Here is a 72,089-nt window from a genome sequence, read left to right on the forward strand (position 1 = left end):
ATAGGATGATTGCATTAGCTTCACCATGCCCATGCACCATGTTTATATGTGATAGGATGATTGCATTAGTTTCACGAAGGTGACGCATTGCATAATTTGCTGTATATATGATGAGATGGGTGGACCAAGGCGACCTCAATAGCCCGCAAGTCTGTCAATGAGTCTTTGTCAATCGGGCGAGTACATGTAGGAAAGCCCCATGAGAGCTCCTTCGGGGCCAAGTTTTGACAGAGGGAACGTTGGGGTCATGTCTAACCCTGAGGGGAAGGACGTTTCGTGAACCCTCTAAAATCACCCGCAAGAGGAAGAGATTTGCTAGCGTGAACTCAAGCGGGAGTGAGATGTTTGTTGTGCTATAGTTGTGATGTGTTGCACTTCATGAAAGCATGGAAGAGAAAAGAAAACGAAAGAATAAAATAAAATGTCTTTAAAATAAATAATAATAAACATAAAAATGGAGAAACTAAATAATAACAATAATAATAATAATAATAAAATTATATGTTTTCTCTGTTTCTACTCACTGGGCTCTTGTAGCTCACCCCATTCCCCTAACCCCAGTTTTGCAGGGCCAGAGTTAGTAAGCCAGAGTAAGTCAGAAAGAGCTATGGAGATGGAAGAGGTTCAAGCATGGGTTGCCATGTTTGGTTGTAATAGCTTAGTTGTGTTTTGTTTGCGTATAAGAGATGCTTGTATGTATATGTTTATGGAGATAGTGATAGTTATGTAAGGAAATTGTTAAAGAGATGATATGTTATGTAATGCTATGTATGTTTGTCTGCTTGTATAGCTTAGTTATGGACATGATGATATATGGACATGATAGATGGACTTGATGTATGGTCCTTATGGATATAAGAGATATGAATGAATAGGAAGAGTAATGAGCTTAATGTAAAGAGATAGAGCCAAGTTAAGAAAAGTATATGCATTGAGATGTATAGAATTGTGCTTTGCCTAGAGTGTTGGTAAATCCCTTTTTGTTATGCATGATCTTGAGAAAATGTTTTAAATGTTATGAGTTTTGAATGGCCCGTGAGGGAAGAAAAGGGTTCCAATCCCTTGACCCAAAGCGGATATGTTTTAAAGCAAGCTTGATGACCCCTTTTGGTATGAGGTTCTATGTTTTCATGCATAGGTCAAGCTGAGGTAAGGAAAACAAGTTTAAAGATTTTTATGAGATCAAAGTTTAAGTTTTCAAGCAAAAAGCTTGATCATGCACGGGATTATACCTAGAGTTCAGGATGTATAGAGGCTTACTACGGGTCCCGGCGGCCTTAAGCCGATCTGGATCCTAGTGCCGAGCAGTTTGGAGCCGTTACAGAGGGGTACCGGTTACCGGGCTGTGACACTGGTCACCCTGGGTTCCACATAATTCTTAAACCATTCTCTGGCTTTCTGGCATTTAAGTGTAAACCCTGCCATCTCAATGGCTCTACTATCATCAGCTCCCAATTCACTGGTTATCATCCTAACTGATCTGAGGTATTCAAATGGATCATCTCCCGTATTATACTTAGGAGCATCCAATTTCAAGTACTCCGTCATTTGTACCTTACCTCTAGATGAGCTAGGTTGATGTCTGTCAACAACAGGGGCTACTGGTTCTGGTGGTGGTACTGGATCATTTGGCTCTGGGTGTCCTGCACTGAGATGGGTAGGAGAGGGTGGATACATAGGATATGGTGGGTAATAAGGAGGATAAGACATATATGTCATGTAAGGAGGATATGGGACAAAACTAGAGTACTCCGACATACCTCCCATCGGATACTCTGGATCCTACGGAAAGGCCGGATAACCAAACCCTGAGGCCTGAGCGCCTCCCTGCGACTCTCCCATACCTTCCTCAAATCTGCCTATACCCATGCTGTCATCTATCGACTGATCAATCTCCATTGCCTCCCTCCTTTCCTCTGATCTTTCTCCTCTCGCTGTTCCCCTTCTACTCTCATCTACAGACCTTCTAGGGTCTATTGACGTACCTTCCCTGCTAGATCTCTGAGACCTTGCCCTCGGCAATGCAGGAGGACGAGCAGCTGGTCTCTCACTCTCTGGTGGGACTCCAGTCAATCGAGCTGATCGACGAGTTCCTCTCATCTTGACTCTCTGGAAAACAACACATAACATAGCATTTTAGCACATAAACATCACATATCATGCAGAACTCATGGCATAGCATCGCAATAAACAGATAGGACTCAAGACCCTATCCTAGTGGACATGATTTCCTATTGTGCTTGACCACTTCTAACCTGTATGAGCCCAACACTGTCTCTATAGGTCCGATCATGTGAACCTAGGGCTCTGATACCAATCTGTAACGACCCCAAAATGGACCGTCACCGGCGCTAGGATTCAGGTCGGCTTAAGGCCGCCAGAACCCGTAGCAAGCTTGCTATACTCTCTATGTACTTGTAAAACTCATACATGATCATACATTTTCTGTGAAAATAAAAACTCTTTTCTGAACCAAGGCTTAACCTGTGCATGCACTATCTCTGTACTCTGTACTCTGTACTATGTACTCTGTACTCTGTACCCCTGACTAGAGCTTGCTCTAGATGGGTTAATTCATACCTGATAAGCCTGGTTTTTCACATACAGCAAAACATATATACATATACCGATCATGTACAAAACATACAGTACTAAGTCAAGCACACATTTCTAACTTTATACACAACTATTACATCTCTTTATATTACATGTCCATTCTAAGCTATTACAAATCTCTTTACTCTTTCTGTACTCTGCTGGACTGTCCCTGTACACTGAACCTGCAAAACTGGGGTTAAGGGAGTGGGATGAGCTCTATAGCCCAGTGACTAGAACAGTAAAACATCTCAGTAAAATATGCTCTCATGGGATGCACCATATCACAGACAAGCCACATCAAGAGTAAACCTGTCACCACATAGTCCCAGTAACTCTGCGCCAGGGCGTAGAATCGAGCACCTGGTCTTCCTGTCATATAGATATATGTGTATATAACACCTCTGTACTTACCATTGCCAGGGCGTAGTCAAAGGCTCCTGGACTTTGCTATACCTGCCAGTGCGTAGTCAAAGGCTCCTGGACTTCTCTATACCTGCCAGGGCGTAGTCAAAGGCTCCTGGACTTCCTGTCTGAGACTATTGGATCATTCAACATTCACTCACATCACCAAATAACGATGCAATGCAACATATTCGTGGATACTAATGCAATCAACCTATGGCATAATCATGATGCATGAGATATGCTAAACCATTCCATTGTGCAAGGAAAAGAGTTAAGTTTAGTTCCACTCACCTCTGGCTATCTGGACTGACTGACTCTGCAGGCTCTGAAACCTCTGGAGCAGTACTCACTGCTGCTCTCTCTGGTTCCTCTGGTCTGTACCTATACAGATGGACTCAAATGAGGGACCAAACTAGCTTATGAACAACACTATGAAACTCCCCAAGAATCCCCGTAAACTCACTCAAACATCCATGCAAAGCATGCAAAGGAAAGCTGGACCAGACACTTTCGGCGGCAGGTTCGGCGGCCGAAAGTCCTCTCCAGAGATGAAACTCAAGCACCTTCGGCGGCCGAACTTCCGCTTGCGGCTGCCAAACCCTTTCGGGGGCAAGTTTCGGAGGCCAAAAGGCACTCCAGAGACGAAAGTCTCTAACCTTCGGCGGCACCTTCGGCGGCCGAACTTCCCTCCAGAGCCGAAAGTCCAAAAGCTCGGGGGCAAGCTTAGGCAGCCGAAACCACCTCCTCACACCTCCTCAGGGGTTCGGCGGCCGAATGTACCTTCGGCTGCCGAACCTGAGTTCATCAGCAGGGTAGAAACTTGCCCTGCCTCTCGCCAAATGCACAAAACTCACTCCACTTCACACACTTCAATCCTTCCACTTGCATACACTCATGTATATGCTCCAAGGGGTCAAAAACTAGCTAAAAACCCCAAACACACAACACAAACAACACAGAAACAAGCTTTATGCACAAAATCATCAAACCCTCACAAATAACCCTATTCATGCAACTCTCTCCATAAAACCCATAAAACCTTCAGAAAACATAAAAACAAGTTCAGGATCTTCACTTACCTTGTAAAACCAAGTAGATGAATGATCCTCACGTGGAGTTTTGGAGCAACTTCCCTTCAAACTCTCCAAACCTCACAACTTGGAGTTTTTAGCTTAAAACCTTCAAAAGATCATAAAAACTACTCAAATCTTTACATGATTTAATGAAAACATGAAGAAATACTCACAAAGGGCAGAGTTTCACCTCATCAAGTGAAAGAAACGGTGCTCTACCGCTTCAACTGACTGAGGGCCATTTATAGGTGGCTGGCCAGACCACCTTCGGCGGCCACACGTGAAACCGAAAGCCATGCATGTTCGACGGCCGAACCTCAACTTCGGCGGCCGAACCTGGCTTTTCTGCCTTGGTTCATTTCACTCAAAAACTCATGTCCTTATGCTTTAAAACTATGACACATACCAAAACAGTTAAGAAAAACATAACGCTAACCCTTCTAGAGACTTCCGACATCCTGGACTCTACCGGAAGGTAAAATTCCGATGCCGGACTCCAGCCGGGTATTACATTTAAATTAATCCGCGTAGTATTTAAATTAATTTCTAGTTAATTAATAACATCATCAAGCGTGTAGATTTAATTAATTATTGCTTTAAGAAAATAAAAACTCAAACGTGATCAATAATAGCATGCAAATTATTTAAACCAAATCAATTCGTTTCTTAACATAAACAAATATGCTAATTGCTAATTATTTAATCCAAACTTGATCAATATGCTAATTGCTACTTGTATTAATCCAATTAAATAATTACTCATTTACTTTGGTTAATTAACATTATGTTGTCTTCCTAGGAGATTTAATAGACCTCTTGAATTCCTAAAATGACAACAATGGAGGTGGTATTCCTCGAAAATAGAAAAAATTGAAAATAGAAATTAAGATGAACAGAAATTAAAAATAAATCTCACAACTTTAAATAAACCTCAATTTGACTCAACTTGATTAACCTTCAATTGAAAAGTGTGTTTAGCCTCTAAGAGGCATAACAAAATTGCAAAAAAGTAAAAGAAGGAGAATGGGAGTTCGGTCAAATAGGAACCGAAAGGAGAGTGTAGAGATGATGAGAAGAGATGCCTTTTCTACTCCTAAAGTAGCCTTTATATAGCCTTTTTCCAAACAAAAAGATAATTATTCAAAATTTAAAGAGAAGTAAAATAAATATACTACTTCTACTATGATTGTTATTCTAATCCTGATTTGATTGTCTTTGCAGTTATTTGAAACAGTTTTGAACTCTGTACAGCTGACAAAATAGAAATCCTGCAATCTGTTCGTCGAGCTTGGGTTACTGCCTTGGGCAAGGTTGTTCCTGTAATACCCGGCTAGACTCCGGCACCGGAATTCCTGTCGTCCGGGGGAATCCGGGGTGTCGAACTTCTAGAGGAGGGTAGGATTTATGTTTGACTAAGGGTTATGATGTGTTTTACTGATTTTTTGTATTAAGGTTTGAGTTGAAATGACCTAAGGCAGATGAGCCAAGTTCGGCCGCCGAAGGTAAGTTCGACCGCCGAAAGTACCCAATGTTCGGCTTCCGAATTCAGGATTCGGCCCCCGAATGTTGCATGGTTTTGCATGCGATTCGGCAGCCGAAGCTGAGTTGCTGAGCCAGCAGTTTTGTATCCCTTAGTCAGCATTTTGGACAGGTGTTATCACCAGATCATGTCCAGAAGTTGGTCACGTCTCCCATGCTTTATGTGCTGCGTTTGGGCAGCTCATGCAGATAGTGCACAAGGTTTTGAATGTCTTGAAGCAAAAAGTGAAGTTTGTGAGAGTTTGAGAGTTTGAGGAGAGTATAGCAGGCTTGCTACGGGTTCTGGTGGCCTTAAGCCGACCTGAATCCTAGCGCCGGTGACGGTCCATTTTGGGGTCGTTACAGATTGGTATCAGAGCCCTAGGTTCACATGATCGGACCTATAGAGACAGTGTCGGGCTCATAGAGAGTGGTCAAGCACAATAGGAAATCATGTCCACTAGGATAGGGTGTTGTGTCCTATCTGTGATATGCCATGAGTTTGCATGTGCCTTATTGTTATGTGTTGTGTGTATGTGCTAAAGTGCTATGTTATGTGTTGTTTTCCAGAGAGTAAAGATGAGAGGAACTCGTCGATCAGCTCGATTGACTGGAGTCCCACCAGAAAGTGAGAGACCAGCTGCTCGTCCTCCTGCATTGCCAAGGGCAAGGTCTCAGAGATCTAGCAGGGAAGGTATGTCAATAGACCCTAGAAGGTCTGTGGACGAGAGCAGAAGAGGAACAGTTAGAGGAGAAAGATCAGAGGAAAGGATGGAAGCTATGGAGTTTGATCAGTCTAGAGATGACAGCATGGGTATAGGCAGTTTTGAGGAAGGTATGGGAGAGTCGCAGGGAGGTGCGCAGACCTCAGGTTTTGGCTATCCAGAGTATCCGATGGAAGGTATGTCGGAGTACTCCAGTTTTGTCCCATATCCTCCTTACATGCCATATATGCCTTATCCTCCGTACTATCCACCATATCCTATGTATCCATCTTCCCCTACCCATCCAAGTGCAGCACACCCAGAGCCAAATGAACCAGTACCACCACCAGAACCAGTAGCCCCTGTTGCTGACAGACATCAACCTAGCTCATCTGGAGGTAAGGTACACATGACGGAGTACTTGAAATTGGATGCTCCTAAATACAACACGGGAGCTGATCCATTTGATTACCTCAGAGCAGTTAGGATGATAACCAGTGAGTTGGGAGCTGATGATAGTAGAGCCATTGAGATGGCAGGTTTCACATTAAAATGCAAGAAAGCCAGAGAATGGTTTAAGAACTATGTGGAACCTAGAATGGACAGAATGTCATGGGGAGAGTTCGCCAATGAGTTTGCAGGGTGGGCTTTTCCTGACAGTTCTCGAGAGATGAAAATAATAGAGTTCGAACAGTTGCGCCAAACAGATGAGATGAGTGTTGATGAATTTACAGATAAGTTCCTGGATTTGCTTCAGTATGTGGGTCAAGCCTATGATACTGATCAGAAGAAGGCAAGGAGATATACTATGCGATTGCATCCCAGGTATGCTTCCTTGATTCTTCCAGCAGAAAAGGAGAGTTTCCACACCATAGTGGACGCAGCCAGGAAAATGGAAGCTAGTGCCAATATTCAGAAACAATCAAAGGCACAGGCTTCGGGTTCTAAGGCCCCCAGTGTGGGCACTTCAGGCAGCAAAAGATGGGATAGAACAAAAGGAACAAAGAGTAAGTTCTGGAATAAAGTCAAGTCAGGTCTGGGAATAGGTAGTGGCTCTAGCTCTGGCACAGCTCCAGTCTGCAGACGATGCGGAAAACCACATGGCGGAGTTTGTCGGTTGGGATCTACAGCTTGTTTTCGATGTGGACAGGAAGGGCATATTGCTCGGGATTGTCCGCAGGTGACTTTTGCACCATCCCAGCAGATGAGTTCAGGCAGTGTGGTACAGCCAGTTGCTCAGCCAGCAGCTCCAGTCATGCCTCAGAGTAGTGGCAGAGGTAGAGGGAGAGGGGCAGCCTCTACTTCAGCAGCAGGTTCCCGAGGTGGAAATCCGGTAGCCCCAGCACGGATTTTCACAGTGACACAGGAGGAGGCTAACACGTCGAACATAGTGGTGTCAGGTAATCTCATCATTGGGTGTTCAGATGTGTATGCTTTGATGGACCCCGGTGCTTCTCATTCCTTTATTGCTTCGAGAGCCATAGAGAGATTGGGTTTGATCAGTTCTGAGTTAGAGTATCCTCTCTGGGTCAGTGGACCTAAATGTGACCCATCAGTGGCAGTGTCAGTCTGTCGTTTCAGTCCAGTGTTTATAGAGGGTAGATACCTTCCAGCTGACCTTGTGGTTCTAGATTTGACAGATTTTGATGTCATTCTAGGGATGGATTGGTTATCTACATATAGTGCTACTTTGGACTGTAGAGAGAAGATAGTGAGTCTCAGAGACCAGGATGGGTCAGAGTGTGTCTTCAGAGGAGACAGGAGAGGTACACCCAGAGGTATGATTTCAGCCCTTCAGGCTCGTCGTTTGCTTAGGAGGGATTGTCAGGGGTTTCTAGCTCATGTGAGAGAGCTAGACAGTCAGGTGAGGGAACCAGCCACAGTCCCAGTAGTCCGAGAGTTTCTCGATGTGTTCCCAGACGATTTACCAGGACTCCCACCTGATAGGGAGATAGGGTTTGAAATTGAATTGCTGTCAGGTACCAGACCTATCTCTATTCCTCCCTATAGGATGGCACCAGCAGAGTTAAAAGAGTTGAAAGAACAGTTGCAGGACTTGGTAGATAAGGGTTTCATCCGCCCTAGTACCTCACCTTGGGGTGCTCCAGTGCTTTTTGTCAGAAAGAAGGATGGATCCCTTAGACTTTGTATCGACTACAGGCAGTTGAACAAGGTCACTATCAAGAATAGGTATCCGCTACCTCGGATTGATGATCTCTTTGACCAGCTAGCTGGAGCAGGTTGTTTCTCGAAAATAGATCTGAGATCCGGGTATCATCAGTTGAGAGTCAGAGAGGCAGATGTGCCTACAACAGCTTTCAGGACTAGATATGGGCATTATGAGTTCTTAGTGATGCCGTTCGGGTTGACTAACGCCCCTGCAGCATTCATGGATCTCATGAACAGAGTTTTCAGTGAGTTTCTGGATCACTTTGTCATTATTTTCATCGATGATATTTTAGTGTATTCCAGAGATGCAGAGGAGCATGCCCAGCATCTGCGGATAGTTCTGCAGACACTGAGAGAGCATGGTTTGTATGCCAAGTTCTCGAAGTGTGAGTTTTGGTTGAGGAGCATTGCCTTCTTGGGACACGTGGTATCAGCAGAGGGTATTGAGGTAGACCCCAAGAAGACAGAGGCTGTAGCTAACTGGCCCAGACCCACGACAGTGACTGAGATTAAAAGCTTTCTGGGACTGGCAGGTTACTACAGGAGGTTCGTTCAGAACTTCTCAAAGATAGCAGCTCCTATCACCAAACTAACTCAGAAAAACTAGAAGTTTGTCTGGTCAGACCAGTGTGAAGAGAGCTTTGAGGAGCTCAAGCGGCGATTGACAACAGCACCAGTGTTAGCTCTGCCTGTGAGTCATGAGGATTTCACAGTGTTCTGTGATGCATCTCGAGTGGGATTGGGTTGTGTATTGATGCAGAGTGAGAGGGTGATAGCTTATGCTTCGAGACAGTTGAAGAAGCATGAGTTGAATTACCCTACCCATGACCTCGAGATGGCAGCAGTTATCTTTGCACTTAAGATGTGGCGGCATTACCTCTACGGGGTTAAATGCGAGATCTTCACTGATCACAAGAGTTTACAGTACATCTTGAGTCAGAGAGAGTTGAATTTAAGACAGAGGAGATGGGTAGAATTGCTCAGTGATTATGATTGTAAGATCCAGTATCATCCGGGTAAGGCGAATGTTGTGGCAGACGCCCTCAGCCGGAAGTCACTAGGCAGTTTATCCCATATAGCAGCAGAGCGGAGACCCATAGTGATGGAGCTTTATACGCTCTTCGAAGAGGGGTTACAGTTAGAGTTGTCTGGTACAGGTGCGTTGATAGCACAGATGAGAGTGACACCTGTGTTTCTCGAGCAGATAGCTCAGAGACAGCATGAGGACCCTGAGTTGATGAAAATTGCCAGGACTGTTCAGTCAGGCAACAGTGCAGAGTTCAGATTTGACAGCAAAGGGATCCTTCGTTATGGGAGTCGACTTTGTGTACCAGATAGGGGCAGTGTGAAGGAAGACATTATGAGGGAAGCTCATAATGCGAGGTATAGTGTTCACCCAGGAGCCACCAAGATGTATCAGGATCTGAAAAGGATCTATTGGTGGCCAGCCATGAAGAAAGAGGTGGCGCAATTTGTGTCAGCCTGTGAGGTTTGCCAGAGGGTGAAATTAGAGCATCAGAAACCAGCAGGAATGCTTAACCCATTACCGATTCCAGAGTGGAAATGGGAGAACATAGCCATGGATTTTGTAGTGGGTTTACCAGCAGCGTCCAACAGGATAGACTCTATCTGGGTGATTGTGGACAGACTTACAAAATCTGCTCATTTTCTTCCAGTTCGGAGTAACTATTCTGTGGATAAGTTGGCACAAGTCTATCTGGATGAGAGAGTGAGATTGCATGGGGTTCCAGTGTCGATAGTTTCAGATAGAGGACCTCAGTTTACTTCCAGATTTTGGCGAAGTCTGCAGAGTGCGATGGGCACGAGAGTAGAGTTTAGTACTGCTTTCCACCCACAGACTGATGGACAGTCAGAGAGGACCATCCAGACCATAGAGGATATGCTTCGACTGTGTGTGTTAGACTTTGGCGGTTCTTGGAGGCAGCATCTACCTTTGGTGGAGTTTGCCTACAATAACAGCCATCATGCTAGCATTGGGATGGCTCCTTATGAAGCTTTGTATGGGAGAAAGTGCAGATCCCCTGTTTGTTGGGAAGAGATAGGAGAGAAGGCTCTTGCAGGGCCAGAGTTAGTAGAGATTACTAGTCGCGTAGTGCCCGTAATCAGAGATAGAATCAAGACAGCGCAGAGTAGACAGAAAAGTTATGCAGACGTTCGCAGGAAACAGTTAGCGTTCCAAGAGGGTAGTATGGTATTGCTGAAAGTGTCTCCAATGAAAGGAGTGGTTCGTTTTGGGAAGAAGGGTAAGTTAGCTCCACGATACATTGGACCCTTTGAGATTTTGCAGAGGATCGGAAATGTGTCGTATAAGCTAGATTTACCGACTTCTATGGAGAGGATTCACCCGGTATTTCATGTTTCTATGCTACGGCAGTTTGTGTCAGATCCGAATCAGGTTCTGAGTGAGCCTGAGGTGGAGATTCATACAGATCTCACCTATATAGAGCAACCAGTGCGGATTCTGGACACACAGATCAGACAGCTAAGGAACAAGGGGATTCCGATGGTGAAAGTTCTATGGAACCACCATAATCTAGACGAGTGCACCTGGGAGACGCGGGAGTCTATGCTCCAGCAGTATCCATATTTGTTTTGAGGTTAGTTTCCTCCAGTTTCTGTGTTATTTGTTTTCGAATCATTCGAGGACGAATGTTTTTAAAGGGGGAAGAATGTAATACCCGGCTAGACTCAGGCACCGGAATTCCTGTCGTCCGGGGGAATCCGGGGTGTCGGACTTCTAGAGGAGGGTAGGATTTATGTTTGACTAAGGGTTATGATGTGTTTTACTGATTTTTTGTATTAAGGTTTGAGTTGAAATGACCTAAGGCAGATGAGCCAAGTTCGGCCGCCGAAAGTACCCAATGTTCGGCTTCCGAATTCAGGATTCGGCCCCCGAATGTTGCATGGTTTTGCATGCGATTCGGCAGCCGAAGCTGAGTTGCTGAGCCAGCAGTTTTGTATCCCTTAGTCAGCATTTTGGACAGGTGTTATCACCAGATCATGTCCAGAAGTTGGTCACGTCTCCCATGCTTTATGTGCTGCGTTTGGGCAGCTCATGCAGATAGTGCACAAGGTTTTGAATGTCTTGAAGCAAAAAGTGAAGTTTGTGAGAGTTTGAGAGTTTGAGGAGAGTATAGCAGGCTTGCTACGGGTTTTGGCGGCCTTAAGCCGACCTGAATCCTAGCGCCGGTGACGGTCCATTTTGGGGTCGTTACAGTTCCTTCCAGTCAGAAAAAGCTCTAAAATAGATTCTTTTAGTTTATTTTCTTATTTTTAATTCAAAACCTGTCCAAAATCAAAATCCAAGTAAAAACCTATTGTTTATATCAAAATCATATAATTTAATATGGAAAAAGTGGTGAGTTTTCAACTCATCAGTCTTTAAGGAGTTTTATTTTCCATTTCAATGTTGAAGCCATACAAGTGAAAGAGTTGAACATGAGATAGCATGTGAGGCGTTGAAGAAAGGAACCCATAACATCAAGTTCATGGATTCCTTAATCAATAACCTAGCCGCAACATACCAACAATTGATAGACAAGGCTCAAAAGTATATCAGATTGGATGATAAGATTCAGGCACTAAAAGAAGACAAGAAGGCAAGTCAAAAGTCTGAGAGACGCCCATGAAGGGGATCACAGGAGCTACCCTATCTCGCGAAAGAAGGACGAACAAAGTAATTATAAGAATTAGACCCTGCTAAGTGATTCAAGAACTCATATCTTGATGTGAATAAGGAAAAATTATAAAGAAATTAAGTGGTTGCCCAAGCTCAATCTCAAGATTGCTGAAAAATAGGACAAAACCAAATATTGTCGGTTCCATAAAGATCATGGCCACACAACGGAAGAATGTTAACAATTAAAGAATGGGATCGAGAGACTTGTAAGAGATGGCACCCTCCAAAAATTCATGAGAAAAGAAAAAGAAAGGCAAAAGTTTGAGTCCGAGGAAACAACTCCTAAGACAATTGCTGACAAAGAACTCGTAGGAGTCCTACATGTGATGAAAAAAGGACCCGATGAAGCATAAATAGATTAAAACTTAATTATCGGAAAGGTAGGGGACTTTATAAGTCTTGGAAAAACATTCGACCATGAGGGCCATCTGTCTGAAATATCATAAGAATTTTGGTATTGTTCACATTTTGATAGTAATTTAATTCTACCCTCCTATGAAAATGGAGGATATTTTTTTAATAATGAAGCCAACGAAGTCTTTTTACATGGTATGTTCTTTAGCGAAAAGGAACAACAAACCATCCGAGCATTGGTCCCACTAATAAAGGCCACAAGGCAGTTTTCGCCAGGTCAGGTCACAAGGCGGTTCCCGCCAGACCACTCAGACATTGGTCCCATGAATTAAGACCATAAAGCAATTTTCACCACCCTAGATTAACTGCTAGATCACTCGGGTGTTGTTCCCATAAATCAAGGCCATAAGACAACTCCCGCCAAAACCATTCAGGTACTAGTCCTACTAATCAAGGCCATAAGGCAGTCTTCACCAGGATAGGTCATAAGGCAGTTGCCACCAAGACCACTTGGGCATTGGTCCCACTAGAAGGCCATAAGGTAGTTTTCGCCAGGCTAGGTCACAAAATGGCTCTTGCCAAGACTAATAGGGAATTGGTCCCACTAATCAAGACCGTAAGGCAGTCTTCACCAAGCGACGTCACAAGGCGGTTTTCGATAAGACCACTCAGACATTGGTCCCACTAGTCAAGGCCATAAGGCAGTTTTCACCAGGCCAGCTCTTGCCAGACCACTCGGGCATTGGTCCCACGAATCAAGGCCATAAGGCAGTTTTCGCCAGGCTAGGTCACAAGGTGGCTCCCGCCAAGACCACTCGGGAACTGGTCCCACTAATCAATGCTATAAGGCAGTCTTTGCTAGGCCAAGTCATAAGGAGGTTTTCGCCAAATCACTCGGGTGTTGGTCCCATGAATCAAGGCTACAAGTTAGTTTTCACCAGACCACGAATTATAACCACTAATCAATGCTATAAGGCAGTCTTTGCTAGGCCAAGTCATAAGGAGGTTTTCGCCAAATCACTCGGGTGTTGGTCCCATGAATCAAGGCTACAAGGTAGTTTTCACCAGACCACGAATTATAACCACAAGGCGGGCATCCGCCATACCTTATGTTTAGGGTGTTAGCTCCACTCCAAAAATTCACTAAGTTTCTTTTTTCATGGCCCTAAGACGGGTCAATGACTAGGCATCATAAACGAGTGTTAACCCCTTGAGCAAACCTTTTTTTCCTAAAAAAAAATACTATATGCATAAAATATAAATGCCTAACAAAAATAAAGGCAACATTCTCATTAAAAAATATGAAAAGATTACAAAAGGACAGGTTCATCAACTTCATCCGCTTGAGTCTCTATTATATTGATATTTTTAGTATTTGTTACAAGAGAAACCCAGTCAGAGGGTACATCTTCATCACACTCATACTCAAGGAAAGTATCTTCAGCACGCTCTCCTCTACCCTCATTTTTTTTCCTCGGGGAGGATGTCATCTATCGAGGAGAAATCCTCAGAAGGAAAACGATTCATCAACTCCTTCTTCACGGAATCCTAGCCTTGATCAAACATCTCCCTACCCTGGGTCATTATCTCCTAGAGTTCTGCCTCGAGCTCCACCACCCTGGTGGAGGTAGCCCAAGCCTCCTCAGCTTAAGCCTGCAGCTCCAAGATCTAACGCTGCAATAGGGCCACTTGATCCTCGTCAGATTTAGCCTGACTCTTAAGGCCTAGGTTAGAGGCAAGGACCGCATCAAAGTCAGCCTAAAGCTTGTCCACTTATTCTAGGGTCTCCTTCATTGTACCCTCAACTTCGGCCGTCGGGGCTTTCAAGTTTGAACATTCCTCGACCAAAAACTCCCTGTGCATCTCATTTGCACCAAATTCTTGCCTCGAGGCTCTAAAACACTTCTTGACCACATAGGCGCAAAGGGAACCCTCCAATGCAGAATGAATAGCATTAACAAATAGCTCATCTGTCTTAACCTCATTCAAGTAACAATGATCTGCGGGCCTCAGGGCACTCTTGATTAGCAGGAGACCCAAAGAAGGGTCATTAAGGAGAGAAGGTATCGTATTTAATGCTAAGGCCAAATGTTGAATGCCAATGGGCTAAGAAGATTTGACCCTAGCACTCACAGGAGCGGAGGAAGAAGGCGTATCAGCAGGGAGCACAAGGGCTGAGGCAGGAGCAGAAATACCTAGGACCAAAGATTCAGGCTAAAGGGGTGCTAACTCCTCAACCGTAGGCTGGGAAGAGGGATACAATCACCTCCTCCAAAGGCGAGCCGGTTTAGCAGGGGGACTAGCAACCTCATCAGCAACAGCCTTACCCTTTCGAGCAGCACATAAAATCTCGACGAATCTGCTTGACCCGGCCATATCTGTAAAGAAAAAGAAAAGAAAGTAAGATAGTCAGTTCGAAAAATAAAAAGGACAAAAAGAGAAGTGAGATAGGGGTGCACTTTCGAGAAGGATGGGCGGGTGAGAAGCACAGGTCTAGCTTGCCAACAGATGACTCTGCCAAAACAAGACGGCGTTACTCACCACCTGAGTAATATCAATCTTCCTTAAGGCTTTAGCCATTGCCATAGGGGAAGCTAAAGCCTCGTCTTCCTCTCTCCTTAAGCGAACCCATCCTTCTTCAACTCTACCCAATAGTGCCAGCTAGTTTGAAGGTGCCTTGAAGTACAATGACGAAGGACTAAAAACTTATTCTTCCATCATTTTAAAGAAGAAGACATCCGGTAAAAAATGTTCAAGTACTTTCGATTGCTAAAGTATCAGAACTCCTCATTCTTACGAGTACCCAGTAGGTATAGCTGGGAGAAAAATGCTACACTAGGTTCAATGTGATTATTAAAACATACAAACCGAAAGGCTACCAAGAATCTCCAGCTATTAAGATGAAGCTGAGCGATAGAAAGCTTGTGAAATTGAAGGAACTCCACAAAGAAGGGGTCTAAAGGAAAACAGGGACCCACCTTCAACTTTTCCTCGAAGACCATGATAGTGTCACCAGCAGGAATCAAGTCATTAGCACGAACACAGAGAGAAGGAGCAAAAATTCAAAAAGAATCTTGAGGAATGTGATAGGTGTTATACAAACGATCCACGTCACTATTTGAGAAGATGGATGGGATATCACTAAGGGAGCCACCCTCGTTCTCGGAGGTCTCCCTCAATGGAATAATGGGGTTGGCACTTGGATGGAGCCATCAGAGGAGGAGCTAGAAATAGAGGCCCCGCCAGAGGAGGAAGAGGTGTTCCTATCCATATTAAAAGGACTTAAAATTTATCGTGAAACAAGCAAGGACTTTGACAAAAATGAGAAGGGAGTCATAGAGTGAATTTCTCTGAAAAAGAAGTTGCAGAAAAATGCAAAAATGATGCTTGGAGAAGATGATGGACCTTTATAAATGTAGTTTTGACAGCAGGCGTTAAATGCGACACGATAAACATTGCAGCGGCAGTCAAAAGGATCAATAGGCGAAGCGACGTGAGTAGTAAGGAGCCAATCTCGAGGGGCCACGTGTCTCAGACCTCAATAAAAGATGTCCCTTTTGAATATGAAAAGACGAAAACTAGTGGGTGAACCTCTGATATTATATAACATCTGCCCAAAGAAAGCTATGAGTTATCACCATAAGACAGAGGCCACATGACAAGGATCGGATAAGTGGAAAACACGGTTTCACCCAAGTAAAAAGAGATCGGACACTTTAATACCCGGATTGTCGTCATGACTCACCCTCCTTTGATAGGCCAAGGTTTGCCATAGAGTTACCTTTATCAAGCACATTTCCATTTCGCCTGAGATCGCGACATTACCAACTTATTAGCTGGTGATGTCTCTTATCAAGTAGTCGGCCACATTATTGCCGGATTTTTAAGAAATACTATATTTATCTCCATCTTTTTATAGTATAAAAAGAGAACGATCACAGAAGCAAAGATACGCTATCTCTATACTACTAAAGCTCTAAAGTCACCTATTCACTCTATTCTTCAAGGTACTGGTTTGAGCGTCGGAATGGATGCCACAAGCCCCCATCACTGCCTCATGCTTCTTTTCTTACAGGTTTTCTGCCAGTCACAGCACGATGTCATTCGGCCACATCATTAGCTTAATTTCGTCAACATCAATTATAAATTACCTTTCTTTTGATTGGTTAAAAAATAATAAATAAATTTCCTATCATGTAAATATTTTAATTTAAAACTAATTGTAAAATGTAATAAGATTTATTAATTGTGATATTTATAATACGTAGATTAGTTTAGATCAATCTCATTTTAAAATCAATAATTCTATCATTATCCTTGTATCAATAAATCTTTTATTTTTATATCACTCTGTATATAAATACATTACAGGAAGTTGAATTTTTTACAATGAGTATATCATTACACTTTTAGAAAGAATGAAATTAGAAAAATAGTTATCACCATCGAAAATATTTCAAAAAAAGGAGAAAAGAGTTATATATTGCCGCATAAGATCAAGAAAAATATTTATTTCTGTATATCTCATATATTAATTAAAATATTACATTTTTATTAGTTATTCTTTTTTTAAGCCAAAATGAAAATATTATTAATTTTCACTATTTTAATTTATATTTTTTTAAATTTTATTATTATAAATTGATTTATATGTATATAGGAGTAATAAATTCGAGATTGATTGAGTTAATTATATAAATAAATTTTCTATATATAATATTATAATATTATAATTTCAATACTTTATTATAAAATTAAATTATAAAATATATATTATGATTTTTATAATAAAAATATGAACATTAACGTGTTTTACATAATATAATTTTATATTATATTTGAAATATTTTTCTCTATTTAGTTTATATATTTCTAAATTTTATTATTATATATTAGTTTATATATATATATATATATATATATATATATATAGTAAATTAATTAGAGATGGATTGAGTTAATTATATATTTAAAATTTTTATATATGATATTATAATGTTAGAATTTTAATATCATACAATAAAATTGATACGGTCGAAAATAGAGTTATGCAGTGATTAGTTAATCCTACAAGAAAGATAATGTGAGGTGGTTGGCGCCTACGACAGTCATTTCGACGCTCAAGTCAGTAAACGAGAGAATAAGGCGAGCGTAAAGAATTGTTTAGAACTCAAAAATAATTATGTAAGAATTGTTACCTTTGTCTTTGTAATTGTTAGTTTTTATACTGTAAGAAGATGGAGTTGATTACGGTATTTCATGAAGTTCCAGGAACAATGTGGCTCGCTAATTGATGAGTGATCTCACTGGCTAATTGATTGAGAATCCTGTGATTAAGGGCGTAATAAGAATCTACTATATTACCTAATGGTAAAGTAAAGACTCGACCTGCTTAGGAGTGGGTGACTCTTGATGAAGAGTTGGACACTACGGTCGTCTGGACCTTCCTTTCCATGGGTGGGATCGATATGGGTTCATCATATCCTTGCCACATGGTCCTATTTTATGGTGACAGCTCATAGCCTACTTTGACAATTATTGTATAACATCAGAGGTCCTCTGCTGGTTTTCAACTCTTTAGATTTGAAGGTGACAATTGTTTTCATGATCTAGGTCATGTGGCTTGTTTAGGTTGGCCTTCCATACTCGTATCGATTTGTCTGCTCTTGCCCATAAATAATAATTGTCTTGTGGCTAAATTAAAAATAGTCAACCACTGATCCCTATAACAAATCGAAATTTTTATTAATCAGGACTAACGCCTGATCATTAGCCTTGCGGATAACCTTCCTAGTGTCTGATCAAGAAATGTGCCATAGTCCTAGAGTGTAAATCATACCAACTGTCCTAAGTGGAACTATGCAGCCTTAGTTCAGTTTGTCAAACTAAGTCAGCCTCTATCCGAGTTGAGCACACAATGTCCTTGCTTTCTTCTTACTTGCTCTGCCGACCAATCAGGTCCAAGATCTTGTCTGGCCAAAATTAATCCGGGCGACACAGTAATGCCTTGATGAATTTCCGGGCTTTCTCTTACCCCAACTAGCCTTGGTCATCTTTCGGGCATTTTCCAGCCCTAGTGAGCTCCCGGACATTTTCTTGCCCCGACCAGCCCTGACGAGCTCTCGAGCACTTTCTTGCCCCGATCAGCCCTAACGAGCTCCTAGGCACTTTCTTGCCCTGACCAACTCTGATGAGCTCCCGGGCATTTTTCAGCCTTGGTGAGCTTCTGGAGATTCTCTAACCCTGACGTGTTCCCAGGCATTCTCTAGTCCTAGCAAGCTTCTGGGCATTTTCTTGCCTCGACAAGCCTTGATGAGCTATTGGGCACTTTTTTGCCTCGACCAGCCTTGATGAGCTCACGGGCACTTTCTTACCTCGACTAGCTCTAACAAGCTTCCCGGCATTTTCTAGCCCTATCGAGTTTTCAGGTATTCTCTAGCCCTTATGAGCTTTCGGGTATTTTTCAGCCCTAACGAGCTTCCAATCGACGTTCTTCAGAGCATCGTCTGATGACTCCTTTTCCTCGAACTTGTCCTCCCGTTGGGACCGCATCTGGATTGCCTCTGACTGAGTCCTTATAGACTTATTGTGAAACGGGACTAAAACCCAATTGGTCAGCTTAGCATATACCTGTCTTATGGCCTGGCATCAAATGCCTCAAGAGACTACTTGAAATTAGCATCCGGTTGATCGGCCTGGCGTATACGCATCTTGTAGTCTAGCATCAAATGTCTTAGAAACTTTTTGGGACTAACACCCAGTTGGTCGGCCTAGCATATACCGGCCTTGTGGCTTAGCATCACATGCCTTAGAAACTTCTTGGGACTAACACCCAGTTGGTCAACCTGGCATATATTCGCCTTGTGGCTTGGCATCAAACACCTTAGAAACTTCTTGGGGCTAACACTAGGTTGGTCGACTTGGCATATACCTGCCTTATGGCCTCACATCAAATGCCTTAGAAACTTCTTGGGACTAACATTCGGTTGGTCGACCTGGCGTATACCCGCCTTATGACTTGGCATCAAATGCCTTAGAAGCTTCTTGAAACTAGCACCCGGTTGATCGTTCTAGCGTATACTCGCCTTGTGGCCTGACATGAGATATCTTGTTATGCGGGACCAACACTCGGATGGCCTAGCGGAAGCTGCCTTGTGACTTTTTAATAGGACTAACACCCAGATGCCTTGACAGATTTTCGTCTTGTGGCCTGGCATGAGATGCCTTAGAAACTTCTTGAAACTAACACTCGGTTGGTCGGCCTAGTGTATACCCATCTTATGGCCTGGCATCAAATGTCTTATAAGCTTTTTGGGACTAACAACTAATTGGTCGGCCTGGCATATACCTTGTGGCCTGGCATGAGATGCCTTATTATGCGGGACGGACTCCCGAATGGCCTGGTGGAAGCTGTCTCGTGGCCTTTTAGTGGGACTAATACCCAGATGATCTGACGAATTCTCACCTCATGGCCTGGCATGAGATGCCTTGTTATGCAGGGCTAACGCCCGGATGGCCTGGCAGAAGCTGTCTTGTGGCCTTTTAGTGGGATTAATATCCGGATAGCCTGTCAGATTCCCGCCTTATGGCCTAGCATAAGATGCCTTGTTATACAGGACTGACGCACGGATGGCTTGGCAAAAGCTGTCTATTGGCCTTTTATGAATGGTTTTAATCTTTTTGAAGAAGGCAACCCCAATAGTTTCTTGTCACCGACCATTGATTAGTGCATATTTAAAGGATTTCTTTATTACCTGTTTAGCCAACCATTCATCGGTCAGCAAATCATCCTGTGTCAAAAACTTGTACACGGATATCATCCATGATTCTTCTTCCTTTGTCGTTGCCATTTTGGTCAGAAAATTGGCCTTTTCGTTATCACCTTTAACCACCTGATGAAGCTCATAGTTGCCTTATTGGTAGTAACCTTAACATCAGCTCATGAATCGCTGGCTATTTTGAAAGGAAAAAAAAAATTTAAGAGAAAGGGATAAGAACTACCACATTTGAAGGATTCTCAATATTTTTTTTATGAATTCTTCTGCTTTGCTAAGAGGTTAAAGGGAGGTTTGGTTTAACTGTTAGATGCAGCTAACACCCTATAAACATTTAAACAGCTAAACTAAGTGTTTGATAAAATTTAAAAAAATATACCTGATAGACAACTGATTTAAGATCTATTTGTAGAGCTATTGTAAAGCTATTTCCCATAGGTGATAGTTGTTCTAACTCTTTTTATTTAGACCATATTATTCTTTTTCAAATTTTTTAGTTATTAATTTTTTAAATTAATTTTTACATAAATAAATTATTTAAAATTATAATATATTATAAATAAATTAAAAATGTAATAAATAATAAGAATATTGAATAAAAAAATTCAAACGTGTACCATAATTCACATTTATATCTAATACTTTAAATTTTAGATAATAAAATTAAATATTTTCAATTTATCACAATTATAGTTAAGTGGACTAAATTAATAATAAATTACAATATAACCCTAAAATTTTATATTATTAATAAAATATATAAATTTATAATTTAAATTTTATATTAAAATTAAATATATTTTATATTTATTATATATAATATTAAATATATTATATTAAGTAAATTTTAATTACAAATAAATTTCTATTATACAAAACATCACATATAAATAATATATATTAAAATATTCACTAAATGTTTATATCCAATATTATAAATGATGTATATATTTTTTATATTCGAATAATTTTATTTTTTATTAATAATATTTTAAATAACATAAAAAATATTTTTTTTTAATTGTAAAATTTCACTTTTTTTATATTTTAAATTTTTATTAATATCATAATAAAGTGAAATAGAAAATAAATAATGAAATTAATAAAAAAATAAAATTATTGTAATAAAAATATGCATTTAAGCACTATTTTATTACTTAAATAGAATTTTAAAAACTATATTATAATTTACCGTTAATTTATATAAATTCAATTTAACACTCTTGACTATAATTATGATAAATTGAAAAGATTTAACTTTACCATTTAAAATTTCTAAGTGTTGAATATAATTATAAATAATCATAAATTTTTGAATTTTTTTATTTAATACCCCTAAATAATAATTAAATCAGCTATAATATTTATTTTTTTAAAAAAATTTTAATATTTCTTATTATATTATACGATTATGTATATGCATAAAAATAATTATATTTTAAAATATTTATTAATTATTATATATATTATATAATAAATTAATATTTTTATATTTATTTCATTAATACAGTAAAATTGATATATACTCTTATTAATCATTCTACATACTAACAGCTATTAATTAGCCATATACATGAACTAAACTAAACTAAACAGGCCTTGAGTCTTTTTTTTTTTTTTTTTTTTTTTTTTTTAAGGTCATGCAGTTTACTACTTTGTTGACCTTTACGCCCTGTTACAGTGCTTTAGAAATAACCATTAAAACTGAAGAGCAGAGAATGACTTGCAATAGATTAGAAACAAAATATTTACAAGTAAACAACAGTGCCTCGAAAAATATATATGTAAGTTTCCCAAAGATCAAACCTTTTCCCTGATCTCCGCAATGGGAACAAAAATAACAGATTCTTGACGTAACTGGTTTTTGTTTGACTTCCTAGACTTGCCAGTTTGTAGTCCCTGTAATTTCTGCTTCATACTCTCTAGCCTAATCTTGGCTCTACAAAGTCTCTCCATCTCAGCCTCAGCCACTTGAGACATCGTCGCTGACATGGAGTTGCTCCTCCTTTTCCCTCTCTTTGTTTTTGATTTTAACAGATTCTTCAAGCTCATATCATCACTGTACTCAACATTGATCTGAATATAACAAGTAATAAAATAAATATGAGAATGAGAAAACTTTTGTTACGAGTTCCTAGTTTGCTACATGAGAGTAGCAAGCACAAAGCACACAAATTTTAGAATGCTGCTTCCGTACTACAACATTTAAACTATAACCTCCACCCTTTTATTTTTCCATGTCAATAAGTGCTTGGTTATCTGATAGCTCACTACGAGCCCTATTTCAAATAAAACTCGGTTAAAACCAGATGAGATGTCTAATCTACCCATGCTTCAATCACTTGTTTATGAACATTGTCTATTTGCCTGAGTTTCGGTTGCCCATATGTAGCACCCACATGTTGTCAAATGCAAGACAAACAAAAAGCAAATGGCACACATTCATAGCATATTCAACAGAGGTGGTCTTTGGTATATGTGCACATGCATGTTTGTATCATTGTCTCTCATCCAAGGGGACATGTAGCCGAGTCAAGATAATGATCATGTTAACTATCACAGAGTGTTGTAAAAATTCAGATCTTATTATTTACCAAGTTGATTCAATTATGAATAACCAGGCAATCAATAGCAGAAACAGGTTGAAAAAATAGAAGAACACTAACGGCAAGATTGTGGGGATAATGCAGAGGAACACGACTTCGAGCCAACAAATACCTTATTGCTTTTAGAAGGTGATCCAATGGACGCCCTTTCCCATTCATTTTTCTCCAAACTGCTGCTTAGAGACTTTGGATCCTTTCTCTGGAACACCTGATTTGAATTCTGCAGCTTACATATACTAGTTTCCATCAATGCATTATTTAATTCCATTAGATCAGCAGTTTGTTCCTTCATATCATCTAATCTGGGTTCTCTGAGGATTTTGGTACTAGAATTGCAAAGTTCTGTCCCTGCCTGCCAGATGAGATAACAGTCAAGCTTAAATTCTAATGAAGGATGATCTTGATGACTCCTGATTCGCTAGTTTGATCAATTGTCAAAATATAATAACATGATAGGAAATTATGCCTATCCATATATATGTTGATGTGTTACATAGCATACCTGTAATTCCCTTTGCAATAGAGAAATAAAGAGAGAAAGAAATAGAAGTAGATTGGGTTGAGAAAATAAATAGAAAGGGGAGAAGTAATAGCGAGAATTAGAGAAGAGGAGAGAGCAGAAATAGGGAGAAAGAGTTTATCTTGAATACTAATGATCTTGGATATATTTCTCTTTACAAGCAAGTTCCTATTTATACAATTTTGGTCTCATAACTACTTTCTAAAGTTACAATTGACTGAAGAGACTAATCTACTATTTCTTTCTTCCTTAAGTCATAACATGATGCAAACAAAGTAAATAAAAAATAAGCAAATAACATGTAAACAAAATATATTACTTGTTCATCACCTCCAAATATATTATAGTTACTTTCTAGTTCATGTTTGTCTTGTCATAGCATTAATTACTTAATATACCAGAAAGGAAAAAGAATAAATGAGTTGCAACAGTAAAATAAACACAGCAGCCATATAACTCTAGGGAACAAGTACTGATAGACTAACATTTGCATTTACTGAACACGTGCTACAAACTTACCTTTCTAGATTTTAGAGCCAAGTATCGTGCATTCTTGAACCATTTGCTGACCTGAAATTGAAGCTTACATGTGAAAAAAATGGATGACATAATGATATTCGGATAATGATACAACAAAAGCATGGCCTTTTGCCTTGCCTCCCTCACTTCTAACCAAATAGCGTTGGATACAGGTCTGCAGTTCTGCATAGATCTGGTACTAATGATGAACACACACCCAACTATATTGGTTTCTTTTGCATCGCAGCAACTTCAGTGTATGCTAATGCACATAACATTTAGTGAAATAATAACATTTTTATTGGATTAGAAACTAATATTTTACAGAGTTTTACGAGGTAAAATGCTCCAATGGAAGGGACAGTACAAGGCTTGCCTCTTTTACAGGTAAACGAAAGATGTTTTCCTACTTTGAAGTCATTACAATTGTCAAATTAAGTATATAGAATTTCAGGCATCAGATTATCTAATAGCCAATTTTTTCACCTTTTAATTGATTAGCTAATTGATGAAATTAATGTGTCATTCTACCACATAAATAGATCTGATAGGCTAAGTTAATACCTTCCCAGGGTCGAGACCCAATTCTTTTGAAAGGTTTTCCTTGACAGTTCTAGATGGAAGTTCATTCTCAGCAAAAACTTCCCGAAGTCTCTGACAGCACATGAAAGAAATGAAAGGAAACGTTAAGCAATCTACCAAATATTTACTGTCAAAGAGAATAGGGAGGGGAAAATGCCCTAGCAACATGCTTAATATGAGAAATGAAACATTACTACCTCAACTGCAGAAGGGGGAATTCTGAAAAATGGCCTTCTAACATGTGAATCTCGAGAAAGTTTCCTCTTAACTTCAATGGTTTCAAATTTTTTACTTTTCTTCTCACTTTCATACAATGTCATAAGTGTGCTGGCTGCATCTGACTCCTTTTCTCTCCGTTTTCTTTTTCCAGGACCCCAGTCTTCGTCTTCACTAACTTGCTCATGTGCTGGAGCATCCTTTCCAAACATCTCCTAAAATGCAGGGAAAAAATCAATCGATGTTAGAAAAAGGATTATGAACTGCATGTCAATTAACACGGCACAAATAAAACATAAAATTGCTCCACAACTAGATTACATGAAAAAGATTAAAACGCTGAATTAAAAAAGTGTCTGATCTTGAGTATAAATGCATTCAATCAATCAAGGTTGGCTGGCAACCTAATTGAAGAAAAAAAATAACCTTGATACTCAGAAAAAAATAAATAAATACATAAAACAATTTAAGCTTCAATATGAATAGAACTTAATTTCAGATGTTTAAGCTGTATCTTTCCAATGAACGCTGGAGTGAAGGATGTCAACCATTAAATAAAATGGGTAAAGTGGAGTGAAACAAGTTCTACGTAATCTCAAAATAACAGCCAAGTTTCTTTTTTTCTTTTTTTCTTTTTTTTTTTTGGTCTGAAATAACAGGCAAGTTCAAGAGATGTTTTATACCATAACCTAACCGATTATAATGTCTGGAAACAAATATTGGGCAGAGGGAAAAACATTTATGTGAGACTCCATGGCAGAAATGATAATGATAGAAATGAATGTGCAGAAATATTAGGATGAACCAGGTTAGGAATAGCTGCATTTATGAAGGTGGAAGAGGAGTGAATTGAGGAAAAGTTGATAGAAGATAGATGGAGATCGTTTGGTCAGTGGCATTTTAGACAATCAATTGCAAAAGCATGAAAAGTTGAGCAAATTGAAATTGCAGGAGAAAGAAAAGTGAGGAGCACACGTTGAAGGAAGTAGTTACTAGGGAGACAATATGCTCCTCTATCTATCTAAAGACAAAACCTTAAACAGATGAAATAGAGGAAAGCAACCATATGGATGATCTTCAACTAGTTTTTTTTTTTTAATGCTTAGTTCAGTTGAGTGTTAATGACAGCAAGATATCTTTAGAGATAATAACAAATGGGAAGACCACTAGAAAACATTACATCTATGTGGCTTATTCTAGACTCTTTCAACCCTATATCTTTGGTTCTACAGAAAATCCAGAGTTAACAATTTTTTTATTGAATTTCAAGTACTCACATCATATAACTTCTTGTAGTCCACTGCTCTTCGCCGTCTAGGGCCGCACATAATTTCCCCATCACTGGATTCATCAGAATCTAAACTGCTATAAATGGATTGATTTCTAAAATCTGTGCTTTCCATCTCCCACTTCCTAGATCCTGAAAAAACCTCACCATCTGAAGACCAACCCAAGCTAGTCGCACTGCTTGCATCATCAGAGGCATCATTATCAGTGCCTGCTCCACTGATACTGTTCTCCCTCCTTTCAGGATCATAATCATCATCTGCAGAATCATCTGAAGGCCATTCTTGTTCTGGATTCAACAACATACTTCCACCATCAGAAAAATTTGCTTCTTCTTTGAATATATCCTATTTCAGGGGAAAAAACTACTATTATTTTGGTTAATAGAACAGGCAAAGCTTATCTACATAGAAGTTATGAAAGTAGAGCTCTGGAAGATTAATTGATAACCTGCCAAGCGGCATTCACTGAGAACTGGGTCCCAAGATGTGCATTCATAGCTTCTATAATTTCCATCCTACATTCACAAAACTTGCAGTACCATCCCTGATCTCCTGGTGGTACTGCAGATTAAAATAAATCAAATTTTTGGAAGAAGCCACTTGTTTCCACAACTCAAAAGAAAAAATTCACAAGAAAAAGTAAATACTTACTACTTTCAGTGTCCAATGGAGGATCTAGGCATTTCTGGTGAAAAGCACAGTTGCATGTCCCATCACAGAGTACAATATCATTATCTGGGAAAACTTCATTGGATTTGCACTTAGCACAGAATATCTGGATGTAAGAAGGGAAACAAGGATATATAATTATGATCCAGCAAATGAGATACTTCCATTTGGATGTATTTCATTCTGATATACCCAATTACACCTCCATTAAAAAGGATTCACAAGAAGTTTTAACTCTTTTGAGGTTTTACAATATTATAAAAAAACTAACAAAAATTTTAGAAGGAAAATTATTATGCATGCTTACATGTTCATGAGAAACAGATCCATCAGGTGCAATAACCGAATCTTCAATACATCCCACTGTACTAAGTGAATCCAGCTGATGGATTGCATCGCGTATTCCAAGCTTACACTTCAAGATCTGTTTCTTGGCTCTTTGCAGTTCCTTTTCTGGTTTGATCTTCTCTCGACTATAGGAAATCAAGCAAAAAATAAGATCAACAGAAGCTTTTTCCATAAGAAAGCTTGTATGAATATTAAATTTCAGGTCAATTGAATATCCATTCTTTTGTTTTCTAGTTACTATATTTTTATCTTTGGGTCACAAACTCATAATAAGCTCCTGGAACAGGTGCAAAAATTCAAGTGGTTCATATAAATGTGGCATTAAAATTAAGACAAATGATCAGTATTTCCAAACTGTTTTCACCCAATATTTGGACAATGTCTTTTGAGTTAAGCCTAAGCCCAAGCTCAGTCAGGGAAAATTTTCCATTTCATTGTGAGATAAAAAAACAACTGGTAACCATAAGCAGAATCAGCAAGAATAAAACATAACAACCCACAAGGATTCCAAATATAGTTACCTCCTCACTCTGTATTAAGATAGTTCAACTAAAAGCAAGATTAAAGAAAGTGTGAGGATCCAGTACACTCTAATGTTGTGAAACTATATCTATATATATATATATGATCATACTAATTAAAAAGAGGTTAAAACTTAAACAGATTCCTTGGCTAAAACATTCATAACTAAAATTATTCTTTCCAGAGAACTCCTTCCATGTCATTTGAGAAATTAAAGGCTGAACAGAATTCCCTTTTCTTAAAATGGAGTTATGTGATTAAAACTAACATACCTTTGACCTTTCCAGCCTTCCCCAGAGTAAGCATCTATGAGGTTCTGTTCCAGCTTCATTTTAATCAGCAAGTATCTTGCTCTCCTCTGTAAGCGTGATGGTTCATCTAGTTCCACCTTCTCCTTTCTTCTTCTTTTATTCCTCCTCTTGTTAAGGTTTTTAATTGTGACATCCCTGTTAGCCTTTTTCCCATTCTCCTCAGAAGCAATAACAGAAGAATGTTTGCCTCGTGGCTTTGAAGAAGCCAACTTCTTAGGCTCAAGTGCTTTTTTTAGGATTTTTCTACTGATCAACTTTCTACTCGTAGAATCATTCCTGATCCTCCTGCTCGAAGGGTCAGTAACTGTGCTTTTCAGCAAATTTTTACCAATTGCTTTTATATGAGATTGTGATGTTGATTTTGATTTTGGTTTTGGTTTATGTTTTTTGCAATGAGATAGTTTGCTGCCTTTCTTTAACTTGAATGATGCAATTAACACAGATCCATTCTCTGTCTTTGAGAAAGAACATTTGTTAGATTCTTGATGCGTGGCTTTCTTTCCAGCACCCCGCATATTGATCTGTCTGGTATAAAAATATAAACATAGAGTCAGAACAGCAAAATTTGCCATTTACATTTAACTACATAGATATAAACTACCATGCTGGCCACAAGCAAGAAATAAAACCCAAGATGTAGCCAAAAAGATTATTGTGTGAAGTGTGACGTTGACAGTTTTTATCTTTGGCTCCAATCCATCCATCATAAAATTGCATCAACGTAAGTTTTTGCATGGTCAAACACCAGTAAAGCTAATGGAATTTCCCATGAGGCACTTCAAATGTTAAAATGCATAATTGTCTCTTAACAAAAAAAAAGGTATGAGTTAATTAGAGGTATTTCCAACTCCTTTCATGTTTAAACCCACAAGTAGCTGAATAAAGAAAACAAAAGTAAATGCATCATTCTGAAGAAAAGACATAATCAAATGCATCCTTTCTATGGATGAGAATAATTTCAACTAAATACAAATAAAGGATTACTCTGATTAGCAACAAAGAATAATTTATCTAGCTTTTACATGGAAGAAAATTAATTTGAAAGCAAGAAACGAAATATTTGAAAATTATTAAATTCATGAGATGTAGAAAGAAGAAGAGTATAAATGCTTGATGAATCTGCTGCCCAAGAACCACTTGAACCCATTAGCATTCTAGAATGGACATCCATTTCAACAAAAGCAAAACTGATTAGAGCAAGTTTGAAAAATGGGTAAGTTAAAAGGGCAATAGGTTCGATTCCTGCATCATAATTAGACATGATCACCCCCCCAAAACTACTAGAACTAACCCAAAGACAATGAATGAAAGATCAATCTTGATCACACAAAACATCAATTCCAGAAGCACACCAGAAGGGAATAATTGAACCCAAGCCCAAAGACTTAAAATTTACATTACAATCAAAGTGAAGAAACCACGTAAAAGCAAGGAAAAGCAGAAACCGAGCTCAAATCCAACAACATAAAAGAAAAGGGTACCTGAGTAATGGGAGAAAGACAGAGAAGATCTTGAAATTGAAGAGTTCTATAAAAAAAAAAACTCAGCACTATGCAGCAACACTATACGATTGTGTGTTGTAGATGTATTAAGTATGTATGATTGATTTTTGAGGTAAAAGGGCTCCAAAAATTTTTGAAAAATAAAGAAGAAGAGGAAGAAGATGAAGAAGATTGAATGATTTGACAAAGGCTGTGGTTCTTCTCGAAGCGCCACCCAACGGTTTTGCTGCGCTTGCTCGTAAATCGTACTTGGAATTATTTGTCCGATAATATTAATGCTTTTTCTTTAAATTTTCCCTTTTTTCCTAGTTTTTGCAAGCAATCTTAATTAGAAGCATTTGAACTTTTTCAAATTAAGTTCTCCTTTTTCTTATTTATGTAAATTGACATTATTCTCTAATTTAATTTGGAGAAAATTTCACTGCTCATTCTTAGGCTTATGCTAATTAACTAAATAGTGCAAGTTATAAATTTCAATTTGCATCTAAGCTCTTTTTTAATGCTATTTTAGTGTAATTTATGATTTGAAATAATTAATTTTCTCAATTATTTTGTTGACTTTCTGTAAATTAAAAAAAATTATGTTTTAAATTTTTTTTTAATTGAGAATTGAAAATTAAAAAAATAAAATTTATATCACTCTCAGATTTACTTATATCCACTCACCATCAAATTAAATTTCAAAGTATTATTTTTATTATTAAATATTAATAAAATTAATACAGTCTATTTAATATACCATCACGATATTAATAAAATTAAGAGTATAATTAATATTAATTTAAAATTTTAAGATTTAATTGATAAATTTTTAAAATTTGTTGTAATTATAAATAGTATATAAATTACATTTTTCACTTTTCATTTATCTTTTTGACCAAAACTATATTCGCAACCATGTAGGATATTGGACTTCTTTTATTAAATTTGCACTCAAAAGTTTGTTAACTTCTTCCTTAATTACATATTGTCTTTCTGAGGCAAACTTCCTTTTCTTTTGATGTATCGATTTTATTGACTCATCAATAAACAGCTTGTGGGTGATTAGGATCTAGTCTACACTTGTTACATCCTTTGGATACCAAGCAAAGATGGTCATTCTGCATTTTAGTAATTTTACCAAATTATCCTTTAACTACACTACTTAATAAATTTCCAAAGCGTACCTTTTTATCTGCTTCTAAGAAGATTTCTTCTACCGATTCTACTGGTTCTGGCTTCGTATGAGAGTCTGATTTTTCCAGCAGATCAAATGGTATCATTACTTTTCTGAGACTTTTCGTTGAGTGCCTATAGCATTCTTGTGGTGACTTCTGGCTGCCTCGAACAATTGCCAATCCCCTTGGAGCTAGTAACTTTAAACACAAAGCACCCATATTAATTATTATCTCACAGCAATTTAAGGCTGGGTGACTGAGTATTACATTATTAGCGAGTAGAATATCAACCACCATAAATTCTGCATACAACTCCCGCTTATGCTTCTCATCCCCCAACACAAGTGGAAGATTAATGATGCCAAGAACTGCCACGGTTTTATCCCCTAGTCCCACTAACGAGTAGGAGACTTTAGCAAGATTATTTTATCTAAACCCAACTTATTAAATATTTCTAAAGAGAGAAGATTAACGGAGCTACCTGTACCTATCAAGACTTGTCTTACATCATACCTGTTCAACCAAATGTTTATAACTAGTGGGTCATTATGTAAAGTTTATGTCACCCTGTCTATTGGCCCAAACTTTATCTCTTATTTTGCCCATGGTTCTTACTTAACGGATAAGACATCCTCAGGGGTGCATTTATTCTTTCCCTTGCAATCACTAGTGCCACTTGTAATCACATGTATAACCCTAATGGCTTCATTATCAATAGTATTTTCTGGTATTCTTACCTCAAGCTCAAGTCTCTTATCCTTCCTGTCCTTTCTAGCAAACTTCCAGAGTGTTTCGTCCCTTATTAGCCTTTCAATTTTGTCCTTCAACTGCTGGCATTCCTACGTTGTGTGTTTGTGATCTTCATGGGATCGATAGTATTTTGTCATGTCTCGCCTGCTGGCTTTATCAGAGTTAAGCTTAGAAAGCCATTCACATCTCATTTGCTTGTTTATGTTTATGTTTATATATAACTCAATTATATATTGTGATCTTATTTAATAATTTAAATTATAATATTTATATGAATATAAATGTATATAGATGTTAAAGAATTGAAAATTTGAATAGTTATAAGAAATATATATTTAGTGATAAAAGTTTGAAATATATATATATATAAACTGAATATAATCTTGTTTTAATAATTTTTGTTTTATTTACGTGACCAAATCTATAAAATCAAAGTTAAGGTGTTGATTATCTAGTTTAATTCTCTTTTTATATTGGGAATAAATTTTTTAGAAGAAATATTATAGTCTATCTATATAAATTTCAGTTTCATAATAATCTCATTTATTATAAAATAACAAATATTATTTTCAATAATAAACTTGAATCCACTAAAAAATAAACTCAAATAATGTTTCTGTAAAGTATTAGAATATAATAACAATTATTCAATTCTAATAATACGCAAGAGGGAAAAAGCATATGATAAATTTTTACGGCTAATGTAGCAACCCTTGCTTCATTTGTCACTCGTAGGTCCACCTCTCATTTTTCTCAATCATAAATATACTGAAGTTCAGGACTCATGTTAACTAACATCACACATGTAGCTTCCACGTCATCATCAATATGATGATCGTACATATCCTTAACATCATCACTAGCATTCTCATCAAGAACATTGTCTTGATCGGGAATATACAACATTTTTTCTTGCTTGAAAACAATTCAAATTGCGATATTAGTCTAAGAAGTTTAATTTAGTTTATTTGTTAACATCAACTATGCTACGTAGGGATAGATAATTTACTCATGATGGGACTATATTCTATTCACGTAGAGATATTTAATTATTAGTCTCATATATTTTTCTAATTATTAGATAAGATCTTTAATTAGTTTTTCACTATTTTATTCAAATTAATAACCCTATTTATTAATTCAAAAAATCCAGTAGTAGATCTCCTAATAAATTAGGATCTCGTTTAATTTAAATAATCTTGAATTTGTTCAACAAATTATTATAAATTAAATTAGGTAGATAATATAATTTATCAATCACAATTTCTATATGACTCCTCGATCATGTAGATAACAACTCTTTATGTTTATCATATCTTATATATTATGTCTAACTCTTACCCTAAACTTACATGATTATAGATTTTCCAATTAAGTAGAACAATTGTTCAAAAATATCAAATATTTTATAACACTAAACATATTCGGGTGAAATTAACATTGAGTTTGCCGAACAAATTAATAAAAACCGAGTTCTAATTTTATGGTATAACAATGGGTGGTAAGCCATCATATTCTTAACATGTACTTAAAATTTTAATTAGAAATTTTAATTCTAAGATTTTTATTTAGAGCTTATGCATAGATATTATTGTTGTATATCATACATATCACAGCCCTAACATGTCATTCTAATTGGATGATTATGGACATTTTAAAAATAATTTTTTTGAACTGTAAAAGGAACTTAATGATTTAAAAATATAGGTAACATCTTCTTTGATCTTCAAAAGTAAAAAAGGCTCCTCGATTGCACCACATCCAATACTCTATAATTTTCAAGCGTTTTCTTTTCTTTTTGAGCTTATAAAAATTTCTATTTATATATCCTAATTGCATAACTAAAAAAAAAAATCTTGATTTATATTAAGAGGAGGCAGATAGAAAGAGAATTTTACAATCCAGAATAAAAAGAAAAGGCATGCCACACATACCCTATTTAAAAATTATTAAAAATAAACCAATCTCTTATCCAAACACATTTAACTTTTCAAAATTTATCCATAACCATCCATTATCTAAATAAATCATTTTAAATTCATATAAATTAACCATTAATTTATTTTATATTTATTATTAATTTTATATGTTAAAATTAAAAATTAAACAATTTAATATTTTAATTTTAGTGTCAATAAAAATTAATTCATGAATAAAATAATTTTATTCAGACCTCTAATCATATTAAAAAATTAATTTTAACAGTAAATTATAAAATTAAATTTAATGTCATTAATTTTCAAAATTAACTTAATGAATAAAATAATTTTATTTATGTTTCTAATTAAATACATTAAAATTAATTTTAATTATTTTTAAAAATATTTAAATGGTCCAAATTAATAAAAACTATTTAAATTAAATAGTCATTTAATTTATAGACTGAATATAATTTTTTTAATTTATTTTTAGCCTGAAAAGGACCAACTTGAAAACCTTTAAAAAGTTGTAGGGACCAGACAACAATTTGACTTCATTTTCTTCCTAGAGATAATGCCCTAGCCGCCGCCCCTTAATCCAGCACAGTCGACGATCGCTACTCATCGTCCAGCAGATTGCGCAACGGTTGCGCGTCCACCGGCCGACCAAAGTAACACCGGCGATCTTTCATCCTTTCCGTCGACGAGAATAGAGAGGAGAACAATTCCTCTCACTTTCTCCTGCCATTGACGAGGATGCCTGCCCATGCCATGCTTCAGCCACGCCTTGCGAGGCCTCGCCGTCAGCCATTGAGCGATGAGAGCGCAAGGCAACAGCGCGCCTCAACGGTGCACACCGACTGGGTCTCACCTTCGGGCATGGCTGCTTGCTGCAACAGCGCGATGCAACAACACGCCTCGACTGAGATTGACTCCATCGGAAAGGAGTGGAGATTTGCACCAAACCGCAGAACCATCGACGACGACTCTGCTGGATCTGCAGAACCATCGTTCGTGATAATCATGAAGCCACCGGAGGCAAGCACGACAGTGGACGTGGCCCTGCAGTCATGTTCTTCCTGAACACGTCTGGCAGAAATTTGTTTTTTTAATTATTTCAACACTTAAAACATAAAACAACAAATCAAAATAATTTTGATTTCAGATCTCAAAATTTTCAAGAATACCAACTTTTTATTTATCACATAAAATTTAATAAGATTAATTCAATAATAAATATAACTCTCCGTTACGCTTTAATTATTTAAACCGAAATTTGATATTTAAATAAAAAATAATATTTAAAGAAAAAATAAAAAATTTTTATTTTTTTTTAGTAAAATAGAATATCATTGGCTTTGTTTGGATTATTTTAAACTATAAATCATATAAATGCTCAGTTTTTAATAATATCCACATAAATTTTAGAATAATTTCTGTTTCTAACAGTATTCATAGGAAATAACAATGGAAAATTTTTAAAATAATTTTAAGAAAATTAAGGAGGAGAAAAATTTTAAATGCTAATGTTTTGTCTTTTCCATAAATTCTCGAGGCTATCAAAAAATTTCTATCGACCGGAGCCTAAATTCTCATATCTTTCTTTTTCATAAATTTTCGAGGCTACCAAAAATTTTCTATCGACCGGAGTCTAAATTCTCATATCTTGCCTTTTATACTAAAATTTCAGAATTTTATTATAATAGTATTTATTTAATTAATTAATTAAATAAATAAATTGCAGTTACAGTTTAAAATTTTAATTGATAGACAAATAAATTTTTAGATAATTATAATTAAATTTCTACTAAATTAATTAGATCAAAATTGTAATTTTTTTAAATTATAATTTTATTTTAAATATCAATTTATATATAATTAAATCCTATTTAATTTAATTTTTCATTTTATTTTTTTATATAATTTTTTATGTGTGTGACCCATTAAATTTCAAATATGTTAGACAAGGATTATACTTGGATAGGGAAGAAGACGTTTATTCCCTTTTATTCCTCTTTCTTTTGTCTACTAGTGACGTCTAGCTGTCTCTCTGCTATAGTGTCATCTGTCTCTGTCACTCAGATCTATACGTATGGAGGCGTCAGAGCCCCTCTGCATGCCAAGCAGTCATTTAATTCCTCCTTGTGTGCATGCGGCCAAGATTGTGAAGTAACTGGGCTCACTTCCCTTACCTTCTGTCACATTACTGGGCTAAACTTTTTCTGTTTGGCCCGCACTCATGAACCATCCGGCCTGCCCCATTTATCCGGGTTAGGACTCGCGTTAGTGGACCGATTTGTTTGAGGATGGCCTGATGGGCTTTAGGCCTGCATTCTTCTTTAGGGCCTGACCTTGCCCCTAGGAGTAGGAAGCCCAGCGGTCATCAAGTGCCCCTTTACCTCCTCAGCAGTTAATTTATGAGTGATGAGGGGTAAACCCCCAGACCCCATTATGACCGAGCGGCCCGAGGACGACTTCTGTCAAAAACGTCCTTTCCTTGCCTTTACTCTTTTCAAAATTCAAAATCTCAATTTTCTCTAGACTCTTCTTCTCACTTTACTCTCTATGCTTCATCCCTTCCATCTCCTGCAAAAATCTCTCTGAGGTACGTCTCTTGCTCTCTCTAATGGCTGGTCCTAGGCTTCTTGACGTCGTGAATATGAAATCTAACATCACCTCTTCCTCTCTTTCCAATTTCTTTTTCTAGGAGTACCTAGATACCCCCCTTTCCGCATTAGGACTCTTCATCGTAGCGAGATGATTGTTTTTCCTATTTGTAATACCCGGCTAAACTCCGGCGTCGGAATTCTCACTTTCCGACGGAATCTCCATCGGAATCTGGAATATTGAAGCTGGAATCTTTAGAATGGTAAAATAAGTTTTTCATAAAATGAACTTTTATTTGGTTTTATTGTTGGATTTGTGTTAAGGAAATAAAAGAGAAAACAAATTTCAGAGGATTTCCAGATTTGGCCGCCGAACCTTCAAGTTTAGCCGTCGAAGGTTGTTTATCCAGCCGCCTATAAGAGGTCTTCAAGTCCGAAAATGAGGGAGCTTTCTCTCCATTTTCGGGCAGAGGTGAGTCTTTGTTCTCCCTTTGTCGCTCTTGTTGTTTTTCCTTCAATCTCCTTAGAAAATTCATGAGTTTTTCCTTATTTTTGAAGATTTGAGCTTGAATATAAGTTTTTAAACCTTGGGAACCTCCGGAGATCGATTTTTCTCTCATCTCCAAGTAGGGTTGCTGTCACCTTTGTGTCTCCAAGAGGTAAATTTAAATCTTTGCTTTCCTTCTATTTTTTAGAAGTTTTCAGCAAGTTTTAAAGGGATTAAGGGTTGTTAATGTATGCAATGGTTAAATCTAAAGTTTTAGGGTTGGGTTAGGTTGATAATGAATACTTCCTCTTGAGTTTTTGTTGTTGCTTGATGGGAATTAGGCTAGTTTTTATGTCCCTTATGCATGTTGAGTGAGTATGAATGATTATGAGTTGTTGGGTGTGAGGATCGAAGTGTTTGGTGGCTGTGTCCATAGGGCAGAATCGGGTTCTACCTTGCTGGAGAACCTAGGTTCGGCTGCTGAAGCAAGGTTCAGCCGCTGAACCTGCTTGTGGAGGCAGCCTTTTGGCCGCTTAACCCGCCTCCGAAGGTTCCAACCTTTGGATCTGTCTGGGGTTTAGGTCGCCGAACCTGCCCTCGAAAGTCATTGACTTTCGGATCTGTGTGGAGTTTAGGCCGCCGAACCTGCCTCTGAAAGTCTTGACTTTCGGATCTGTGAGGGACCTTCGGCCACTGACTTTCGGATCTGTGTGGAGTTTAGGCCGCCGAACCTGCCCCCAAAAGTCTTGACTTTCGGATCTATGAGGGACCTTCGGCCGCCGAACCTACCGTCGAAAATCCCATGCCCAGCCTTATTCTGCTTGTTTTATACTCATGTTTTGGTATGTTTTAGGGGGTTCTTGGGGAGTTGTTTAAAGTCTTGTAAAAGTTATATTTGGTCCCTCATTTGAGTCCATCTGTATAGGATCGGACTTGGGAGACCGTAGAGGCCTGCAGTGAGCTAGCTGCGTCAATGCTGGCCAGAGGTGAGTAGAACTGAACTAATATACTATTTTAAAGAAATCAAACCTTTTAAGCATGCTCATGTATCACGAATACAATGTTTATGTAATAGGTTGTTTGCATTAGAATTCACGAATATGATGCATTGTATAATTTATTGTTATTGTGGATGAATATTGGATGACCCACTAATCCTCGAGTATGATATGTTATGATAGATATGGAAAGACCAGGACTTGTCCATTCTACGCCTCTGGCACTATGTAAGGGAAAGACCAGGATTGCTCATTCTACGCCCCTGGCATTATGGATATATTATGATATATTTAAGAGGAAGTCTTGAAGAGCACCCGTCGTGGACCGGGCACTATTGGAATTTATAGAGGGTTACTGGTGACAAATCCATCTTGATGAGAATTGTTTGTGTTGTGACGCATTTCATTCGATCATATGTTTATTAAACTATTTTTATGTTCTGCTCACTAGGCTCTTGTAGCTTATCCCTTTCCTCTAACCCTGGGTTTGAAAGATCAGAGTTAGCTCGGGAAGTCGGCTGAGTTGCTGGTATAGTCTTTTGTAATAGTATAGATGTAGACATGTGTTATTTTATGGTTGTAGAATTGTGCTTTGCCCTAATTTTGTCCTTGTAATCCCTGTTTACATGATCCTTATTTAAAAGTTTTAGTTATGAGTTATATTTGGCCGGCTGTTTCAATTAACCTGACTCTGATACCAATTGAAACAGTCCGGTCCGAACTGACTCAAATAACTTTTGGACCCACTTTCTACTTGACCCAAAATTGTTAACCCAAGTTATTTAGTAGTTTCGTACTAGCTATTATATACAATTCGAAATTGTCGTAATCTGCCGATGTGGGATTGAGTCCCAAGTAGGCAGCTGACCATTACAGTATAAATATAATATTTATTTTAAAGCATGTAAAATTTGCAGAGATATGACAATTAGTTTCATAGATTCCAAACAGTCTAATGGTTGTATACTCCACTACAAAAATCATATAATTTATTGCATGAGATGCTACAAATGAAAATAGAAAATATATTTTTGGTTCTATGTGTATTATGGAATGCTGAAGCGATCAGTTTGGAACAATTTCAAAAGATTTATGATTGTGCATTCAAATATATAGAAGCTAGGCAATTTATTACATGTGATGCTACGAAGTTGTTATGGATTTAAATATTCTCAGAGATATAATATTGGTGTCCTTGATTATATCAACGGTTATCCCTTAGCTATGAAGGTAATGTCTTGTCTAAGACAAAGGAACAAAGGTCTTGCAAAATGAACTAGACACTTAGATGCCTAAGTCTTTATTAGAAAACAAGTTGGAAATGCAGGAAAATGGTTTTTGATGTGAAATCAGTTGTTCCATTCATTTAAGCTATATATGTACCATAGTTGTACAGTCATCTTAAGAAGATGGACACTGTATATTAATGGTAATGGCTCTAGTGCAAGTGGGAGTTTGTTAGGAATATGTGCCTTAGAGCCATATACTATAGTATTAATTTGACATAATTTTATATCTCTAGACATAAACAGTTTAAGTAATTGAATGTTGTTTAAATAATTAAATATGGTTTATTATTCATTAGCTTTTGGTAGTTGTTCCATTCTCAAAGGGTTGAGAATATGATAAAGGAATATATTTATACAAAATACTATAAAAAAGTTCACAGCCATAGGATGCCTCATTGGGAATGATTCATCCAGAGTAGATTGTCACATCTATTTTTATCGATTAATTAATATAGAAATACTGATGATAGTAGAGTCGTGAGTCTCATACTATAAGACATGTGATGTCTAGGCAGATATATGAGATACTTATAGTAATGAGTGGACCGAATAAGTTTCTTTTAGATGAAGAACGCATAGAGTTTACTCTTGTTAATGTTCATTCATCTATATCATAATAATGCATATAATCCTTAGACTTGAGATGAAACTTGTCTCATATAGCGAGTTGTTGGCTCAAATTAGTTGTACATGGAGGTAAAGGGTCAGCCAAGATGAGATTTGTTACTCTAGGTAAACGGACGAAAACATATGATCGTATTAATTATTCTTGATAATAAATCCTTGGCCGAGGTAGCTTTACTTAGTTAAACAAAGGAGTTTTCTAATATAATTCTTATTAATCAAGAATAATTAAGTGAGGTCATACGATTCCAGATTATTAGGGTTTGACATTTATCATGACCCTAGCTTGGATCTAGATTTATGATCATAGTTCGAATTAAATAGAATAATACATTTATTATTAATTCGCTAGCCATTGTGTGTTATACTAGTTACAAACCATGGTTTTTGAGAACTGAGAATGCATGAGATGTAATTCCAAGTATGTGAAAAGATTGTTTCATTCTCATTGCCAACTGACTATGAACCAAAAAGTCACACACATAAGAATCAATCCTGATAAGATTAATTAATTAATTTAGTTAGCAATGTAAGTTGCAATTTCTTGTCATAACTTGAATTAAATTCAATCATGATGAGTTAAAATTAAATTTAATGGAAATAATGAATTAATGTGATTAATTCTATCCATGTAGGATATGGATTTTAAAGAAGAAGATGAATTCATGTGATGAATTCTATCTTATAAGACATCAATTTTAAACAAGAAAAAATAAATAAATTCTATCCATGCATGTAGAACATGGATCTTAAGGAAGAAGATAAATTCATTTGATAAATTAAAGCCATATAGGACATGGACTTTGAAGAAAGTAAAAATATTTTACTAGGCCATACTTGATATGACAATTAATGTAATTAACTGATAAGAGAATAATTAGTTAAATTAATAGGATTAATTTAATTAGTTTAGATTAAAATTAGTTTAGATTTAATAATAAACATGTGTATGACACATGCAGAAATTATTTTTAAGATCTGAATTAATATATAAGTCGAACTTTCATTCCATGTGAACTTGAGTTGTTTAATAGTAAGATCTCATATTAGGCTCAAGATCAAATATTAGTAAAGCCTAATAATTTATTAATACTGATTAATAGATTTGGTTAATTAAATTAATGAAGATTGATTTAGTAAATTAATAAGATTAATTTAGTTAATGAAATTAATAAACTATTACATGTATACGATATATGGAAAATGCACTCTAACCTAAATTAATTTTATATATGGTTTAGGGGTTATTTAGAAAGAGTTTAGGGATTTAAATCCATAACCACTGTCTATCCACCCCAAGGCTTTATAGAGGGGAAGAAAGGTGTCAGAGGTAAGCTTGAGCCTCATTTTGTTCCACTAGAAAATTGAGAGCTCCTTTCTCTCCCGCTTCATCTTCCACTTCTCCTCTTGCTCTTATTTGTTAAGAGAAAGTATTTTTATCTCGTGAAAGTTAAATATTAACTCTCCAATTCATTCCACCTAAACTTAAGGGAAATTTGGAGATGAAGGATTTCGGTCATGGGTGGTGGATCATGTTGATTGATATGGACTGATCAAAAAGTCTATATTTGAAAACCTAAATTCTATTAAAGTGAAGATTAGATCTGCGCTACGAGAGACATAATCCTAAACTTTTGTAGAATAGTTAATCTCTAATTTTTTCCATATTGGCTAATGCGTTAGTTTTCTTAAACACAAATATTGAGTGATAATTTTTATATTCATACTTAAATTTATTAAATAAAGTTAAGAGCATTGAGCATAATATTATAGTAATTTAAGAAAAATGTAAAAACTCTGATTTTGTCCAAATCTATTTTTACTTCTGCTGTTGGTTAAGGTTATAGAAAGCTTTCAAAAACATCGAATCAAAGATATTTTAAATTTGACGAAAGCAATAGTCTTATAATAATGTATACTTCAACACTTTTTTTTTGTCAAAGATATATCATTCATTTGATAAGGCCATAAAGACCTAAGATTACATAAAAAGGTGCAAGGCCTATAAGAACAACCTAGTAAACGTATGGGTCTCTAGAGCCAAAAGAGAAAGAAACCCAATTAACCACAGAAATCCTAAAGACCCAACCCGATTACCTGACTTCCCTACTTGGTTGAAACCAAAACAGGACTGCTGCTCCTCTTCTCTAAACTTCTTAACTATCTCCGAGGATGAAGAAGACAAAGCTTGCTCTTCCAAAGACAGCCAAAGCTTAAAAAAACCAATTGAAACATAAAGAGCAAGCGCAAGCCAAGCAGAAAGCTAGAAAAGCTGGAGTTGAGAAGGCAGAAAGACTGACAGACACATGCACAACGATTTGGGGGAGAAGGACGATACCAGACGCTCCAGAAAGGGAAACATGCACTTCCTCAATCACATCAAGTGATCAACTCCTTGTCGAGAAGGTGACCGAAAACGACTAGCCTTAAAAGCTCTTTTTTCACTATAATTTTCTCCTTAAGCACCAGATCTGGGAAGAAAAACCATAACAAAAAGAAAAAAATAGAAAAAATAAACACCAGACAAATACACACCCACATGACAGGACCAATTGTCACGTTCCTTGCTAGAAGACCCAATGATTTCGTCTCTCCAAGGCCACGTGCGGCACTTAGACCACTCCTCTGGGCTAAGTCAGCCTTCTCACCAGCAGCAGTTCACCTTTAGGAGGTTGAACTCAGCAGAGTGCTTAGCACCCTTGGAAGCAATTGGCCAATGAACACAAGTAACAAGCAAAGAAGGAAATAGAGTGATTGCAAAAGATTGAAAAGGAAGCTTGCTTTGTATTGCTATAAGAAGAGAATTACAAGAGCACACACTCACTCACAATTCACTTTCGCAATCTGTACAAATGAAGCAGGGGGAGGGGGTATTTATAGTGTTCCCCACCTCCTCATCTAATGGCTGAGATAATTCTAGAAAATAAGAAAAATTCCTGGCCATTGGATCAACTGGACCAATCAGAGGCTGCCACTTGTCCCTTCTGCCTAGAAGCTGGAAGAATTGCCTAGACTGCTCCAGGAGGTTCCAAAATTCTCTAGAGAACTCTCCAAGCTTCTGCCATTTTCTCCTGGTTGGCCTGCCACGGGTCTAGGACGTGTTGGACATGGTCTGTGCATCTTTCCCCCGTGTCTTGGGCGCTCAACGAGGTCACGGGCCTGTGGGCTGCTGTTCCTGCCACGTTCGCTGGCCAGCCATGCAGTCTGGCGCTATTTCGCCTGTTGGCCAACTGGGGAGGTCTGCCTGCCTTGCCGAGGTTCCACGGGCCAGCAACCCTTCTGCCCAAGCCAACTCCGCCTCCGCGGGTTGTGCCTTCCTGCGGCAACCAGCTCTGCCAAGTATCTAAGTTTCCCCTTGGCTGGCCTACGGCTCACCTAAGCTTTTCCGTGGTTGGCCTACGAGTCTTCCCAGCTTGTTCACTGTTGGCCTACGGGTTATGCCAGTTTATCCTCGGTAGGCCTATGGGGCATCCGAGCTGCCTGTTGCCAGGCCGGCTACTGCTGGCTGATTTTGCCCAGCAGATTTTCGCCCGCCTATCCGTTCCGCCTGGCAGGCCTTCCACCCTGCCAGCCAATCCGTCCGTAGGCCTACTGGCCAGTCCGAGTTGGGCAACCCACATCCGATTTTGGCAACTCAGCCCGTCAGGGCTTCACCAGCCAATTTCCAGCATATATTGCCTCTGATGATGGCCAGTTGGCCCATTCAGCCTGTTGGACTTGGGGGAGCTCCTTGGGTCAGTAACACAATGCTAAGCTCGCAATCTAGAAAGAATCACTTGCCAGCGAGAAAGCACTAATCAAACTATTTACAAACTTTCTCGAAAGGGAAGGGAGAAACCCACATCCGAGCGAAGGAAAGGGAGGAGCCACTCCTACTTGGTAAGGGAAGGGGTAGCCGCGACTGGATGAAAAAAAACCCTATGGGAGGAAAGCTCTCTCTCCCTAGAGAGTCTCTTTCTAACGTTCTAAATAACAAAATATTATCACATATTTACAACATATAATAGAATTTCTATAATTTTACACACAAAATATTATAATTGATTGCTAATCAATAAAAAATTAAATCAAATCTTTTCTAAAATTGTCTTCTGATCAAATTGATTAATAAGTTATTTGTTAATTAAAAAAGATTAATTGTCCTTTCCCATATTTAGTCCTATGTTGTTGCGCATAGTTCGGAGTCAAAAAAGTGAATAAATTTTAATTTTTTTCAAAAAAAAAACCTCTCCTCTGCTTTTTGTTTCAAAATAAAATTCTTTTTTTTTTCTTTTTTCTCCCTTCTCTCTCAAATCAAAACAAAAAACACAAAAAGAAATCAAAAAATCAACAAAATTTATTTTACTTTTTGTGTTGTTTTGTTTTGTTTTGTATTGCAGGGAAATCACAATGGGAACATTAAACAGTTTTAGAAAAGCATATGGAGCACTTAAAGATTCAACGAAGGTTGGGCTTGCAAATCTTAATAGTGAATTTAAGGTAATAATAAATTTTATTTATTTCATCCTTCTTATAAGAAATGAGATTCTTTATTACCTTTTTATTTATTAATTTCTGGGTTTTATTTAAGAATAATTAGATTTTATGAATTTAGTTTAATTTTTGTTAGAAGTTTAGATCCTTGTTATCTTTCATTTATTAATTTCTGGGGTTTTGTTTAAAAGAATTAGATGTTGAGAATTTTAATTATTTTTTATTAGAATTTGAGATCCCTTATTATTTCCTATTTATTAATTTGAGATCCTTGTTATCTTTCATTTACTAATTTCTGGATTTCAACCGAAAGGAATTAGATGTTGCAATCGTGAAGGCCACTAATCATGAAGAACGTCCTCCTAAAGAACGTCATGTTCGAAGTAAGTTATTAATATAATTTCTTTATTTCCTCTTCTAAATAAAAATAAATAAATATATTCACGTTAATTTATAATTTTATTTAAATATTAGTTTAGAATTTTTTATCAATTGCTAAAGTCTTTCAATCTTAAGAATATTTTACTTGAAATTTAAATTAAATTTGAGGATAAGTTTATTTGTATTTGAGAATTCTGTAAAATAAAATTTTAGGATTGTTTTGTTAATTAAGTATTTGTAAATACTCAATTCAGTACACAACAAGAGGGGCAGACCTCTAGGATAATTTCAAGTAGTATTAGTTAAGTAATCACTAACCCACATTCTTTTTCTTATAAAGGAAATTTATTTATAAACTAGAAAAAATTTAGTACAACACATATATATAGGGTAACATTCGGTTGGTTCGGTTCAGACAAAAATTAGTGTTTATGAAAATCGAATCGAACCGATTTTGGTCAGAAACCAAATCGAACCGAACCGGTCTGATTCGGTTCGATTCAGTTCGGTTTGATCGGTTTTATTTTTAATAATTTTTTCTATTTTTTACACTTTATTTTTAGTATTTTAAAATTTAATTAAAATATTTTAATCTTAATATAATTTAATTTCTCTATATTATTGAAAAAATATATTATTATCACTAATCGGTTCGGTTCGATTTTTTTGATTTTTTTCTGATCAAAACCAAACCGAACCGAAATAACCAAAATTTTTGAAATTAAAAACCGAACCGAACTGAAATATATAAGAAACCGAACTAAATTTTCAATTCGGTTCAGTTCAGTCGGTTTTTTCGATTTGAACCGAATATTGCTTACCCCTACACATATCATTGATCCAAAATTAAAAATAAATAATCTAATTTTAAGTGTTTGTATGCTAAATGAACAAACTTGAAAAATCTCAAAATTAAAAATAAACAATACAAAAGACCTAAAAGACGACATCAAACCAATCAAGACCAGCTAAAACACAAACATAACCTTAAAGGGTAGCAGCAGAGTTGAAGAAAACATCTGGACGTACCAACTTGTATATACTCCTTGCCAAGCAAGTGAATCAGCCACCCAATCGGTTTCATGAAGAATATGTTCAAAGTGAAGCAAAGGGAGAGAATTAGTTAAAGTAAATCTGCACATTCTTAAGCTTCCAAGGACAATTCTCAGCCGAGGTAACCCAGGATACCAAAATTTTTGAGTTTGGTTCCAAAATTATTCCAACACAAGATCTCCAAACATATCGCTTATTAAAAGGAATGGACAAAGCCTTTTCCATGGCTAAAAATTTAGCAGCATTAGAGTCAAATTGCGCAACTGAGAAAGAAAAGATAAACAAGGACTTTTCTTCACAATCCCACAAGACCCCAACAATTCCTATAGGTCCAAGTTTTCTATTAACATACCCATCCATATTCTATTTAATCCAACCATAATCTGGTTCTTTCCATTGAGCAAGTAGTTGAGACATAGCTGGGATTGACCAATTCTTTACTACCTAAAGCGATAACAATTCAGCTCAGTGTAAGGAAAAGAAGCATCTACTTCCTTAAGCTACAATGAAATCCAATGCAAAATCAAGGAACAAAGGCTTTTAAGCGATTGATATTTATTTTCAGAAAAAGAAAAAATCATTTATAGCCAACCGTAGTGACCACAAAATAACATATACTATCCAAAACTGTTTTGGAACTTCCCAAAGACGAGAAATTTTCAATCTAGCAAAAGCAAAGGGACAATAGAAGACAAGCAAACTGAGAATCTAACAAAAAACCAAGCCTAAATTTTCCATGAAAAGAATACAATGAACAAAGATATGCAAAATAGATTCAACATACGTACAACATATAAGACACAGGTTGTGGTCAAGAGGCATTATTCCAAGGTCACATAGCCAATTCCTTGAACATAACCTATCATGGTTGATCAATCAAACCAAATTCTCCACTTTTGGAGGAGCAATACCTAGCTACACAAATGCATATATACTCCAGTTGAAATAATAGGAGGAAGACAATAAACATCTGTAGAGAGGTTTAACTAAGAAGAGATAATTATCCTTAGGCTTCCAAATTTGATGATCTTGCTCCTTACATATTGTGTTCTTGGAGTCCTAACTTCTTATTCAACTTCGTATATCATGAACGTTAATATTTTTTAAGAAAAAGATTTTAGTTTTCTGCATGTTAACTTTTTGGCTTGAACAAATGCAAAAACTCTTAAGCACACGTGAAAAGTCTGAACCTTTGCTGGACTTGCTTTTGAGTAAAATAAATGAAGAATTTGAGGACCCTCTCTATTGAGTGAAATGAATTTCCAGTTACCTTCATTAATGGCCCAATGGATCCCATAAGACAAGCACTTCAGATAGAGAACAAAAAGGTAAGGAAAAAGGAAGTCTATTTGCCTAAGTCCTCGTATAACTTAAAAGATCCCATGATATCAAAAACCTCATAGGGACTAAAGTAATGCCATGCATAATTAACATAATAAACGGGTTAGGCAAACCTAGCAATACTAGTGTTGCCTAATAGCCATGTAACCTACTTTTCCTATCTTTCTTTTCCTAATATGGATCATTTCTTTATGTGATCATGATATTATTAGTAATCCGGAATCTTACGATAAGCTTATATGAGCTAGACTAATGATTTAGGGCAAGAGAAGCTTAAGCCTATTAACAATGACCTTGAAAATAGGTTTATAAATAACTATGTAGAGACTAATTTGCCTAAACTAAAGAATATTAACATGAGAGACCACTTTGGTAATAGGGGATATTATAGTCATGTTAAAGTTATGATCAACGGGAAGAGCTTTAAAAGCTCTACCACCTTTCTAACTTTGTACCAAAAGTTTTAGCAAAATCCCACATGTAATCCATCAATACCTATCGCTTTACAAGACTTCATGTTAAAGATCACTTCTTTAACTTCTAACAAACACAATAGCTCATGGAGATGGAAAAACAAATAGGATTAAGATTTTGGAACATACTATTGATGGATAAATGAGCTCCTAGTCCTAGTTCCTCAGTATACAAATTTCTGTGTGTTTTAACACCCATTTCTATTAAAGCACAATCATCAACAACTCAATTTATTTCTTTTCCTTTTATTAATAGTTCAGAGGTGGAATGAATTAGTATTCCTACCCCCTATTTTATCTACTCACTTTAGATCTTTAGTACCACAAAAGCTCCTCTCTTTGAAGAATAATATGCAACTCTTCCTTAAGAAATTTTTCCTATCTTACCAAATTGCTACTAAATCTTCTATCAAGCACTTTCTCAATACCTACAATACAAGCTAAAATAATTTTCTTTTTTTCTTAAAAATATTATCAAAGATATTCTTATTCCAATCTTTTAACTTATTATAAAGAGATTCCACAGTTTGCATAAAGAAGGTATAATGGTGCCAATTTTCCTACATGAAATTAGGAAAATCTTCATGTGCTAGCAAAGCTACTAAAAACTGAAGATGCATATTACAATTTCTTACCAATATAAGGCCTTACAAATCAAGAAAAATAGGGAGTGATCAAAATGAATTCTAAGAGTACGGTGGATTAAGGCCTCAAGAAACTTGATCCTTTAAACTGTGTTACTTAGAACTATCAGTAATCTTTCTGATGATTTATCCTTTAAACTGTTGTTACTCCACTGATTCAAGGTTCAAATAAAGTTACTACTACTCTTTGTACTTCTGGATAAGCAATTTCAGAGTCCATATGAAAGGAGAGCTACTTTGTCTTTGGCAATTCCAAATTATTAAAGATATAACAAAATTAAGAAGGAAGAGCAAAAACTCACAAATAAATTACTCTGCAAGGTAAGGGTCAATAGCATTTTCCTCCTCAAAATCATCATCATCAGTGCTTGCCTCCTCTCCGTAAGAGACGTCTTGCATGTTGTCATCTACTATATTTTCATACCTAAGTATATCATTTTTCAAGTGCTTAGTTTTGATTTTTCAATTTAATCGAGTGATCTAATGGTTTCCTAATGGCAATAGACCCATTATATATCCCTTTAGAAGGTCTTTATTAACAATGTCTAGGGAAAAGATTGTTTCTATATATTTGCATCATGATATGAGCTATAGGGTATAAGGTTGACGTCATTGGTTCTATCTCAGTAGAGTGCTTGTCTTTGGCTTAGAAAAGAATAAATCACCTAGTGCACATTTTAAAAATCTTAACATTGATACCATGTTAGAAATTTGACAGGTCTGGTTCAAGATAAATGTGGAGTGCTGGGATGAAATGAGCTTGATGGGCATTGGTGATGGACGACCTTAATGCCCTTCAGCATTTTGGGATTTGTCCCACTTTACTTTATAATTTCTCCCTTTCCTTTCTCATTATTGATGTGGGATTCGCTTGCCCACTTTCTTCTTTCTTTTTCTATTTTCTAACATTTCCCCTGAGGCTCTAATTATGATATGCCTTTCATTGTTGATCATGGGCTTGTGTTTTTTCTTTTTCTAAAAGCCTCATGTCTCTTTCTTAATTTTTATTATGGGATTATACTCTTGTTGAATTTCATAGGTCATAGGACTTCAACACTTTGACTGTGTCCTTTCTCACTAAGCCTTTCTCTCAAACTTTAGGTCTTAGGCCTTGGTCTTTAATATTTTTTACCTGGGTGTTCCTTATGATTCTTTCATTTGTGCTTTAGGTCATGGCCGTAGGTCTTTAATATTTTTAGTGGGCCTGGCCTTTAATTATCAATCCAAACTATAGAAAATTTCTTAAATCTTAAATTTTTATCAGTTGTGAGGGTATTGGACTCTAATACTATAATTTATTAAAAAAAGACAGATTTACAATATTAAAATTATAAAAGAGAAGAAAAATATTGAAATTGATCTATTCCATTTTTAGCTAGTTGCTACTGTTTGAACTGCTAATAGTGGCCCTTTTAGCAGTTGATAAGAGCGTCTCATTCTCCCACTATGGTTTCTTCCTCCCTTTCAAAGGATTGCATACTGACATCCATATCTAGACCTTACATCACCAATTTCTTGAAAGACTGGGGAGATGCAGAGTTTGAAGGATTAAAATCTTTATTATTTATATGAGTGTAAACGAATTAAGGCTAGCAAAAAATTCAATTGCTTAAATTCTATTCATAATTTTTTTTTAAGATAACTCATATCTCAAACTTAATTTACTTTAAATTTAAGTTAAATATTAATAATTTTATATTTTATTATTTAAAAAAGGAGTCAAAATAAATTAAAATTTTATAAGTGAAATCTTATATAATTGATGTTTAACTCGATTCATTTATAATATTGATAAAATTTAAGTTAAAATTAAATACTTCATTTTATTTAAAAAATAAGAGCTTTTCTCAAGAAAGAAAATTATTTATTTTTTTAAATTGAAAATTAAAGGAGTAGAATATGAGATCTCTTAAATTTACTTAGATGCATTTATTATCAGCAAAATCTGTGAGCATAGAAAATTATTTTTTTTCATTTCACAATTTTATTTAATTTATTCATTTCATACTAAATATAAATAAATGCTTCTGTTCATTCCAAAAAATACTTTTATTATAATTAAGGCATTTTCTAAACATATTTTGAATGTTTAATTTGATTTTGAATAATTTTTATTATTTACAAATAAAAGGGAATTTTAATAAATAAATAAATAATTTAATATCTATTAATCTAACTTTTTTGCTTTGGTTTGTAATATGTAGAGATCTTTTTAGCAACTTCAGCAACACGTCCACGTGTAGATGTAGCATACTGTATTCATGCACTGGCAAGGAGATTATCAAAGACGCGAAGTTGGATTGTAAGTTCCTTTTCCTTCAATGTTCATATCAATGTTTTTATTTATTTATTTATATAATTTTAAATATTTATACAAATAATTGAATTATTTTATATATTAAAATAATTAACTAATTTAATATTACAATTTAATTATTTATATTTATTTTTATATTTTATATTTTTTATATCGAATTGTTAATAGAAATCATGTACGATGATAAGATTAGACTTAATAAATTATGAAATTTGAGCGTCTCCAATTAACAGGTAGCAGTAAAGACATTGATCGTGATTCATCGAACGTTGAGAGAGGGAGACCCTACCTTTCGAGGAGAGTTTCTAAATTATGCATATAGAGGAAATGTTCTTCAAATTCCAAATTTCAGAGATGACTCTTCCACATTGGGTATTTATATTTATTTTTAACTTTCTAAATTATGTGTTGGATTTTTATTTATTTGATTTTTTTTTAATATTTTGTGTAATTTTATACCATATTTAGCATGGGATTGCTCTGCATGGGTTCGAACATATGCTCTATTTCTAGAAGAAAGGTTAGAGTGTTTTAGAGTTTTGAAATACGACATTGAAGCTGAGCATTTGACAAAATCATCACCTGCAGCAACCAAGGTTTATATCTCTCTCTAATTAAAATCCCCATTTGATATTAATTAATTAATTATTTATTTATTTATTATTTGTAAGTAGGTGCATAATAGAACAAGGCTTTTAGATCGAGATGAATTACTACATCAATTACCAGCATTACAACAACTTCTTTTTCGTCTTATTTGTTGTCAGGTAATTAGATTAATTCATAATGTTTTTTATTTTTATGTTTTAAATTAATTCTTTGCTCTTTTTCCCTATCTTTTCAGCCTGAGAGAGGAGCTTATTGTAGCTATCTTATACAGTATGCTTTAGCCTTGGTATGCTTCTTGCAACTCATGAATTAATTATTGTTGTTGAAAATTTTATTAAAATTTAAAAATACAATATTCATGTAGGTTTTGAAAGAGAGTTTCAAAATATATTGTGCAATTAATGATGGAATAATCAATCTTGTTGATATGGTAATATTTCTTAATCTCAATTTTTCTTTTTCGTTTTATAAATTATTTTTTATTTCATTTTTTATATATTGTTAATTCTTCACAGTTCTTTGATATGTCAAGACATGATGCAGCCAAAGCCCTAAATATATACAAACGAGCAGGCAAACAGGTTTTTGCTATTACATCAATCCTTTTTTCAGTTATTTAATTTCAAATTAAATCTAAATTTGAGATTTTATGAATCTTATTTCAAAATTTTAACATAATTTTTTTTTCAGGCCGAAAATCTTGCTGAACTTTATGAATATTGCAAGAGTTTGGAGCTTGCTAGAAAATTTCAATTTCCAATATTAAGACAGGTTTTTCTTTCAATTCAAATAAAAAAATATTTAGTAAATCTTTATTATTAAATTAATTCTTTTATATTTTGTTAAATATATCAAACAGCCTCCTCCATCATTTCTTACAACAATGGAAGAATACATCAAGGAAGCCCCTCAAACATCTTCTGTCAATAGGAGACTGGTGAGATTTATTTACTTAATTATCTAGGCATGTCCATTTATGAAATGTATATCTTAGGGTTAGCTTCTATTTATCCAAATGTTTTTTTTTAAAAAAAACACACTAATTAATTAACTACACGATTTTATTTAAATTTATTAATTTTAAACAAATTATTTAAATCATTTTTTTAGATAATAATTATTTAAATTATTTAATTCTAGAAAAATGCTATTTAATTATTTATCAGACCTACATATATGGTTATTACATAATAAATTTAATACAACCGTTATAAATCGATATAAATTTTTAAATAAATCGATAATTTCATTATTATTTTTTTTTTGAAATAACAAGAAAACTTCATTAATTCAAAGAGAACAAAGAAACAATATGAGGAGGAGGGATATTAATCCAAACTCCTTGACCTGACTCAAAATGAGCCGATGTTGCTAGAACATGAGCGACATCATTCGCAGATCTATGAACAAAAACACACTTTGCTTTCTCATAACTAGATAGAAGCAGTTTACAATCTTGAATCAAAAGGCCAAAAGACGATAAATCATCTAACAAAACACAATTAACTGACATCATAAGTATCTGAGCATCCAATTCGAAAAGAACTCGATTCCATCCACACTCTTTAATCCAGCTCAATACTTTCCGGAATGTTATAGTTTCAGCACACTTTGCATCTATCTGGCTATAAAAAAAGTTTGCTCTAGCAGCCACAAAACTCCCATCAATATTTTAAATTATTGATAAATAATTTACTTTAATGACTATATTTTTTAATAATTTAATTGATAATTTTTACTGTTTTTTTTTCTTTTTGTAATATGTATTATTTAATTGATTTCTTAATCATGGCAAGATCATAGAGTTTGTGACAAGTTAATTATATATATATTTTTTATGACAGGAATATATACAGAGCGAAGAATCATTGTCAGATAAGGAAGAAGAAGAGCCTTCAGAACCAATAAAACAAGAAGAAGATGAAAAAATAGATGACAATGAAGCAATAGTAAACACAGAAGAAGAAGAAGTTCAGCCTGAAGAACCAGTGGAAGAATCTCCACCGTTGATTTCTAATAATGATGTTATTGGAGATCTACTTGTAAGATTTATGGTTGTTTTAAAGTTATTTTCTTCAACTTTTTTATTCACATATATATTATTTTCTTTTATAGGGTTTGAATAATGAAGTAAATCCAAAAGCTATTGAGTTAGAGGAAAGCAATGCATTAGCTCTTGCAATTATCCCACCTGGTAAGTTATAGTATTTTAATTTAGCAAGAAAAATCCATGTTAGCTTCTAAATTTTTCATTAAAGTTTAACTTAATTTTTTTTCTCAAATAAAATTTTAAATTTTATTTTTAAGTTCAAATAAGTCTTTATCTAATAAAATAAAATTTTCTAATAATGAAATATTACTTTTATAATTTTAAATATAAAAAATTTTACTTTTTCAATTAAAATAAAAATTGACTATCCCAGTGCTCCTTAGCAGAGTATCAAATCAACTAGCTAAATAATGCAGGTGGTGTTCATCCCTCTTCATCAAATAATGCTTTAAGTGAGCTTGGTATGCCAAATGCAACAGGATGGGAACTAGCACTTGTTACCGCACCAAGCAGCAATGCTAGCCATGTAGTAGAAAGCAAATTGGTCAGTTTTTTTTTTTTAAATTATTATTTAGTTTTTTGGTTAAACTGAGCTTAAATGAAAACTTAGAGGTTAATTTACATAAAAAGTTGAAAATGAGCTAAAATGAACTACTTCAATAAATAGAGGGATGAAATTGAGCCTTAATCCAATTTAAATCTAATATATTGTTATTAATTGAATAATTATGTAAATATTTGATGAATACTATTTTTTTTTTCTGGGACAGGCTGGGGGATTTGATAAACTATTGCTTGATAGCTTGTATGAAGATGATAGTGCAAGGAGACAAATAGAATTGCAGAAAGCAGGGTATGGATATGGTGAAATGGGAGTTGAAAATAATCCATTTGAACAACAAGATCCATTTATAATGTCCAATAACATAGCACCTCCACCAAGTGTACAAATGGCAATGATGGCTCAACAGCAGTATCACCTCCAGCACCAACAACAACACCAATCTATGATGATGGTTCCTTATCAATATCAATCTCAAAATCCTCAACCACAAATGCAGCCAATGAGTGCTTCAAATCCTTTTGGTGATCCTTTCCCAAGTCTTCCACAAAATTCAATGCCACAACAAGGAAACCATATGCTACTTTAGAATATATATTATTTGCTTTTCTTGGTTTCATTGTATAATCTTTCTTTTTTCTTAGAAATAAGAGAATCATTTATTTGCTATTAAGTATGTTGTGGTTATCAAGTTTGGTATAGTCATTCCTTGTTTCCTTACTGAATAATGTGCAATTGTTTTTCTATGAAAAATGGATGAAACATACTAATAACATTGTTGATTGTTGCATTTCACGCCCAAATAAAAATATTTTCTATGAAAAATATTTATAAATAATAAAAATTTTAAGCATCTAACTAAAATAATGTTGTCTCAATATATAGTCCAAGAGAGGTAAATTGGAGTTTACCAAAACTTTACTCCTTGCTTGAAGCTTTTTTAATGTGCCAACTAAAACACTCCAGCAATAATTTTCACAAATATAGTATAATGGAAGCAACCTAGAACATGTCAACACAATATAAGCTTAATTCAAAATGCTCAACTCATTCAAGTATTCAATCGAACGTATTTATCTCAAAATATTTCAATCAATATTGCAAGTAATTTTCACAAGTTCAATATAACTCAATATAATGTAATAAAGTAAAGCGAGTAGATTTGAGAGAGATTGAACATAAGGATTTTTTATAGTGGTTCAGCTCTAACTAGCCTACATCCACTCTCTCAAAGATCCTCTTTTAGCATTCACTTCTACTATCTTTTCTTTTCAATGGGCAAGAGATAAGCCTTTAATTTTATATCCAAAAGACTTCAATAGATGTTTGTAACTCTTTATAAGTATCTCTCCTATACTCTAACTCTTCAAAATTCACTAGATACTTGAATAACCCACACAAGTAGCAATTAATATTAAATTTTCACTCATCCCACTCAATATAAATAAAATCTAAGAGTATGAGAGAGTAGGTTTGCGAATGGAGCATAATAAATGAACTTAGAACACTTGGAATGAAACCAAGACAATAAATATGGTTTCAAAGATTTTGATGTATCTCAATACTTTAATTAAATATAAAAAGACTTTAGAATGAAGTATTTATAGTCTAAAACCAAATGTGATCGTTTGAGACACTATTGAGCACTGAAAAATACATTAAAAAAGAAAATAGACTTTATTTTGTCGTTTTGTTCAAACTAGTGCAGAGACAGATTTTTTTTTAACTGTAGCAAATTAATAACAGTAGCAAGCATATTAGCAAACTAAAAAAAAATTAGCAAACTATTGACAAAAGCAAATCTGTGAGCATACTAACTATTGTTTGTCTTTATTTTCACTTAATAGAAATGAAATGCTCAGACCATAGAGAAAACATGTGATGCATTGGCAATCCTCTCTCTTACCTTTTACTAAACTAAACTTCTAAATATATTTTATTTTCATAAGTTATTTTAAATTATTTTAAGATTGTACCTTTACAATAAGATTGCATATTTTAAATATTAGTGTGGATATCTGAAAATTTTTTAAGCTTTATTTTATGTGTTGAATAAGGTAATAATAAAAACTAATAATGACTGCAAAAAGTCCTGAGTTTTGAAAGACTTAGGCAATGAGGATTACAAAGTTACTAACCATGCTATTAGAAGAAAATTTTAGAACCTAATGATTCTTCCTTACCTCCAAATTGATCAAATACCATCCCTTTTCCCTTTCTCTTTTTTGGCCACCACAACCTTAAAAGCCACTATTAGACCTCCCTCCACCTCCAATGTCTTTCAACATCCACTCAACAACCACCCTTACCATTATCTCTGATTAGGATTCTAAACAATATAAAAAGATGCCACCATAGCTTACAAACCTTTCCCCTCTAGTTTTTGGCTATGTTACCCTTTTTGCCGAAGTTCATTTACTTTTTAGCTTTTTCTGGGTATATGTTCATTCAAGACTAATATTGTGTATTTATATGCCTCCCATCTTGCGCTAATCAAGAGTTTGAAGATTCTATGTATGGTGATATCCAGTCGAACCGACTATCATATAGAAAATTTAAAACCATTTATGTATTTCTCACATTACTGAGATAGTTTCTATCATTTGAAAATCTCTAAATACACAATATTTCTAATGAATTATCTAAACCTCAAAGTCTTATTTTTAATTGAAGAAAAAAAAATATGCTTAATTATTTTATCTTTAACTTCACGCGGGTGTTTTCATTTAGACAAAGTTCTACATGTACCAGACACTATAATTTTCTATAGGACATGTGGCGCTTGGGATTGATTTTCAAAGATATAAAATTTACTGTAATACCCGGCTAGACTCCGGTATCGGAATCCCTACCGTCCGGTGGGATCTCGGATGTCGGAAACCTCTAGAAGGGTAAAATCATGTTTTTATAAAATATTTTAATGTATTTTATGTTTTTAAGTAAAAAGAAAATTGAGTTTTGTATGAAAATGACCAAGGAGGCATTTCCAGGTTCGGCCGCCGAACGTGGGATGGTTTAGGGGGGCATGTTAGGCTTCCGAAAGTCTCAAAAGGTTCGACCGCCAAACCTCATGTTCGGCCGCCGAACTTGCATGAGATGTGGGGGCGCGTTCGGCTGCCGAAAGGTGGTCTGCCAGCCCTATATAAGAGCTCCATGGCCGAAATGGGCGAGCTTTCTCCCCATTTTCGGCCACGGTGAGTTCATGCTCTCCTTTGGTTCGTTTTGATGATTTTCCTCCGATCTTCCATGTTTTAACAAGCTCTATGTTGATTTGAAGAGATTTGAGCAAAAAGAGCAAGTTTTGGAAACTTGGAGACCAAAGAGCGGATCTCTCCCATCTCCGAGTTGGATCGTCTCTCCTCTCGTTCTACAAGAGGTAAGAGTAGATCCATAGTTCCTTTCATGTTTTAAGTAAGTTTTATGAAGTTTCTTGGGGTAGAAATGTATGTGTAGGTTTATGTTGAGTTTTTGGTTAAATGAGTGTTGATGAGCAATGTATGTTGGATATACATGTTTGATGTGTTGTAGATGGGGTTTAGGATAGTTGAAGCCCCTAGGAACTTGTATGCTTGAGTATGCATATTGTAGAATAGGAAAATGCATGATTGAATGAGTTAGGAGGCGTTTATGCATGTTGAGCTGAGTTTCTGCCCTTTTGGGAGAAACCAGGTTCGGCAGCTGAAGGTTCTTTCGGCCACCGAACCTGCCTGTGGTAGCATGGATCGGCTGCCGAACCCTGCCCCCGAAAGATGACTTTCGGCTCTGGAAGGGACTTTCGGCCGCCGAAGGTGCCGCCGAACATGCATGAGTTTCGTCTCTGGAGGGAACCTTCGGCCGCCGAAAGTGCCGCCGAAGGTGCATGACTTTGGGCTCTGGAGGGCCTTTCGGCCGCCGAACCTGCCGCCGAAAGTGCCCTGTTCAGCCCTCCTTTGCATGTTTTCTATGGATGTTTTGAGGTGCTTTATGGGGGTCTTTGGGGAGTATTTTAGAGTTATATTCATAGATGTTTGGTCCCTCATTTGAGTCCACCTGTGTAGGTTCGGACCCGAGGAACCGAGGACCCCAGCAGTGAGATATCTGCTTTCGAGTCTTGTCAGAGCTAGCCAGAGGTGAGTGGAATAACTCTCTATGTTTTCAAAGTAAATAATGAACGTTTTAGCATGACTCACGCATCATGAATGCCATGAGATATATTAAGGTGCTTGCATTAGAATTCACGAATATGTCGCATTGCACATTATGTTGTTGATGTGGATGAATGTTGAATGATCCATTAGCCCTTATATGGTATGACATGATGGACTATGGAAGTCCGGGTGAGCCTGCACTACGCCCCCGGCATGATTGGATATGTATGTTATGCTATGGAAGTCCAGGTGAGCCTGCACTACACCCCTGGCATAATTAGACTGTATAGAGGGCTAAGTGGTGACAAGTTCATCCTTGATGTGAAATGTTTGTGCTATGATGCATTCCATGATATCATATGTTTTAAATGCTATGTTTTATTATTCTGCTCACTGGGCTCTAGTAGCTCACCCCTCTCCCTTAACCCCAGGTTTGCAGGTACAGTGTAGACCAGGAAGTCAGCAAGAGTAATGGAGTCTTGGTTATGTAATAGCTAGTGAGGACATGATAAATGTTGTTATGTTATGTTGAGTACAGTCATGTAAAAGTATGATATAGAATGTCATGTAATAACGGTTATGAAGGTTTAGAGTTGTGCTTGACCATAGTATCATGTAATCCCTTCCTAGTACATGATCTTAATGTTTAATGATGATTATTGTAAACCAAACTCAATACATGTTATGTCACCCCATTGGGGCAATGATGAGACTTCAAGGAGGAGTTAATGTTTATGACTATGTTATGTATAGTGCATGCACAGGTTGAGTTTGGTGAATGAATGAAAGAATGAATGAATGGAAAGAAAAGTTCAAAATTTTTATGTTTGTTGTTGATCATGTATGGGATTAAACAGGTTCATAGGATGAATGTTTGGCTTGCTACGGGTCCCGGCGGCCTTAAGCCGATCTGGATCCTAGCGCCGGTAGCGATCCAATTTTCGGGTCGTTACAGATTAGTATCAGAGCCCTAGGTTCATATGGTCGGACCTAGAGTGTCGGGCTCATAAAGGTTATAGAAGGTCAAGCACAATAGGAAGATCATGTCCACTAGGATAGGATAAAGAGTCCTGTCTTGAATGATGATGTGAAATGCCATGATTTTATGCATGTGCATTAATGATGTGCTATGTATGTGATGTATGTGATGCGGGTTCATGTGTTTGCACATGAACCATTTGATGCTAATGTTTATGTGATGTGTGCTGTTTGTCAGAAAACAGGATAAGAGGAACTCGTCGATCTGCACGATTGACTGGAGTACCACCTCAGGACGAGGGCACTGATGCCCGTCCTCCTGCATTGCCTAGGGCAATGTCTAGTAGGTCCAGCAGAAAAAGAGCAGTAAGAGACCCTAGAAGGTCTTTGGATCTGGGTAGAAGCAGATCAGTGAGGGGAACAGTGCAAGGGGATATGTCAGAGGATGTGGGGGATCAGATGGATGTGGATCAGAGGAGGGATGACAGTCTCGGAGTAAGTATGTCGGAAGAGGGAATGGGAGAGTCCCAAGGAGGCACTCAAGCCTCGGGATTTGTTCAGCCACCTTACTACCCACCCTTTTCTCATAATCCCGGGTATTCGATGGGAGGTACATCGGATTACCCCAGTTTTACCCCTTATCACTCTCAGATTCCGTACCCACCTTTCTACCCACCGTATCCACAGTACCCCATGTACCCACCCCCATCTTTCTATCCAGGTACAGCAAACCCTACCCCAGGGGATGCTGCACCTCCTCCACCACCAGCAGCACCTACTGTCCCAGAAACCCAAATGCCTAAACCTAGCTCATCTGGGGGGAGCAAGGTCAAAATGACTGACTACATGAAGCTGGGAGCTCCCCAGTTTGAAACCGGTGATGACCCGTTTGTGTACCTTGAGAGGGTCAAGACAATTACAGATGAGATAGGAGCTGATGACAGTAGAGCCATCCAGATGGCTGGGTTCACATTAAAATGCAAGAAGGCCCGAGAGTGGTTTAAGAACTATGTGAACCCGAGGCCGGATAGTCTATCCTGGGAGGAGTTTGCCAATGAGTTTGCAGGATGGGCTTTCCCTGACAGTTCCAGGGAGCGAAAAATGATTGAATTCGAGCAGTTGAGGCAGACAGATGAGATGAGCGTGGATGAGTATACAGACAGATTTTTGGAGCTGTTGCCGTATGCTGGGCAGAATCTGGACACAGATCAGAGGAAGTCAAGGAGGTATATCATGAGGCTCCATTCCAGGTATTTCTCCTTGATTCAGTCAGCAGAGAGGGAGAGTTTCCATGCCATAGTGGATATGGCTCGGAGGATGGAGGCTAGTGCTATCATCGAAGGGAAAGTCAAGCAGTTAGTGGCACAGCCTTCTAGTTCCAAGACCCCAGGAGGGGGAAGGTTAGATCCTTCTTCTCTGAGTTCAGGCAGTAAGAAGTGGGACAGAGGCCCCCGGAAGTCCAAAAAGAATAAGTTCTGGAGCAAGATAAAGTCAGGTCTGGGATTAGGAAGTGGCTCGAGCTCGGGTGCAGGTGTTACAACATGTATGAAGTGTGGGAAGCCGCACAAGGGAGTATGTCTGGTTGGGACGACAGCCTACTTCAGATGTGGGCAGGAGGGACACATAGCTCGGGAGTGTCCTAGAGTAGCTTCTATGGCTCAGTCTCAGCAGACAGCTTCTGGTAGTGTGGCTCAGCCAGTAGCTCCAGCCGCGACTCAGGGTAGTGGCAGAGGCAGAGGAAGAGGGGCAACCTCTTCTTCAGCAGGCTTCAGGGGTGAGGGTCCGTCAGCTCCAGCACGGATCTTCACCATGACTCAGCAGGAGGCAAACACATCCAACACCGTGGTGTCAGGTAATCTCATCATTGGTTGTTCTGATGTGCATGCATTAATGGACCCTGGTGCATCTCATTCTTTCATTGCTCCGAGGGCCGTCGAGAGGTTGGGTTTGATGGTCTCTGGGTTAGAGTGTCCCCTATGGGTCAGTGGACCCAAGTGTGACCCGTCAGTGGCAGAGTCAGTCTGCCATTGTAGTCCAGTTTTTATGGAGGGAAGATGCCTGATAAGCGGTTGTCGAAGCCGTCAAAAATAAACCTATTAAACAATCAACAATAAACTTGTAGATAGTGGCAATAGGGTCGAACCACAGAGAATTGACACCAATGATTTTCCTAATAATGACTAGGTCAAGTAAATAACAAGTAAATAAAAGAGGGGGGTTTGATTTGATGAATTAAAACTAAATAGTAAAAGAAAGCAATAATTTAAAGATGAGTAAATCAATAAGAGAAAAGCTTCTAGTTGAAGTATGGATCTTTTTCAGATTGTTTAGAATTGATCATTGATTCTTTAATACTCCTATTTATCTCAACAAATTAGTTTAGGATGTGGAAGACGCTTCTCACAATCCAAATTCCTCCTTAGTTCTAGTTTGATTAGGAAACGTTCGCTAATCAAACACTAGTTAACAAGTTGCCAAGGAACGTCCTTGGAGCCTTTGGCATCGAACAACTGTTGACTGCATTAAGACTTAGAGAAACCCAATTCTATCCTTGCCAACCGCGTGGTCAAGTTTAGATTATGCAATTTGATTAAATGTGTATTTGAACAACCTAAGCAATTATGGACCTAAATCATTCAAACAATATTACTTAAGCAATTTAAAAGCAATGGGCCCTTATTGATTCTAAAAGCAAAGTAATAATTATGGAAAGCTCAAATTGCATAAATATTGATAATAAATAGAAGTTTAACAATGGAGATTTAAATCTCCCAATTCATCACAAAATCTGAAATTCACCAACTTCAACTAGAAAAGGAGGAAATTAGCCACTCATGGTGGACTAAATACACAAAAGATGAGAAGAAAGGAAAGAAAGAAGTTGCAGAGTTTCTGGCGAGGGGAGAAGATGCTGAGTAGCTGATCAGAAGATGCCCCTTGCTGGTTTGGAGGTTGCTCTTTTGTAGCTGAAGAATTCCATCCTTCTAGGGTTTTGAAATCCCTTTTTAATTTGGCTTGTGATTCCTCTTTTGATGTTGAATTTAATTGCAACTGGAATTCCTTAAGTGAGAAACTCTTTCGTGGCTCTTGGAATTGTTTTGGTAGTGATTGAGTTGGATTTGGACTTCTGAAAACTCAAAATTCGGTTTCCTGAACAATTTCCCGCTCTACTGTATTTTCTGCTGTCATTGTGATCGGGGCAGTGATTTGGGCGAATCACTGGTCCAATCACTTTCTGCAAGTCTGTGCTATCTCTGCTAGTGATCTGGGCAGTTTCTGCGAGTGATTTGACCAGTTTCTACGAGTGATTTGGGCAAATCACTGACGCAATCACTTCTGCCTGTTGCCTCCAGGTTTTTGCTTCAGCTTGATTTGGGCAGTGATTTGGGCAAATCACTGACCCAATCACTTTTCTGTCATTTTCTGCACTTTTTCTCCATTTTTCCAATTTCTTCCTTTTCTGTAAAAACAAGGTAAAAACCATAAATTAAGCTAAATAATGTGTAAATAAATAATAATAAAGATCATAAAAATGTGGCTAAATTATACTTGATCAAATACCCCCACACCTAGCTTTTTGCTTGTCCTCAAGCAACAAATAACTTAGTCAATCAAGCTCCTTTTTCTTTTGAGCCTAAGTACCACTTAATCAGCCCCCCCTAGACTCCTAAATTGAAGTATCACAGTATAGAATACATGCACCAAGGTTGTTCTTCTCTTTTCCTTGTTTCCCCTTACCTATCATGGTCAAAGGAAAGGTTTTTGATTCATTCATGCTTATTCTCTTTGTATAAGCTCAATGCAACCTCTAAGAGTGACTTGTCCTTCTTTGAGCATTTTATTTTATTTTATTCAGCAACACTTTTTTTTATTCTTGCCTAAAAAAGTCACTAACCTTTTTACGCGAAGGTGCATATTGGTGATACCCACCCCCGGTTACTCAGTTAGTCACTTGTTCAAGTGGCTACTAGCTCTGTTCATAGCTTATTTGGCCATAGGAACAGGTTTTATGATTTGTGCTTTGTGCTGGTTTTTCTTTTTCTTTTCTTTTCATGACAGTTTGGGCAAATCACTTCATAGGGAGTTACACTAACTTTTTATTTGCATGGATTTATATTTTTATTTCCCTTGACCAATATAAATTTAGAGATTCAATTCAAGAAAAGAACTTCCAAAGTGAAGGTAGCACACTATAATTGATTCAATTTAGGCTTAAAGGGGTGGAAAATCAATGGGGTCATGAGATAGGAAGCTCTTTTAACCTTGTTATCTATGCTGAGTAGAGCAAAAGCTAAGTCAAAATTCTGTGTGTGTGTGTGCAAAAAGTGAAAAAATGTGTGAAAAAATTTTGGTGTGTGTTTATGGGGCAAAAAGATGCAAAAAGAAACAAAAAAAAAGCAAAAAGATAATGTAAATGGAAAAAATATAACCTAAACCTAACAGTAAATACCCCCACACCTATCCCAAACATTGTCCTCAATGTTTAAACATAAATATGAAAAAATTAATAAGGAGAAGGAAAGGGACTGCCTGGGATGTGGGTGATTTGAGCAGGTGATTTGGGCAAATCACCCGGCCAAATCACTGGCTGTCATGGTCTGTGGGCAGAAAGTGTTGAACCAGCAGCTGCAACATGCTTTCCATGTGCTGCATCCTGTCTTGAGCCTCCACCGAATGGTCTTGAGGTGCCTTTTATGTCCTCTAAGGTCCACCCAATTGCTTTCTTGTGCTTCCTCAACACATCAATGAGCTTTTCCTCTTCTTCTTGGCTGAGCTGGTTGGAAATAATTACTGGAAGTGTATTTCCAGCCCCCAAGTAGGCATATTTGAGGTGGCTAGGCAAGGGTTTCAGATCTGGTGCTTTCTCTGTCTGCTGGTTTTCTGTCTGCTTGCTGTCTGATTTGCCCAGTGATTTGGGCAAATCACTGGTCAAATCACTTTCTGTTAAGTCTGTCTGCTCACTGATTTGGGCAGATTGTCTGGGTGATTTGGACAGATTGCTGGGCAAATCACCTGTAACCAGCTGTGAACAGTACTCCATCTGGTCTGTCTTGGTGTTGCTGTCCACTTCTTCTCTCCTGCAAAGACCTTCATAAAGTAAGTTTTCTTGATCAAAATCAAAAATTTCTTGACTTAAATCATCAATTATATCAAGGCCATAAACAGGAGAAACATCATTGGGGAATTTCATGGCATCATAAACATTAAATTTTATAATTTCCCCTTCAAACTCCATGGTCAATGTGCCATCATGCACATCAATTTTTGTTCTTGCTGTGCTCAAGAATGGTCTCCCAAGTAAGATATTAAAGGTGGTGTTGCTCTTATCTTCCTCCATGTCAATGACATAAAAATCAGCTGGGAAGACTAGTTGGTCCACTTGCACTAACACATCTTCAAGCACTCCTTTAGGGTAGACAATGGATCGGTCAGCCAATTGGATTATGATGCTGGTGCCCTTGAGTGTACCTGCATTCAACAAGTTAAAAATAGAAAGGGGCATGACATTAATTGAAGCTCCAAGGTCACACATGGCCTTCTTTATTCCCACATTGCCTATCTTGCATGAAACTGCAAACATCCCTCTATCCTTGCATTTGACTGGAAGTTTCCTTTGGATGACAGCTGAAACACACTCCCCCACACTTACCTTTTCACGTTCAGCAAGTTTCCTTCGGTTGGTGCATAGCTCTTTGAGAAACTTGGCATACCTTGGAATTTGCTTTACAGCATCAAGTAGGGGTATGTTGATTTCCACTTTGCGAAGTGCCTCCAATATCTCTTTTTCCTCTTTCTCTTTTTGGGACCTTGCAAATCTCTTTGGGAAGGGAGGAGGTACCTTGAATTTCTCCATAGGTTGCTGTTTTTGCCTTTGACTGGATTCTGCCTGGTCTGTTGATTTGGGCAGATCACTTTCTGCCTTCTCTGGTGATTTGGGCAAATCACTGCTGGGCAGCTCAGTCTGCCTAGCGATCGGGTCAGTGATTTGGGCAAATCGACTGCCCTGATCACTTTCTGGCAGAATTTCTTTCATGGCCTGTTTTTGTGATTTTTCAGCCCTATTGTCTTGCAACTCTTTTCCACTCCTCAATGTGATGGCACTAGCATTTTGCCTTGGATTTATCTCAGTTTGGGAGGGTAGCTTCCCTTGAGACTCAAATTTGCTCATTGAAGTGGCCATTTGGCTCACTTGTTTCTCAAGACTTTGCACAGTATTTGCTAAATTCTTCACAATTTCTTCAAGAGGTGCATTGGGGTTCTGAGGTGCAGCTTGAGCTTGATTCCTTTGCTGGTAGCTTGGATATTGATTTCCCCTTGCATAACTGAAATTTGGATGGTCCCTCCAACCTGGATTATATTGCAGATCTCTTTGGTAGTCATGGTAGTGGTCTGTCCTAGCATAGCCATAGCTCAGATTGTCTCCCCAACCTGTATTGTATGTGTCAAGGTAGGGATTATGTCTTGGCTGTCCATAGAATCCTTCAAATACATGTGCTTGTTGAAGTTGTTGAACTTGTCGAGCTTGACCATAATTTCTCACAATAGAGGTTAGTTCAGAAATTTGAGAAGAGAGAAAAGACATACTTACCGTAGCCATGCTTGTAAGGTCTTGGCAGTGTGTTCAATTTCTAGATCGTAAAGAAGAGCTTCTTTACCATCAGCCCTGATCATAAAAGGAAAATACGTTAGTTTAAATCAATTCCCCGGCAACGGCGCCAATTTTTGATAAGCGGTTGTCGAAGCCGTAAAAAATAAACCTATTAAACAATCAACAATAAACTTGTAGATAGTGGCAATAGGGTCGAACCACAGAGAATTGACACCAATGATTTTCCTAATAATGACTAGGTCAAGTAAATAACAAGTAAATAAAAGAGGAGGGTTTGATTTGATGAATTAAAACTAAATAGTAAAAGAAAGCAATAATTTAAAGATGAGTAAATCAATAAGAGAAAAGCTTCTAGTTGAAGTATGGATCTTTTTCAGATTGTTTAGAATTGATCATTGATTCTTTAATACTCCTATTTATCTCAACAAATTAGTTTAGGATGTGGAAGACGCTTCTCACAATCCAAATTCCTCCTTAGTTCTAGTTTGATTAGGAAACGTTCGCTAATCAAACACTAGTTAACAAGTTGCCAAGGAACGTCCTTGGGGCCTTTGGCATCGAACAACTGTTGACTTCATTAAGACTTAGAGAAACCCAATTCTATCCTTGCCAACCGCGTGGTCAAGTTTAGATTATGCAATTTGATTAAATGTGTATTTGAACAACCTAAGCAATTACGGACCTAAATCATTCAAACAATATTACTTAAGCAATTTAAAAGCAATGGGCCCTTATTGATTCTAAAAGCAAAGTAATAATTATGGAAAGCTCAAATTGCATAAATATTGATAATAAATAGAAGTTTAACAATGGAGATTTAAATCTCCCAATTCATCACAAAATCTGAAATTCACCAACTTCAACTAGAAAAGGAGGAAATTAGCCACTCATGGTGGACTAAATACACAAAAGATGAGAAGAAAGGAAAGAAAGAAGTTGCAGAGTTTCTGGCGAGGGGAGAAGATGCTGAGTAGCTGATCAGAAGATGCCCCTTGCTGGTTTGGAGGTTGCTCTTTTATAGCTGAAGAATTCCATCCTTCTAGGGTTTTGAAATCCCTTTTTAATTTGGCTTGTGATTCCTCTTTTGATGTTGAATTTAATTGCAACTGGAATTCCTTAAGTGAGAAACTCTTTCGTGGCTCTTGGAATTGTTTTGGTAGTGATTGAGTTGGATTTGGACTTCTGAAAACTCAAAATTCGGTTTCCTGAACAATTTCCCGCTCTGCTGTATTTTCTGCTATCATTGTGATCGAGGCAGTGATTTGGGCAAATCACTGGTCCAATCACTTTCTGCAAGTCTGTGCTATCTCTGCTAGTGATCTGGGCAGTTTCTGCGAGTGATTTGACCAGTTTCTACGAGTGATTTGGGCAAATCACTGACCCAATCACTTCTGTCTGTTGCCTCCAGGTTTCTGCTTCAGCTTGATTTGGGCAGTGATTTGGGCAAATCACTGACCCAATCACTTTTCTGTCATTTTCTGCACTTTTTCTCCATTTTTCCAATTTCTTCCTTTTCTGTAAAAACAAGGTAAAGACCATAAATTAAGTTAAATAATGTGTATATAAACAATAATAAAGATCATAAAAATGTGGCTAAATTATACTTGATCAATGCCTGTCCGCCGACCTTGTGGTTCTAGATTTGACAGATTTTGACGTCATTCTAGGGATGGATTGGCTATCTACCCATGGTGCTACCTTGGATTACAGAGACAAGGTAGTCAGGTTCAGATGTCAGGATGGGTCAGAGGTTATCTTCAGAGGAGACAGGGGGAGTACACCTAGAGGTTTGATATCAGCCCTTCAGGCTCGTAGGCTACTCAGGAGGGGTTGTCAGGGTTTTCTAACTCATGTGAGAGAGCTGGATAGTCATGTCAGAGAGCCCGCCTCAGTGCCCGTAGTTAGTGAGTTTTTAGACGTGTTCCCAGACGAGCTGCCAGGTTTACCACCTGTTAGGGAGATAGAGTTCGAAATTGAGTTGATGCCTGGAACTAGACCGATCTCTATCCCTCCCTACAGGATGGCACCAGCAAAATTGAAAGAGTTAAAAGAAAAGTTGCAAGAGCTGGTAGATAGGGGTTTCATCTGACCGAGTACCTCACCTTGGGGTGCTCCAGTGCTATTTGTGAATAAGAAAGATGGATCCCTTAGACTTTGTATCGACTACAGGCAGTTGAACAAGGTCACTACCAAGAATAAGTACCCGTTGCTAAGGATTGACGATCTATTTGACCAGCTAGCCGGAGTAGGTTGTTTCTCCAAAATAGATCTGAGGTCGGGGTACCATCAGCTAAGGATAAGAGAAGAGGATGTGCCGAAGACAGCATTCAGGACCAGATATGGGCATTATAAGTTCCTTGTGATGCCGTTCGGGTTAACCAATGCCCCTGCAGCATTCATGGATCTCATGAACAGAGTGTTTAGCCAATACCTGAATCACTTTATTATTATCTTCATAGATGATATCTTAGTGTATTCCAGGAATGCAGAGGAGCATGCCCATCATCTGAGGTTAGTTCTGTAGACCTTGAGGGAACATGGCTTGTATGCCAAGTTCTCCAAGTGTGAGTTCTGGCTGAGGAGCATTTCATTCTTGGGGCACGTGGTGTCAGAAAATGGAATCGAGGTAGACCCCAAGAAAGTGGAAGCTGTAGCAAACTGGCCTAGACCCACTACTGTGACTGAGATCAAGAGCTTCTTGGGTTTAGCAGGTTACTACAGGAGGTTCGTTCAGAACTTCTCTAAAATTGCAGCTCCCATGACCAGATTGACTAAGAAGAACCAGAGGTTTGCGTGGACCGACCAGTGTGAGGAAAGCTTTGAGGAGCTAAAGAAGAGGTTGACTTCAGCACCAGTGTTAGCTCTGCCATCTAGTAATGAAGACTTCTCAGTCTATTGTGATGCGTCCCGTGTGGGACTAGGTTGTGTACTGATGCAGAATGAAAGGGTGATTGCTTATGCTTCTAGGCAGCTGAAGAAGCACGAGTTGAATTATCCTACACATGACCTAGAGATGGCAGCGGTAATCTTTGCACTCAAGATGTGGAGGCACTACCTTTATGGGGTTAAATGTGAGATCTTCACAGATCATAAAAGCTTGCAGTACATCCTGAGTCAGAGAGATTTGAATTTGAGGCAGAGAAGATGGGTAGAACTGCTCAGTGACTATGATTGCAAGATCCAGTACCATCCGGGTAAGGCGAATGTTGTGGCAGACGCCTTAAGCCGGAAATCACTTGGCAGTTTGTCCCATATATCAGCAGAGAGGAGGCCGGTAGTGAGGGAGTTCTTCGAGCTCCTCAATGAAGGGCTTCAGTTGGAGATGTCTGGTACAGGTGCTTTAGTTGCCCAGATGAGAGTGGCACCCGTGTTTCTGGAGCAGGTGGCTCAGAAACAGCATGAGGACTTAGAGTTAGTAAAGATTGCCAGGACTGTTCAGTCAGGCAAAGATAGTGAGTTCATATTCGACAGCAAGGGGATCCTCCGCTATGGAAACAGATTGTGTGTACCAGATGACGTAAGACTGAAAAGAGACATTATGAGAGAGGCTCATAATGCCAGATACAGTGTTCACCCTGGAGCCACCAAGATGTATCAAGATCTGAAGAAGGTTTATTGGTGGCCAGCTATGAAAAGAGAAGTGGCACAGTTTGTGTCAACCTGCGAAGTGTGTCAGAGGGTGAAGCTGGAACATCAGAAGCCGGCTGGAATGCTTAACCCACTATGTAATGACCCGGAAATCGGACCGCTACCGGCGCTAGGATCCAGATCGACTTAAGGTCGCCGGGACCCGTAGCAAGCCTAACATACATCCTGTACATCTGGTATAATCTCATACATGATCAAACATAAGCATAAACTTTAAAACATAAAACTGTAAACTTTTTCTTTAACCCGTTTGACCTGTGTATGCACTATGACTGAACTCATAGAACCCCTAGGGTCAGCATACCCTATGTCAAACTCGGTCCATCACATGAAACAACATAAAAATAAAACTCATGTACAAAGGGATTAACCAACTCGGGCCAAGCACAATACTATAACTCTGAACTTATAACATAATATCATTATGCAATACAACTCTTTTTACATCAATACATAACCTTTCATTACATCATGTCCACTACTATTCTATTACATGTCAAGACCATAACCATATCTCGTCGTCTTCCTGAACTACCTCTGACCCTACAAACCTGGGGTTAGGGGAGAGGGGTGAGCTAAAAGCCCAGTGAGCAGAAACCATAAAAGAAAACAGTTCATTTTAACATATGCTATCCTGGAATACGTCACATCACAAATATATCACCACAAAGATGAATCTGTCACCAATAGCCCTCTACATATCAAACTCGTACCATAACAAGTCAACAATACTCTATGCCAGGGGCGATACGGCCACGCCTGGACTTCACATACTCTATGCCAGGGGCGATACGGCCACACCTGGACTTCTCATGCTCTATGCCAGGGGCGATACGGCCACACCTGGACTTCTCATCTCATATCATATCGTACATGCCATATCATATCATTCCACATCCTGTCATAACATATTGAGGGCTAGAGGATCATCCAGTATCCATCCACATCATCATCATCGTATTATGCAATGCATCATATTCGTGAATTCTAATGCAAACAACCTATTACATAACATGGTATTCATGATGCATGAACATGCTTGAACATGCTGAAAACATTTGATTTAAAACATAAGGGTTAGTTCCACTCACCTCTGGCTAGCTCTAGACTAACTCTGAAGCAGCTAACACTGCTAAACACCTCGGTTCCTCGGGTCCGATCCTACACAGGTGGACTCCAGTGAGGTGCCAAACATACTCTAAACAATACATAAACAACTCCCCAAAAACCCCCTAAAACATCACTTAAACATGCATAGAAAACACTCATGAAAAGGCTGGACAGGGCATTTTCGGCGGCACTTTCGGCGGCCAAAGGTCCCTTCCAGAGACGAAAGTCAGGCACGTTCGGTGGCCGAACATCACCTTCGGCGGCCGAAAGTCTGCTTTCAAGCCAAAACTCAACTTTCGGGGGCAAGGTTAGGCAGCCAATCCCTGCATCCTCAGGCAGGTTCGGCGGCCGAAACCACCTTCGGCGGCCGAACCTGAGTTCATCCAGAACTCAGCCTTTGTGCATTTCAAGCCTCCCAAACCTTCCAAACACCCCAAAACAAGCATCCAACATCTCAAACACATGCATACATCCTTAACCATGCACAAGGGAGCTTAATAGCTTGATTAAACTCCAAAAACAACATCAAGACATACATAGATAGTTTATGACCCACATAGGCCAAAACCATCAAAACAAACCGAACCTCACATACTCTTTCCCAATCATGCATACTCTCTCCCATATGCTCAAGGGGCTTGAAAACTAACTTAAACCCCAACACAAACATCTCATTATCATACATTATCATACATTGGGCATAAAACCCACATAAACCCTAACATGCATATCTACCCATCAAAACCATCTTAAAACTTCATGAAACGTAAAGAAAAGCATAGATCCACACTTACCTCTTGAAGATCGAGGGTTGGTGCGACCCAAAGCTTGAGATGTGGAGAACCCAAACTCTTAAAGTCTCCAAGCTCTCCAAACCTTGATCCAAGCTTTAAAACTCTTCAAAACAACCATAGGACTCATGAAAACATGAAGGAGATGAAGAGAAAACATGAAAATGACTAGAGGAGGACGTGAACACACCTGAGCTCGAGAATGGGGAGAAAACTCGCCCATTTTCGGTCTGAGGGGCTTTTATAGGTGGCCAGCCAAACCTCCTTCGGCGGCCTAACGTGCAAGCAAAACACCCCCATGTTCGGCGGCCGAACTTGAGGTTCGGCGGCCGAACCTGGTTTGTTCAAACATAGCTTTCGGAGACCAAAAGCGCTCCCAAAACCAACTCATGTTCGGCGGCCGAACTCAACTTTCGGCGGCCGAACCTGGCAAAAACCTCCTTAGTCTTTTCTTTTCAAAACTCAAATCTATTTCATTTAAAACCATGAAATCAGTAAAACTCATTTTAGAAATTACATTTTTACCCCTCTAGAAGACTCTGGCATCATCAAAATCCCATATTCCAACGAAGATTCCCCCGGAAGATAGGGATTCCGATGCCGGAATCTTGCCGGGTATTACACACTACCTATTCCAGAGTGGAAATAGGAGAATATAGCTATGGACTTCGTGGTGGGGCTACCGGTGGCGTCCAACAGATTAGACTCCATATGGGTGATTGTGGACAGACTCACCAAATCTGCTCACTTCATCCCTGTCAGGAGTGGCTATTCTGTGGATAAGTTGGCGCAGGTGTATGTTGATGAAATCGTCAGGCTGCATGGGGTCCCTGTTTCAATAGTGTCTGATAGAGGACCCCAGTTCACCTCCAGGTTTTGACGGAGTCTGCAGAACGCTATGGGTACCAGGTTGGATTTTAGCACTGCTTTCCATCCATAAATGGACGGACAATCAGAGAGGACCATCCAAACCATAGAGGATATGCTCAGAATGTGTGTGCTGGATTTTGGCGGTTCTTGGAGGCAGCATCTACCTCTAGTGGAGTTTGCCTACAATAACAGCCATCATACCAGCATAGGGATGGCCCCATATGAAGCTTTGTATGGAAGGAAGTGCAGGTCACCTGTCTGTTTGGAAGAAGTGGGAGAAAAGACCTTGGCAGGGCTTGAGCTAGTAGAGATCACCAGCAGAGTGGTGCCCATAATCAGAGAAAGGATCAAGACTGCTGCAAGCAGACAGAAGAGTTATGCAGACATCCGCAGAAGGCAAGTAGAGTTTCAGGAGGGGGATTTGGTATTGCTCAAGGTGTCTCCAATGAAAGGGGTGATTCGGTTTGGGAAGAAAGGTAAGCTAGCTCCACGGTACATTGGACCCTTTGAAGTCTTGCAAAAGATTGGGAATGTATCGTACAAGCTGGACTTGCCTGCTTCAATGGAGAGAATCCATCCGGTTTTCCATGTTTCTATGTTAAGAAAGTTCGTGTCAGATCCGGGCAAGGTTCTTAGTGAGCCTGATATGGAGATCCAAGAGGATCTCACCTATGTTGAGCAGCCGGTGCGGATCCTTGACACCCAAATCAGAAAGCTAAGGAACAAGGAAATCCCGATGGTGAAAGTCTTTTGGAATCACCACAACATCGAAGAGTGTACTTGGGAGACACGGGAGTCCATGCTCCGGCAATATCCTCATCTCTTCTAAGGTAAGTGTTATG

At 37.5% G+C, this 72,089-nt stretch overlaps 2 protein-coding genes across 4 annotated transcripts; one reads left to right on the top strand and one right to left on the bottom strand.

Annotated features, from left to right (window-relative positions):
• Nucleotides 1-22,002: 22,002 nt before the first annotated feature.
• Nucleotides 22,003-29,689, bottom strand: LOC110600218 (pathogenesis-related homeodomain protein). 3 transcript variants are annotated; one of them, XM_021737011.2, is made up of 11 exons: nt 29,360-29,689; nt 27,840-28,403; nt 27,005-27,170; nt 26,680-26,803; nt 26,477-26,589; nt 26,017-26,373; nt 24,721-24,954; nt 24,506-24,595; nt 23,942-23,992; nt 23,015-23,254; nt 22,003-22,372 (listed from the first exon to the last, which is right to left on the bottom strand). In XM_021737011.2, exons 2-11 carry the CDS (start codon nt 28,391-28,393, stop codon nt 22,097-22,099), a joined length of 2,205 nt encoding a protein of 734 aa, XP_021592703.1. In that variant the 5' UTR covers nt 28,394-28,403; nt 29,360-29,689; the 3' UTR covers nt 22,003-22,096. The 3 variants fall into 3 exon arrangements, with proteins under 3 accessions (XP_021592703.1, XP_043806513.1, XP_043806512.1); XM_043950578.1 differs by having other exon boundaries at nt 27,840-28,414; XM_043950577.1 differs by lacking the exon at nt 29,360-29,689 and having other exon boundaries at nt 27,840-29,341.
• A 13,271-nt stretch (nt 29,690-42,960) lies between these two features.
• On the top strand, nt 42,961-53,798 carry LOC110631279 (putative clathrin assembly protein At5g57200). The gene is given in 14 exon segments (XM_021779049.2): nt 42,961-43,689; nt 43,997-44,066; nt 49,780-49,877; nt 50,126-50,264; nt 50,361-50,659; nt 50,737-50,787; nt 50,866-50,931; nt 51,017-51,082; nt 51,192-51,272; nt 51,361-51,438; nt 52,346-52,543; nt 52,617-52,695; nt 52,968-53,095; nt 53,322-53,798. Coding segments are annotated over 14 exon segments (1,824 nt in total). The 5' UTR covers nt 42,961-43,599; the 3' UTR covers nt 53,703-53,798.
• Nucleotides 53,799-72,089: the final 18,291 nt, after the last annotated feature.

This window comes from Manihot esculenta, chromosome 14 (assembly GCF_001659605.2).
Source record: "Manihot esculenta cultivar AM560-2 chromosome 14, M.esculenta_v8, whole genome shotgun sequence".
In the NCBI taxonomy this organism is placed as follows: Eukaryota; Viridiplantae; Streptophyta; class Magnoliopsida; order Malpighiales; family Euphorbiaceae; genus Manihot; species Manihot esculenta.

Bases quoted from the DNA above. Each gene is read 5' to 3' on its own strand.
- LOC110600218 (XM_043950577.1), bottom strand. From the start codon at position 28,450: ATGGCAAATTTTGCTGTTCTGACTCTATGTTTATATTTTTATACCAGA. The intron at 26,804-27,004 runs GTAAGCATGCAT...TCTTACATCCAG, and splicing joins GATCTGTTTCTCATGAACAT to ATATTCTGTGCTAAGTGCAA. The intron at 24,955-26,016 runs GTGAGTACTTGA...CCTGCATTTTAG, and splicing joins ACTACAAGAAGTTATATGAT to GAGATGTTTGGAAAGGATGC.